The sequence below is a fragment of the Trematomus bernacchii genome, unplaced genomic scaffold, assembly GCF_902827165.1.
Source record: "Trematomus bernacchii unplaced genomic scaffold, fTreBer1.1, whole genome shotgun sequence".
NCBI lineage: Eukaryota > Metazoa > Chordata > Actinopteri > Perciformes > Nototheniidae > Trematomus > Trematomus bernacchii.
Window position 1 is genome coordinate 1,151,414 of NW_022987966.1, and position 72,089 is coordinate 1,223,502.

General features: G+C 41.7%; 1 protein-coding gene and 1 long non-coding RNA gene across 4 annotated transcripts; both read right to left on the minus strand.

Annotated features, from left to right (window-relative positions):
- Positions 1 to 13,537: 13,537 nt before the first annotated feature.
- LOC117471096 lies at positions 13,538 to 19,461 on the minus strand. 2 transcript variants are annotated; one of them, XR_004554766.1, is made up of 6 exons: positions 19,241 to 19,461; positions 18,149 to 18,211; positions 16,638 to 16,688; positions 15,434 to 15,484; positions 14,682 to 14,732; positions 13,538 to 13,814 (listed from the first exon to the last, which is right to left on the minus strand). It is a non-coding gene; the product is annotated as an uncharacterized LOC117471096 (long non-coding RNA). The 2 variants fall into 2 exon arrangements; XR_004554767.1 differs by having other exon boundaries at positions 14,676 to 14,732.
- Positions 19,462 to 20,203: 742 nt separating this feature from the next.
- pld3 (phospholipase D family, member 3) lies at positions 20,204 to 46,639 on the minus strand. Of its 2 annotated transcripts, XM_034115889.1 has the most exons (12): positions 46,470 to 46,639; positions 44,471 to 44,565; positions 35,878 to 35,928; positions 35,591 to 35,748; positions 31,985 to 32,165; positions 31,690 to 31,807; positions 30,099 to 30,226; positions 29,276 to 29,473; positions 26,211 to 26,350; positions 23,784 to 23,949; positions 23,535 to 23,634; positions 20,204 to 21,186 (listed from the first exon to the last, which is right to left on the minus strand). In XM_034115889.1, exons 2-12 carry the CDS (start codon positions 44,495 to 44,497, stop codon positions 20,999 to 21,001), a joined length of 1,455 nt encoding a protein of 484 aa, XP_033971780.1. In that variant the 5' UTR covers positions 44,498 to 44,565; positions 46,470 to 46,639; the 3' UTR covers positions 20,204 to 20,998. The 2 variants fall into 2 exon arrangements, with proteins under 2 accessions (XP_033971780.1, XP_033971781.1); XM_034115890.1 differs by lacking the exons at positions 44,471 to 44,565; positions 46,470 to 46,639 and adding an exon at positions 43,203 to 43,350.
- Positions 46,640 to 72,089: the final 25,450 nt, after the last annotated feature.

Genomic DNA, 72,089 nt, shown 5'->3' on the forward strand with positions numbered 1-72,089 from the left:
TTCGCCCCGTTTTTCCGGAGCTCCGGACTCTGAGGGGCCCGCTGGCAGCTCCTCCTGCCCGACTGACTGCTCCCGGCCCGCGCGGCGTTCAACACACACATCTTCGTCAGCTGAGACGCACTACACCTTCGGCAAGCCCGGAGCGAAAACTTTGCATGGCTTTGCTAAATGCTAGGTCGATAGCAAACAAAACGTTCCTGCTAAACGACTTCTTCACCTCTCGTGAACTGGATTTTATGTTCCTGACGGAGACCTGGGCTCACGCTGGCGAGTATACACCGTTCTCTGAACTTCTTCCTCCTGACTGTACATTCTTCAGCTCCCCCCGTGCCACTGGCCATGGTGGGGGCATAGCATCAGTGTTTAGAGCTAACCTCCAATGCCGATTGCTTCACCCTGTATCTAGCTATGCCAGCTTTGAGTTGCAGCTTTTTGAACTGAACCCGGCCTCGCCTATACTCTGCGCAGTCGTGTATCGTCCGCCAAAGTGTAATAAGGATTTCATAAATGACTTTTCTGACTTTCTGTCCGGGATCATGGTGAAATATGATCGTGTTTTGATCTCCGGAGACTTCAATGTCCATGTGTGTTGCGAGTCCAAACCTCTGGTTAGGGACTTTTTAAATCTCCTTGATTCCTTTGGTCTCGTTCAGTCCGTGGCCCAACACACGAAAAAGGACACACTTTGGACTTAGTATTATCGTTTGGACTGTCTGTATCTGTGGATGAAATATGTGCAGCAACGCGTATCTCAGACCATTTACCGGTTCTGTTTACAACCTCCATCCCTTCCGCAGGAGTCGAATCACGTGCCCCTGCGTGTCGTCTGCGTTCGATTAACCCCTTGACTGCCTCACAGTTCTCTGATGCTTTTAATGCTTCTCCGATCTGTAAATTAGATGTGAACTGTGCTTTTAATGCTGATGAGCTTATCTCCATGTTTGATTCGACATGTACACTAATACTGGATTCTGTTGCTCCTTTTACGCTTAGACGCACCAAAGTTCTATCAGAGCCGTGGCTCAATGACTGTACTCGTGATCTCAGACGCGCTTGCAGGCGTGCAGAGAGAAAATGGAAAAAGGATAAACTCCATGTCTCCCTAGAAATCCTTCGTGCTTGCCTTTCTGACTACCAGACGGCAGTCAAAGCAGCCAAAACAGAGCACATTTCTCTGTTAATCTCCAAAAACAGCCATAAACCTCAGGTTCTTTTTAATGTCCTCAACTCGATCATTAATCCCTGTGATGTTTCTTCTATTGTCCCATCGACTACTCTCTGTGATAAGTTTCTTACATTTTTTATTGAAAAGGTATCTGCTCTTAGGCTAGCCCACACTAATGCTACCCCAGATCCTGCTCCTTTTCTGTGCCCTGCTGCCCTCGACCACTTTGACCCTGTATCCCTCTCTTCTCTCTCGGATGTAGTCAAGCACCTGCGGCCGACAAACTGCACCTCAGACAGCATTCCCTCTCGCCTTCTCAGAGATGTTTTAGAATCAGTTGGAGCAAGTATTTTATTACTTTTAAACACCTCTCTTACCTCAGGATGTGTCCCAGCTGCCTTCAAACATGCCGTGGTTAAGCCACTCCTTAAAAAGAAAAATCTCGACCCCTCCATTCTCGCAAATTTTAGGCCCATCTCCCAGCTACCTTTTTTATCAAAAGCCCTGGAGCGAGTAGTCTACGCCCAGCTGCAGTCTTTTTTAACCACGCATGGAATCCATGAAAAGTTCCAGTCTGGCTTCAAACCCATGCACAGCGCTGAAACAGCCCTTTTAAGAGTTTTTAATGATCTGCTCCTAGCCGCCGACTCAGGCAGCCCAGCTGTCTTGGTGCTGTTAGACCTGACAGCTGCCTTTGACACTGTGGACCATAGCATCCTGTTGTCACGGCTTGAACAGTCCGCTGGCATCACAGGCTCTGCCCTTGCATGGTTCAGGTCCTACCTGACAGACCGTAGCTTCTCGGTACAGCTAGGTGCCTTCTCCTCTGCCAAAGCCCCTCTTACCTGTGGGGTTCCCCAAGGCTCGATTCTGGGCCCCATCCTTTTTCTACTGTACATACTGCCCCTAGGTTCAATACTCACAAAACATAACATTCCCTTCCACTGCTACGCCGACGATGTACAGATATATCTGCCTCTCAAAGCAAATGTCAAACGCTCACTACAGCAGCTGATGGACTGCTTAGCAGAGATAAAATCCTGGCTGAGCAAAAACTTCCTCAACCTCAACAAGAGCAAGACCGAGGTAATCTTTTTTGGACCGCAACCTCCAGCCTCTCCGGTTGATATTCTGGGCTCTATCAAAAAAAACATCATCAACATGAACCTTGGAGTGACATTCACCAGCACTTTTAAATTTGACAAGCAGGTCAGCACCGTAGTAAAATCCTGCTTTTTTAAAATAAGACTATTGGCCAAAACCAAGTCGTATTTATCTTTTAAAGACTTAGAAAGGGTTATTAACGCCTTTGTAACCTCGAGACTGGACTATTGTAACGCTCTGTATGTGGGTATGGACCAGGCCTCAATCAAACGCTTACAGCTAGTCCAAAACGCTGCTGCACGTTTGCTGACTGGTCACAAAAAGCGCGACCACATCACCCCTATTCTGGCCTCACTACACTGGCTTCCAGTTCGGTTCAGAATTGATTTTAAAATCCTTTTATTTGTTTTTAAAGCCCTAAATGGGCTGGCTCCGGCCTATATAACTGAACTGCTCCAGCGCTACACCCCAGCCAGAGCTTTAAGGTCTGCTGACCAGCTGCTGCTGGTAGTGCCCAAGACCAGGCTAAAAACCCGAGGGCACCGAGCCTTCGCAGCAGCTGGCCCTAGGCTCTGGAACACTCTGCCCCTCCATGTGAGGTCGGCCCAGACCCTAGGGGTTTTTAAATCAAAACTAAAAACACACTTCTTCTCTCTGGCTTTCTAGTTAGAGCGGAGCACGACTCCTGACTATTCCGTGTGTTCTATTCTTATTTTGTTTTGTTTTTTAAGTTATATCTGTTGTAATTTATTGTCGTTTATTGTGTTTTGTAGTAATGTGTTTTTATTACATGTACAGCACTTTGGCTCGACCAAAAATCGCTTTTAAATGTGCTTTATAAATAAAACCTGATTTGATTTGATTTGATAAGTAAATACATTTGTTCCTGCTCATTATTAGATTGTTATTGCACAGATTACAGGTACTGAGACAACGAAATGCAGTTTAGCTTCTAACCAGGAGTGCATACTGTAAAGCAGTAAAGTGAAAAGTAATGTACACAATCTACAGAATAAAATATAGAATGAATTGAATGATGAATAAACAGTGAGGGGTATGAATACACTATACACAGTAGTCTATGAGCAGTATGAACAGTATGAACAGTGTGTTGTATGAATATGCTAAGATATATAAAGTATGACAACGGTAAGCAGTGCAAGTATAGTATACAAATATATAGATATTAATTTAATGATGATAAACATTGTGGAACAATGATGAATAATGTGAATGGAAGTGGCGACGTAAAACTGACACAAAACAACAACACACTTTTGCCGAGCCAATGGAGAGTTTCATCCCCAGCACGGGGTAAAACCCACCAATGAGCGCTCAGCTCGAGATACCAGCAAGTCGTTTCCCATCAAGCATTTCGCTTCCGCAGCCCGTGGAGAGAAACTGCGCCGCCTCGCCGCGCCTCGCTCTCAAGTCTGCAGGCGTCTTTGTCCCGCGAGATTTCAACGTCTCATGTAGGCGAGCCTCCAGAGCAAGTCGGACAAAATGACTAACCATCATGCAACGCACTAGCAAGACGTTGATCTCAATTGCGCAGGTCTGCGCAGGTCTCGCTTGTCTCAAACAAGCCTAGTAGCTCTGTGGCTTCAGGCTTGATCGCCGTTCAAATGACAGCGTTGGTTTCCCCAAAAGTGGGCGGGGCCGTAAAGTGACGTAGATTTTACTCTCATCTATAGAATGGCGAAGTCCCTCCCCTTCCGGTGGACCTCCATGGGACCTTATTTCGGAAAAATTATGTATTGAAGTCAATGGAGAGAGAAAGATTATCTTTCGATCCCGTTTGAATTGTGCCACGAATTACACATATGATGTTTGTCAATTTAAAAGATAATTTTGCAAGTAAAAAAAAAAAAAAACATTTGTTTGTGTGAAACGCTCAATGAACTACATCTCTGGTCAACAACACACGTCACCAAGATGGCCGTCACTACTGTCTTGTGTTGGAGCAGAACACCTATTGGTGGTGGCTGATAGCCCCCCCCTTCTGCTCTGCGCCGTTCGTTGGATGAGGCTGATCTCTATTTAATAAAGAAAGGAATTGAAAACACCGGAATCAAAAGTTATAACAATTATCTGAGTTTACTCTGGTAGGAAACAAAACACGTATACAAGTTTTACAGAGTACTCCGGACTTCAGGCTTGTGATGCGGTCTACACGTCTCTAGACCAGCCTTCAGCAAACCAGAAGTATTTTTCATACAAAAACAACAGTATTCATATTCATATTTTGGGGCGGAGATGTGTTGACTTCTCCCTTCCCATTTTACTCCGAAGCGAATTAGAGAGTCCGTGAGGAGGAGCTGTGTGAGCTGCTCACATCCCCCAGGTGTTTTTACTGGTTGGATTCACTTCTGGTCGGGTTCAATACAGCGAATCAGAGTTCTGACCAGAACGTGAGATTCTAAGGTTCCACAAGGTCAAAGTCAATCTTATCTCTGCCCCAATATCCACTCCCTTATTTTCCCATGGAATATTTCACATAAACTGTTACTCTCAGACAATTAAACATTGTATACAGATATAATGAGCCCAGAAAGAACATAATGATACCCAGAAAGAACCTTGAAAAGAACATGTGTGTGTGTGCTGGTGAAAAGGAGGTGTATGTGTGTGAAACAGGATCTCTGGGTCAGTGAGTTGTAAGTGAGAATATCATTTCTATATATGTGATTACTTAAAACAGTTCAAACAATACATGTTCACTAAAATACAATTTAGAATCATATCATTTTACTTCACTTGTCAACAAAACGATTGACTACCCTCACTATCACCACAATGAAACACGTCCTGAAGAATGTCATGCAAAGCTGCCTGCCTGCCTTCCTTTGATTCTCTCTGAACGGCCTGGTCGTTTTAATGTTTAATGTCAACCATTTGTGCAGATAGCATGAAGTAGAGAAGATTGCCGATGCTAACGTTAGCGTTAGCATTTCTCCCCCGGGCTTAAATGGTGTATTATAGAATGATCACACCGGTGACAGTACTATTCAAAGGGTTCACGAAATATGACTACTACTCTTACTATTTAACATTTTGGGTTACTTAATGTTACTTCATGTTAAGGCTAATAAAAATGACAAGGCTATAATGCTAACTAACGTGCTAGCTACTAGCTAGGTAGCTAACTTGATCAAGCCACTCCTGGTCCTTTCATCAGACGGGAAGCAAAAGAACGAGCAAGACCCATTGCTGGTATAATAACAACCTGGTACTAAGCACACAGGCATCTTGTTAAAGTTATCTTATCTTAGCCAGCGCCATATAGATAGTTTCTATCTATATGGCGCTGATCTTAGGTATCTGAATGGTGGAGGAAAACAATTGTGACATCACTTACGCAACTCTGGGATTTGTAGTCTTTCTAGTTACGTATTTTTCATAGTCTTATATTTCAACAGTTTTACGACAAACTGTGACTTTTTTGACATGGAAATTATTTTTTAAAGCTCCCATGTCATGCTTTTCCGGTTATTACCCGTCCCCTTGTGTGTTATGAAGGTTTTTATGCATGTAAACGGTGTGCAGAGTCAAAACCCTCAAAGTACACCCTGTAGCGAGTAAAACTCTAACACAGAAAATACCTCCCCAAAACGCCTCGTTGGAGATACGTCACTGCCCATTTGAGTCTTCCATTTAGTTCCGGGTACCGCCTGATGTCATGCGGTACCCGGAACGAAATGGACCAATCCCGAAGAGCTATGGCCATACCAGCAGCGGCGTGTTCCTCCTCCAGAGGTTCGAAGAACCGGCATTTCACAGACGAAAGCTTCCAAAACATTGCCCAGTTTGAGGCCGGATATGCACAGCTTGTTTGGACCGTTTGGAGCAGGGGAAGATCTGGGTATACAACCTGTAAGTTTGCATTGTTATTTGTGTATTTATCAAACAAGACTGTTTAAATGTGTAAACTGTGTTGGACTGCTAAGCCATTGACACAGTGCTAACTGTGCTAACTAAGTTGCTAGAGTTTCCATATATCAACTCTAATATCAGCAGATGGCCTTGCATACATGTATCTCATAGCAGGAGAATGTCTGCATTCACACACAAAATACCTATTGACAGTATACTCCGGGTGATTTGCCGGTCAGTCGCGAAACGTAATTACATTATAGCTGGCGTAGCGATCTAACACACGGAGCTAGAGCTAGTTTTGGTCAGAAAAACATTTTTGTGATGCTACGTTGCTAGCGTTTAAATATATCAACTACAATGTCAGCAGATGGCCTTACATGTTTGTCATGGCAGGAGAATGTCTGCAGTCACACACACGGAATACTCATACAGTATACTGTACTGTGATTTACCGTACATTGTGACCGTACATATATTGCATGTAGCTAACGAGGCTAGCTGTATGCTAGCGCAAAACAATGTATTCATGCAAGTTACATTGTATGGTAGCAGAATACCCGTATACGATTGCAATTATAAACACGTTATTGCTAGCCTAATATGAACCACTAGCTTTTGTTCATAGTAGTTTTATTACACTGCATTATAGTTGCCTTTCCTCCAAGCTAACGTTCATATCGTGTTAGCTACCAAGGTAAACAAAGCTAGGTTAGCATATTAGCAGGCAAGCTGTTCATTACACAACTACTACTAACGAATCTAAAACAACTAAGTTTCTCTAATATTTTGTGATTTGCATTTGATTTCGTCCAGCCAGATCCTGGCGGACAATCCATGACGGGGAAGGGATTCTACTGAGGCCTCGTGCTAAAAGGCACCGCACCGACTGTGCCGCAGGCAAGATGCGAGGAGGAGGAATGAATGATATACCGTGTGTATATATGTATATTTATGTTCATTTTGTACATTTCTAAAAATAAAGTTTAATGGAAATACTTAGTAGGCCTATCCTTTCTTCCCTGAATTCATATATAGCAAACCATGATTTGATTTCTCATCAAACAGTAGTAGTTTATAACGGGTAAAAATAACTTACTCTTTGTTATGAGAGTAGCTCGTAGGCCACAACGGAAAGACAAGGAGACATACACGAGTTTACAAAACCACGGCACATTTATTGTGGTAAATGCAGAGAGAGGGGGAGAGGATTGCAGAGTTAGTCTTCCTGCAGCCGCTTTGGAGAGAGACTGTGTCCGGAGGTGTCCGTGATCGTGCTGATTAGCCTCTTCAGCTCCACCCCATCGTAAGACAAAGGCCCTGGGGCCGTCACACTCTTCTATAACAACAGTTAAAAATATATATGTATATAAAATATACCGCTGTACCGACGCCATGATAAGACTGATGTTACGCTGAGAGCAGCCGGGAAAAGCACTGACATGGGCGCAGCCTCTCTGGTGGTTGACTAATCAGAACGAGTGGCCGAGCTGACCAATCGGAGCACACTAGGCTCACAGGGAGGGGGGGGCAAGAGCTCCAACGAGTCGTTTAGTGGAGAAAGTGAATACTGCTGAATACACATGCTTGACAGAGATGCTGTATGCGAAACCAATGTGAGTTTGGAAAATTGCACAGTATAAATCTATTTTAGTATACCTCAACAATGTAATTATGATCAGTGGAAATGGCCATGACATGGGCCCTTTAAGATTGACAAACATCATATGTGTAATTCATGGCACAATTCAAACGGGATCGAAAGATACGTTTTCTCTCCCCATTGACTTCAATGCATAATTTTTCCGAAATAAGGTGCCATTACCCGGAAGTAGGTGGGCGTGACTTCGCCACTCTATAATTCAAAACCATTCTATTTATTCTAACGTAAATTACATGCCAGTGTTTTATCTTTTTATTTAGCGATTTGTTTTTGCATGTTTAACTGAATGTTTTCATATTGAACCGGAAGTACGTCACTTCACTTTGTCTTCTTCGTCCCTTTTACGTTCCAGACAATGCATGGCTCAGCATAACAGACTGAACAGCGACCCCAGGTGTGTCTACATTGGAATTACATCTTCATTACTGAATGAAAAATACTTTACCTAGTGTTTGTTAACTGGGTTTTTAATGCAGTTGGCCTTTCTTAATGGTTACAAAATTGCTATGAGTTATATCTGAAGCAAATAGAGTGGCGAAGTCACGCCCATCTACTTCCGGTCCATGGGACCTTATTTCGGAAAAATAATGTATTGAAGTCAATGGAGAGAGAAAACGTATCTTTCGATCCCGTTTGAATTGTGCCATGAATTACACATATGATGTTTGTCAATCTTAAACAATCATTTCCATGTCAAAAAAGTCACAGTTTGTCGTAAAACTGTTGAAATATAAGACTATGAAAAATACGCAAGTAGAAAGACTATAAATCCCAGAGTCGCGTAAGTGATGTCACAATTGTTTTCCTCCACTAAGAGATAGCTAAGATCAGCGCCATATAGATAGAATCTATCTATCCATATAGATAGAATCTATCTATATGGCGCTGGCTAAGATAAGATAACTTTAACAAGTGTGCCACTCTCTCTAACGGTTTCAACATAAACTGTACCGAAAATAAATACCTCACGATGTCTATCTAATTATGAACTTGCTTTACTTTCACGGAACACATTTTTGGTGATAACAAACAAATGTAACAAAGTAACATATTTACCAACACATGTTCTACGCCACTATATACTTACATTTAAATGTGTGCTGCGTCGGTTCAGCCATTCTCCGCAAGGGTTTTTGAAATTGGTCCGTGCGCAAAGCATTGTGGGGATTTTAAAAGAGAGATGTCATGCTTTTCCGGTTATTACCCTTCCCCTTGTGTGTTATGAAGGTTTTTATGCATGTAATCGGTCTGCAGAGTCAAAAACCCTCAAAGTACACCCTGTCGGGAGTAAAACTCTAACACAGAAAAGATCTCCCCAAAACGCCTCGTTGGAACTTTCTCATGTTCTTCCTGGCTAGAGATGGGCGAGTCCTGATTCATCCGGATCATTAACCCGGATCCTAGAAATGAGCTGGTCGTGACGAGTCTCCCCTCTCCATTAACCCGAGTCCTTGAGTCCCACACTTGGTGTGACGTACAAATTAAAACTATAAATTGCGTCACTCGCTACTCTCTTTATAACATGTAAAATCACATTACAACGTACCCCAGTCCATCTGCCTACCCTTTAGCAAGTATACAGGATAGCTGCCTGCCAGAAGTTATCGTTTGGCTCAGGGGAGGGGACGCGGATCAGTGAAACTTCCTGCAGACTCGTGGGGACTCAGAGGAGCCAACGGCTCCTAACCGTAATAGCATAGCAGATCCAGCGATCCATACTCGTCATGTGCACGAGCATAGCCCCTCCTCCAGCACCCGGCTCCCGCGCTATATTATGCACGAGTCAACAGCAGACTCGCAGATTCGCAGATTCGCAGATTCGCAAATCCTGACTCGCTGTGCAACACACAGCAGAGCAGACTCGTGCGGACTCGGAGCCGTATATAGCAGCAGATCCAGAGATCCAGCAGACTCGTCCTCATGCACGAGTCAACAGCAGACTCAGATTTGCCAAATCGCAAAATAACCCTTTTTTTTGTGATCAACATTTTTTATTAAAGCAAAATACACTGTGTAGCGGAGGTTAATATAACGTCAGTTTAATAGATAGATAGATAGATAGATAGATAGATAGTACTTTATTGATCCCAAATTGGGAAATTGTTGTTGTTACAGCAGCATAAAAGGCATTTTACAAAATATACAAGAATAGAAAGAAAAATAAAATAAAATATAAAATATACATGTCGAAATAGAAAATATACATGCAGATATTATATATATATATACAAATATATATATATATATATTCAAAATATATGGAATAATAATATGCTCGTGAAATGCAACAACTTTTCGGTTTCACCGATAGGATTTCTACGGTCTTGGTGATGCTGACTCATATGACTCATATGACTCAAATGTTTTCTGTTGTGGCCGAATCAATATGATAAGCCCACAATTAGTATTGTAGTGTTTCGCTGTGCGAAACACACTTTGTCAGCGCTGTCATCTGCCGGTGCGTTAAGACCACCTCAGTGTCGGATTTTGGAAACTTAATTTTGAGTTGTCTCATCATGGCAGTTAGGGTATAAGGGACAAACCAGGGGACTTTACTTCCTCTTAATACCGTCGGTTATTTACAAAAAAACACCTAAATATAGCCTACTTGTTGTTATAGAGTGGCGAAGTCACGCCCATCTACTTCCGGTCCATGGGACCTTATTTCGGAAAAATAATGTATTGAAGTCAATGGAGAGAGAAAACGTATCTTTTGATCCCGTTTGAATTGTGCCATGAATTACACATATGATGTTTGTCAATCTTAAACAATCATTTCCATGTCAAAAAAGTCACAGTTTGTCGTAAAACTGTTGAAAAATACGCAAGTAGAAAGACTACAAATCCCAGAGTCGCGTAAGTGATGTCACAATTGTTTTCCTCCACTAAGAGATAGCTAAGATCAGGGCCATATAGATATAATCTATCTATATGGCGCTGGCTAAGATAAGATAACATTAACAAGATGCCTGTGTGCTTAGTACCAGGTTGTTATCATACCAGCAATGGGTCTTGCTTGTTCTTTCGCTTCCCGTCTGATGAAAGGACCAGGAGTGTCTGGATCACAGAGTTCCCGTTAGCTGGTAATTACCGGACTATGACTGGTAAAATATGCTGAAGACCGGCAAATCTAAATCTCTCCGGTCAAAATCATTTTCCCTTAGCGCAATACCGCATCAGTTGCGCCACTTATGTGACAGACAAGAAGAGTATGTGACAGACAAAAGAGTATGTGACAGACAAGAATAGTCTATTCTAATGTCTAACACTTAATGTGGAGAAAGAGATGTCCTGTATGGGTTGATTGTGCGTTGATCTGTTGGTAATGCCTCGGGGTTCCGGTGGGCATGTAAACAAATGCATAATGCTGCGCTATACTTTGTGGCCTCACCCGGTTGCATAGCGACGCTTATTGTTTAGGTGTCTTTTAATAAGCAGGTAGTCATATCATTAGCTAGAACTAGCTGGATCTGATCGATATGGACATGAACGCGAGTAAAGTCTAATCTGACGGGAGAGAGAGATCGGCTGCTGCTGACGAGTCGACACGCAGCTCTGCATGAGCCCCTGCAGCGGCGAGCAGAGCAAAACACACTTCAGGTTAGAACATCACACGTAGCTATTTTAATTACCTCTCAAACTACCTAAACTAGTTATAGATATGTTTAGTTTTACTGTCGGGTCACTCATTACTGGATCCGCGAGCTGCATGATACTGACGGGCTGTCAGGAGAAGGAGAGAGCGCTCCGTTTATTATTCCCGTGTTTTTGTAAGATACTGTACACTTTTGAATAATGTAGTTAATCTACTATAATTAGTTTGTTTAATATCGAATCATATCAATTTGTTTTAAAGCTCAATAAATAACAAAGAAGACCTTTGACCGGCACTTTTCTCATTTTGTCCGGAAGATTTCAACTTTAACGGACATGTTGACCGGCAAACAAATATTCTAACGGGAACTCTGCTGGATCAAGCTAGCTAGTAGCTAGCACGTTAGTTAGCATTACAGCCTTGTCATTTTTATTAGCCTTAACATGAAGTAACATGAAGTAACCCAAAATGTTAAACAGTAAGAGTAGTAGTCATATTTCGTGAACCCTTTGAATAGTACTGTCACCGGTGTGATCATTCTATAATACACAATTTTAGAAATGAAGTCTTATTCATTATTATTTCATATTGTATTTCCCTTGTTTCTCTCTTCTGTCCTTCCTGTTCCACCATGCATGTGACATGACTCTGGGGTTGGCAGTGCCACCACTTTGGTCCATCTGAATAATCCCAATAACTTTTGGCTAGATTGCCATAAAGAGTTGTATACACTCACACGTTCAAGTCCCTCCTCAAAACCCACCTATTCAGATCAGCCTACTCTCTGTAGTGTTCCCTATCATCTGTCTCCCCTGAATACCTTTTCCCAATCATTTGTGTCCACTTTAATTGTCCTCTCCATGATGGTATGTTTGTGTTTTTATCATGTTCTGTTGCTTTTACCTTATCTTAGAATATTTAACAAATTGTACGGTGTCCTTGGGTGTCATGAATGGCGTTTTAAATAAAATGTATTATACACATTGACGTTTCCCAGAGAATGTATCCCTCTGAAGTGTTCTTTAGTACCACCATGATGAACTAAAGCAATGTGGTTATTATTGAAATGTCTAAACAACTTTTGGATGGATTGCCATGAAAGGTTCTCTACAGGATCACCCAGAGAACAGATCAAAGGTTTTTGAATTTTTTGGCTAGCGAGGCCGTGTAGTGGAAACGCGACATTTTGTCGCGTTTCCACTACACGGCCTCGCTCGGTATGGCTGGGCCTCGTTAGGACTGGCTCACTTTATGGCGCATTTCCATTACAGTTTAGGAACTGGGGCAGTATCTATAGTAACGCAGTGTAGGCGGAGCCGTGACGTGATCTTCAGAGGACCCCAGAAAAACAACACAGCCGTTAGCTGTTAGCACTCAGAGCTCACAGCTCCTCATATATGTTCAGAAACTAGACAAAAGTTAAACAAGTACAAACCACAGACTGCCTGTGTCATGGTGAATACAGTCGCTGCTTTATTTATGTCTGTATAGGCCGTTGTTGTGAGTGTGGACGGTCGGAGCATATACTGCGTTAGCTTAGCCAATCTCCATTTAGAAAACAAGCATTTTAAAAGGTTTTTCCCCTGCCGTCTGTCTGCAGACTTGACAAAGCATTAATTCATGGTTTTTACTAACCGGTATCAGTATGTTGTTACTTCGGCATCATTTTGAAACGTGTATTACAATTAAATCACGGTCAAATATGTCCATCTTGTTGTAGTTGTAGCTCCCTTGCCAGCGACGCTCTCTCTAGTTTAGCATACTCAGCCCGACTCAGCCTCGTTGTCTCTGGCCCTAGACCCACGATTTTATGAGGCCAGAAAAACTGTGAATTAGGACCCGCCGGCCGGTACTAGGCCAAGTGGAAACGCAACCAAAGACGGGCCGCTGACGTCACAGCCCTCTTAAACCGGGCTGCGCGCTGTAGTGGAAACGTGCCATATTGGCATATAGAGGCCACCTTATGAAAACATATCATTGTTGTATGAGTCAAATATTTAAACAAGTAAAAGTGGAGACCCAGAGAAACAGGTTGGTATCTGCCTTTCAGAGCATTCACGGCCCATTAAACTGATTAAATAGGATAGAATTGAAAAATGATCTAAATTGGTTGATAATATTTAGAAGTAAGAAGGGATGAAAGCTAGAACATCTGATTTACTTTATTTTTAAGTCCAGCTGTAGAACCTAAGGACAAAAAGTGACTCATCTAGACATTTGGCCCCATTTTGATTATTTTCCATATCAATGACAAATGATAATAGAAGGCAACATGAATGCTTAAAGAAACCTGCTTTAGTTTTATACAATATGAACAAATATTATACAAAACACATAAAGTAAATCCAGTTTGATTTGCAGTCGTTCTTCAGTTTTCTCTGGCTGCTGTGCTGTTTGTCCAACGCTGATCCTGGCTGTGGGAGAGAGAGTACTTTAGTTAGAATCAAGAGCAGAACCTGAACTATCACAGTGGCTCTGTAAAAGAGTTGATTCAGGATCAAATCTGGGCATTGCCTAGGGCCATCTTAATTATTAGAGTATTATTACTTCACTGTAGTTACGAACAGTTCTTTGAGTTGTTATACATTATTTTTGGTATTGTCAAATAATATCTTTATAAACAGAGTTCCTGTGTAGTGGAGTCCTGAGAGAGCAGGCAGGAGGATCAGCCATGTTCCAGGACAGGACTCCACCTTCACTGTCTGCACCCTCGTCACCACATCTGTCCACTGACAGGACACCATGGTAATTAAAGTGCAAGTGTGTCTCCTCTACTACACACAACCCTACACCATGTTTTCACGTTTTAAGTCATGTTGTATTTCATTAATTGTTTTTATAATAAAGAAAAACGCTAAGGGAGACACCGTCAGTGTGAATCTCTCTTCTTCATTAGGTTTTTAATTTTAATATATTTAAACGTCGGCCATTTTTCACCTTATCTCTTGTGTTATGCAGATGATACCCGACACTTTTCATTCATCTGTATTGTTTGTAGTTGCTTTCTTTAAATGTGATATTTCAAGAGCTGCTTGTTTTGTTGCTTGTTCACTCAGTGCATCTGTTCTTACTAGCTTTCTGACAGTATTTCATCATGTCCATCCCTCTATTATTTAAAACGTTGAAAATCAAATTCACATCGACTCAGATTTAATGTATCACAGAGAAAACATGTTGATCTGAGGACACACACACACACACACACACACACACACACACACACACACACACACACACACACACACACACACACACACACACACACACACACACACACGCACCCGCTGAGTGTTCTATGGTCCTTCCTGAAGAAATGTGGAGAGCTGGAACATCTGATGAAGAGAGATAATCTGTCACAGTACTGCATAGAACATGAGAATAGTTTACAAATGCACACACACACACTGGGCTGGTGGGGGCTGGATGGTTAGCAGGAGACAGAAATAACCTCCAGGGTGGGGCTCTGCTGCGTTACAAGACCCCTGATGACACTGAACAGTTTACATACTGGGAAGTGACATGTTGGACATACCACTGAGGACGTGTGTGTGTGTGTGTGTGTGTGTGTGTGTGTGTGAGCAGGCTAAGATATATGTGTGAAATACAGCACACTTTAGATAACTAATAGCTCTGGTTGTTCCTCAAATCGAAAAAAAGCCCCAAACATCCCTCCAGAGTTCCTGTGTAGTGGAGTCCTGAGAGAGCAGGCAGGAGGATCAGCCATGTTCCAGGACAGGACTCCACCTTCACTGTCTGCACCCTCGTCACCACATCTGTCCACTGACAGGACACCATGGTAATTAAAGTGCAAGTGTGTCTCCTCTTCTACACACAACCCTACACCATCTTATGTGATATAATGTTTAACTCAAGTAACTTGTATTTCTTTTTAGAAATAAAGAAACCAAATTCACATCGTCTCAAGTTTGATGTCTCACAGAGGAAACACTTTGTTCTGAGGAAGTTCAACTAAGGTTTTCACTCAATATTCTGTCAGTGTATCACAGGAGTTGTATTCAAACACACACAGTACCTGCTGAATGTACTTTGGTCCTTCCTGCAGCATTGTGCAGAGCTGGAACATCTGATAAAGAGTGACACAAACACAAAGAGATACCTGTCACAATACTGCAGTGAATGAGTAGTTTGTGCACACACACACACACACACACACACACTCCAAATATCATCCAGATCACTTATATAGATTTTTAAGTATTACATATTGTTACATTCTGCACAGCTGTTATCATAATTAAACATTCACTATAAATAGGTTTTTCATTTTTGGATTTGTTAAATAGTAGGATATCTAAACACTATCAAATAAGAAATGAATTTTGAAGAATAAGAACAAGCCCTAAGCTTTGACTGTGGATCAAACAGCGCCCCCTTGTGGCCATTAAATCAACTTGTTCAATTGAACTGAAAAGCCAGCTAATGGGACTTTTCACAACGTGGCAAACAGAATAGTGTTATTATTATCCCCAATGATAAGACCTGTTACTCTTCAGTATAGATTTGCCTTATCGGGAAGTGATGCAAAGTCACATATCCATCATCAGATCATATGTATCCAGAGTTCCTGTGTAGTGGAGTCCTGAGAGAGCAGGCAGGAGGATCAGCCATGTTCCAGGACAGGACTCCACCTTCACTGTCTGCACCCTCGTCATCACATCTGTCCACTGACAGGACACCATGGTAATTAAAGTGCAAGTGTGTCTCCTCTACTACACACAACCCTACACCATGTTTTCACGTTTTAAGTCATGTTGTATTTCACTAATTGTTTTTATAATAAAGAAAAACGCTAAGGGAGACACCGTCAGTGTGAATCTCTCTTCTTCATTAGGTTTTTAATTTTAATATATTTAAACGTCGGCCATTTTTCACCTTATCTCTTGTGTTATGCAGATGATACCCGACACTTTTCATTCATCTGTATTGTTTGTAGTTGCTTTCTTTAAATGTGATATTTCAAGAGCTGCTTGTTTTGTTGCTTGTTCACTCAGTGCATCTGTTCTTACTAGCTTTCTGACAGTATTTCATCATGTCCATCCCTCTATTATTTAAAACGTTGAAAATCAAATTCACATCGACTCAGATTTAATGTATCACAGAGAAAACATGTTGATCTGAGGACACACACACACACACACACACACACACACACACACACACGCACACACACACACACACACACACACACACACACACACACACGCACACACACGCACCCGCTGAGTGTTCTATGGTCCTTCCTGAAGAAATGTGGAGAGCTGGAACATCTGATGAAGAGAGATAATCTGTCACAGTACTGCATAGAACATGAGAATAGTTTACAAATGCACACACACACACTGGGCTGGTGGGGGCTGGATGGTTAGCAGGAGACAGAAATAACCTCCAGGGTGGGGCTCTGCTGCGTTACAAGACCCCTGATGACACTGAACAGTTTACATACTGGGAAGTGACATGTTGGACATACCACTGAGGACGTGTGTGTGTGTGTGTGTGTGTGTGTGTGTGTGTGTGTGTGTGTGTGTGTGTGTGTGTGTGTTTTTGTATGCAGGTTTAGCTATATTTGTGAGAAACAGCACTTGGCACCTCCTAGTTTTGGTTGTTCATCAAACTGAATAATGCAGAACACTGGGAAGTGAAGAAGAGAGAGAGAGTGTGTGTGTGATGTGAGTCTGATCGTAGATGTATATTTACTTTACAACATTATGCAGCTGGCTCTGGGTCAGTAGGTGTGTATTTAATGAATTGCACGTCTCTGGGTCAGCAGAGACTGGGTGTTTGGTTCTCTCATGCAGACACACGCAGAAACAGACAGATCCAGCGGACTGAACTGTGATTGAACTGAATACATTGTAAGAAATTAGAGGTAGTAAAAACAGGATTCATTAACTACCTGTACAAAAACTGAAATGGAAAGCATTTAATTCCCCTGTAATAACTGAGTTTGGTTTATAAGAGATGTGAGCGACACAGCACGGTTCCTCTGATGATTCTTATAACCAGCCTCACTCTCATCTTATCCTCCCCACACAAAGGAGACACACTGATGACATATTTAAACTTTTGATTAAAGCAAGATCACATTTTGAAAACTATTCTTCCAGACTCTAATTTCTTAACCATTGAAGAGTGACAATATGAAATGTGGAGGGCTTGACACTCATGACTGTTCAAACCGCTACTGCAGCTCAGTGTTAGAAATCTGCAACTGCAACGTGGCAAGTGACCTCCCACAGGAACTTACAGTATAATTAGAAGGGCAGGAATTACAATTGAACATTTTTTATGTTAAAATGTGTTTTTAGCAGTAGGAGAAATTGTGTTAGTGAAGGTTCCTCTCTTTACATTGGCTTTTTTATACGTGACTTTAACATAAAGATTTAACAAAATAAATGCTGAGCAGAGGACACATTTTGACACAAAATATTTTTTAATTTCTAAGGAGACATTGTTCTGTTGTCTTACATCATACACTTCCTTAAATCCAAGTTATTGATGTTTATTTTCTCTTGTCTGTTTTTGCATATTTGATATTGAGTTGATACAAAGTATATGGAGAGTTCTCAGGTTGAGATTACTTTAGATTACTTAATAGTGTGATATTAGATTAAGTAAGCCTACTGATTACAGTTTTTCACAGGTAATAAGTAATTGTAACGATACACACTTTTGAAGAAACCCTCCCGACTGCATATTGCATAAAGTTGCAGCATTTGAGTCAACTTACCTCAACCAGCCGGGTGTGAGTGAGCACAGCAGCTGAGGGCCGAGGACATCAGCATGGCTTAATCTGAAACAGAGACAAAGGTTTAAAGATGAAAAACAATCAGAAGCGGGGGTAAAAGAAGCAATAGTAGTGCAAAAATGAATATATGTTAAAAGTAAAAGTCTTACATTCAAAATCGTACTCAAGTAAAAGTAGAATACACTGAAAAACTGAGACGTTGAAGTCAAAACATTTATATTTATGATGTAGTTTGAGTGATAATTCTATTGAAACATCGTGTTCATAACTTGCTGCTGGTAAAGGTGGAGTTTATATGGAGGATTAATTACAATGTAGCCTACTAATGGGAAATGTAACCTATCAATCCTAAAATATTTGAATTGCATTTTGTATTTATAACATGCATTTGCAGAAAAGTAACTAAAGCTGTAAAATAAATGTATTGAAAATTACCACACATGGAAACAAAATGAAAAGGGTAAAAGTCTAAAGTGTGGTTTTACTCAATTGAATACCTTGAATGTTCCTGAAATAACAGTACTTGAGTACATTTACTTAGATTCCACCACTGCAAACTATTCAACAATACCGACTGACATTGTTTCAAAAACACAAATTCTGAGTGAATTATTTGTATCTTTCTCCTCACAGTGAAACAGCAGGGCGCAACAAGTGAACTAAACTTCGATTTTTAACTAACTTGATGGCTGACTGGCACAGGGTCTACCAACCCGAGGGTCACCGGTTCGATCCCAGCCCACAGTCAACATGCAGGGGAAATACTTAATCCCAAATAGTTGCTGCGTGTGTAAAACGCTTTGGATAAAAGTGTCCGTTAACATGTAATGTAATCTAATGTTGAGTAATGTAACCACGTGTCAGTTGACCGTTAGCTCTCTCTCACTCTGAGCCATATGCTGTGTGTCTACTAATAGCGCAGGGTCAACTGTACGTTCAACGCCATATATGGTAAAGTAGGACACGTTGGCGCGCAAACCCAGTACAAAGAACTACTTTAAAGTGCAAAAAAAACAATATTCTTAACAGAAAAACAAAAACAATGTAATCTCTTTTGGATTTATGTTCTCATACCTTCATTCCGCCCTGGTTTGGAGCTCTGCGTTAACTTTCAGCCTCAGAAAGTCCCGCTTTGCACACCGGCAGCCTCTCCGCGCAGGAACACTCAACACACACATATGGCATTATTAAACTTTATCTGTTAAAAACTAAAGGAGGTCCGGTAACAGACCGTCCGGTCCTGCGGGGACATGCGGGGCGGTGTGTGCCATGCCCGCCTAACTGCTGTCTGTGACCGCCGGTGCCTCCCGGTGCTGTGAACGCTCCTCCTCTCAGCTGGAGGAATGTATGGAGACAGAGAGCCCTTTGTCTGGGAAGAACATCCCAGCAGGCGGCCCGAGACAGGCCAGCTGCCCCGTAACGGTCATAACATAATATACTATAATATACTGTAGGCCTACTATAGCCTACTATAATATACTACAATATAATACACTATATCATGTACAAAATATACATATTTTATAATAATAATAATAATAACAAATACAAAATAAATAAATAATAATAATAATAGCAACACAGTCAGTAAGATGAGTTGTACATGTGTTTCCATTTAAGTTAGTTATTATGCTCCATATACCTAAGTTATAGTTATATCTATTCAACTCTCATATCTTTCAAATTCAGGCTGAAGACTTTTCTTTTTGATGCTACCTTTTATTTAATCAAATATCTCATACGGCTGTAACGTGTGTTCTTGTATTTTATAATGACTTATTTACGTTATTGACTTCACATAAGATGAGCTTCAGGAGGAAGAGCATCAAAGGTTTTAAAAATATTTTACTTTTTATTTTGCAGACTAAACGGGCTGATTAAATGCTGCTGTTGTTTCCAACAAATGAAGTGCCAGAGACTCTAATCTACCACTTTAGTAAGTTATATAGGATCTTTATTGTAATAGTGGGATGAAGCCAAAATAATGAAATATATGTGTATAGGAGACACCTATGCATATAAACAGACTGAAACAAGTTTGATTGAAATTCATTTATTGAAAGTTATTTCTTTATAAAGATGGCACGTAGATAATAACTGCCCGAGTGTATTTTTTTTAATGTGCATGCTGCTTCTTTGAACAGTTGCCATAACAACCACGTCTTCAATAATTGGTAGGTGCAGTCACTCCACACAGTGGAAATGTAATTATAATCCACATGTACTGCCACTGCAAAACTGTATCTATTTTAAACACTGCTGAAATTATCGTATTTAAAAAAACAGTCATAAAGACTGAGAGCTGAATTTTGAAAACATGCATCTTATTTCCAGTTCATGTGCAGATTAATTAAGAAAAACACTTTACTCCCTGAGGTGTGCTAGGATAAAGAAAAAAAGAAAACCCGCACTGAGGCTGTTGTTGTAGAAAATAAAGGAGTTTTGATTGATTTTGAAAATTATAAAGTCATCAAAGCTTAACACACACATGCAGTTTAAATCCCAGGCCAGTTCTGATAACGGCAAAGAGATGCAAAAATATTGTCTAAAATGTAAAAAAGGCACCCTTGAACAACCCATGGTAGTATAAGACTGCCAATGAGCAGTTTACTGGTTTAAGACGGCACGTTGCTCCAGTCAAGTTTGGCACTGAAGCATAAAGCAGCTTTTCTGGAAGTGAAATATCTTCCTTTGGACCTCAGCAAACTCCGCTCAGCTGAGAGGAAATGTTCCAGCTGAATAGAGCAAAATGCATGAACGTGCAACTATAGCACGGCAATATGTGTTGAAGAGTCCCCTCTGATGAAGGATCTGTGATATTGGCTGATGAAACTAACACAAGTTTTTGAGGTTTGAGTGCTGAGTGAGGGGGGTGCTGTAGGCGGAGTCCCAGTCCCTCTCAAACACGGCCTGTAGCTGTGATTGGACGGTTGGCTCAGAGGACTCTGATGCTGTTTGGTTGACGACCAATGCTGAGCCGGCTGTGCTCACAAAGTAGTCCCCAGACCAGTTAGACGTACCTGCAGGCAGAAACACACACGATTCAGGTTCAGCACTTCTCCATGGATGATTGGAAAGTGATTTATATTATGGGTGTACAATCAGATGTGATTATTATTATATCATTTTAATATTAATAGCTGGACAGGCACAGGAGAAGCCAGTGAAAGACTTATTCCCCCAAAATTCACCACAGGAAGTCCTTCCTCCCCTCAGCATGTATATGTTGATAATACTTATACACCACTGTGTATATTGTAATATACATGCATATTATACATTTTTTGTAGTACATTGTGCACATTTTTACTCAAACTTCTTATTTCTATATACAAATGTTTATTTAGTGGGAATGCTGATACAGCATTCCAACTATATGTTATTCTACGGACAACATTTTTATTATTCCGCCGGAATTTTGCACCTCTTCTCCTCCTGCATTCAACATCGCAGAAACTCTGTTCAAACATCAAAACGTTCAGCTCAGTCGGGAATCGATGGCTATCATTTGTATTATTCATAACTTTCATAATTCCAGAGATACATCCCATAATTCATCACATTTTTAACCATTGAAGTCAATGGAGAAAATCTTCAGACTTGAACAATCTTCATGCGACTTCAACTGCTAACTGTTCATTCATACTTTCACTCAGAAACCTCATTCCAACTTTAAAATGTTACACATCTTTCTGACATTATTCGTCTAACACAACTTTTAAATCTGATTCTTACTTTTAGAGATATTAAACATTGTTCAGACCTTGGTAAAGAGGCTTTCTTCAGATTTTAACATTAACTAGAGTGCGTGATGTCACAGCTAGAGGGTAGGAAATCTTGAAATTTGCCTTCATATTTTTTTTTTTAAACTGCCATAATTCCCAAACCCTACATTCCTGAGACATAATCTTTCATGACAAACGTAGGAAAACATCTCGTAGCTTGAAAAATGACAAATAATTAAGCAAAAATAATTAAACAAAATGCCTCTTGAGGGCATGAAGTGACAAAAACTTTCAACATGTCTCCATTAAAACCCATTGTAATTTCAGGCTGATATTTCCTCACAGCAGCAGCCGCACACCTTTAGTTAAACTGCCAAAAAGGCCACATTATTAACCCGAAAGTACACAAAAATTACACTTCAGATACTCAACTTCCTTGACATGCTTCACGTTTTGAAATTTCACAGATATCTGTTATGGTTCTCCCACAAAACGTTCACATGCAAGAGGTTTATCTCTCATTCAGAACAATGCAAACCTTGGATCTCTACAGAGCTCGTTAGCTCAACTATAAACACCTGTGTTCTCTCGGCTTCGAGATGAGAGACGAGGAGAGAGAGGGAGATAGAGAGCAGAAATGAGAGAGAGACGACTAGAGACAGAGTAGAGAAGAGAGAGAGAAGAGAGAGATAGAAGAGGAGCATCACGATCGAGAGACATCGTATCGGCCTCGTCTCGAGTCTGATCTCCTATCTATATCGATAGATCGATACTCTCTCTCTCGCCTTCTATCTCTCTCTTCTCGCTCTCTCTCTATCTCTCTATCCTCTCTCTCTCTCTCTCCTCTCTCTCTCTCTCTCTCTCTCTCTCTCTCTCTCTCTCTCTCAAACGGCCCAAAAACTTCACAGGTTTGGTAACGGATTCAGCACATCAAAGCATCTAAGCGTATTATGGGGTGTCATCAAATGCCGTTGCCATGGCGACAGACCACTCGCCATGAAGCACGATGTCGCTGTAAGTCCAATAGAAACGGTCCGATCGTCCCCCAAACTTCGCTTGTATATCACCGGTCCAGCCCTCAACAGCACTACGTCAATTATGGGGTTTCTTCAAATGCCGTTGCCATGGCAACACAATGCTCGCCATGAAACACGGTTTTCTCATAACTTCAGTGAAAATGTTCCAAACGGCCCAAAACTTCACAGGTTTGGTAACGATGCAGCCATCAACGCATCTAAGCGTATTATGGGGTGTCATCAAATCAAGTTAGTTCAAAAGTTTGCAGTTCAAATATTCTGCTGCTTTTCCAAGCCTTTTTACTTTCTTTTCTTCACTCAACATTCAAGCCCCCAGTGTTCATGTATCATTTCAATCTAAATTCTTCACTTTCTTCTTACACATTACATTTCAGCATAGCAGTTTAGCGTCAGCATAAAGCATGTATCTTTTATTGCACACTCTTTATACAATCTCTTTTATCGCATAATATAACTTCTTATGAATAGTTACATTTTAATTTTTATACATATTTATTTATATTTATCTGTTATTCATTTGATTCTAAATCGAATCAACTGTCACGAAAGAGAGTCTCCCCAGGATAGATAAAGTATTGTGTTCATGCAGAGTTTGAGCAACTTCACCTATGTATGCTATCTTGTCCGTCACCATGTATTTGTTGTGGTTCACTCTGGCAAAGGGAATCCCCTTCTGCTGGGGGGTGGAAGGCACCACAAACAGCCTCTGGGTAAGGGAAACAAAATGTCACTACTTTATTGGTTTACTATGAAATATTAATAAAAACATGTACAACATTAATTCTCAGTAGCAGATACAATTTGATCCCTGGCAGGTCTAATTAAAGTAATCAGTAAAGAGGAAGAGCGACTCACCACCTGGATGTCCAGTCTGCTCTTGGGGTCGTACACGGAGGCCAGAGACTTGAGGAAGGTGAACATGATGGGCTGGGTGCTGGCCCAGCAGCTGATCAGCAGGCGCACTTTGACCCGCTTCTCGTAGCTGACGCGCCTCAGCTGGGTGTCGATGTCGGCCCAGTACCTGCAGATTATAACCACATGAGATATTAACAATGCAAATAACTCATGTCCTAAATCAGTTTGAACTTGATCTATTCTCACAAAAAAAGCTTAGAATAACCCTGTGCAGCTTCTTGATACTCCCATGAGGCACAGTAACACTTCGTACATTTCAGTTGTTTAAATACACTGTGAATTGATTATGATGTAGTAAGAGAATTTCAAATGAGGACTTTTGATTACAAATTTCGGCAGGTGTTTACATTTATTAGAGATTAACCATTAAAGTGACCATCAGCTTTTCTACATGAACATACTTTACCCAGACCTAAAAACATATATATAATAAACATTTATTGATAGACAATGCCACCCATTGGGGGATTTCTTTTTTTAAATAATCCAATCCAACTTTATTTATATAGCACATTAATCAATTAATATATAAAAAAGCAGCATAAATACATTTAGACAAAACCGATAGGACAAAAAGAAAATAATGTAAAAGCACGACACAATAAAACCATACTTATAGCCACAGACTGAAAACCCTCATACAAAGCAAAAGCACGGGAGAACAAGTAGGTCTTTAAACGAGATTTAAAAACAGGCAAAGTGGGAGCAAGTCTGATCCCCCGCTGCTTCAACCTCGGGACCACAAGGAGGAATCTGTCAGCAGACCTCAGTGACCGGGAGTATGTAGGGTGTAGGAGTTCTGCCAGGTAAGGTGGGGCCAAACTATTAAGGGCTTTGTAGGCAAACAATAACATTTTAAAATCGATTCTAAACTTTATTGAAAGCCAGTGTAAAGATGCCAGCACTGGTGTAATGTGCTCGCGCTTGCGTGTTTTTGTGAGTAGGCCAGCAGCAGCATTTTGAAGTAGCTGTAAGCGGGAGATGGAAGCCTGGCTAACTCCAACATAGAGAGCATTACAGTAGTCAAGTTTAGTTGTGATAAAACAGTGTATCACCCTCTCAAAGTCATTAAAATAAAGGAAAGGCTTGACCTTTGATAACATTCACAGCTGAAAAAAACTAGATTTTACAACAGAATTCATCTGTTTATCCAATTTAAAATCCCGTTCAATCTGCACACCAAGAGTTGTAAGAGTGGGTTTTATATATGGGACCAGAGAATCAAGCATAAGTGGGGCATTTTGGCCACCAGTGGGTCCAAACACTATCACTTCGGTCTTATTTTCATTAAAATTAAAAAAGTTCAAGGCCATTGCATAGAATCGGGGTCATTTGTTTTCAGGGGCAGCAAGATTTGGGAATCATCTGCATAAAAATGAAATGAGACGCCATATTTTTTAATGATAGCACCCAGGGGGAGCAGGTACAGGGAGAATAAAATAGGCCCAAGAATGGAACCTTGGGGTACCCCATATGGCAGAGGAGCAGTGGAGGAGCTAAAGTCACCAAGATTCACATTCAAACTTCTTTCAGAGAGGTAGGACTGAAATCACTCTAGAGCAGTACTACTGATTCCCACAGAATGCTTCAGGCGAGAGATAAGAATGCCGTGATCTAAACCTCGAGAATACCATGCACATTTAAAAAAGACTGCAACTGTAATAGTACTACTTTTTCTAGAATTTTAGACATAAAAGGAAGTTTGGAAATAGGTCTAAAATTGTTAAAAACAGTGGTATCCAGGTTCATTTTTCTTATCAAGGGCTGGACCACAGCATGTTTTAGGCATGTCGGTACTACTCCTGTAGTAAGGCTGCTGTTAATTATATTAAGAACATTCATTCCAATAATGTCCCAGCTTTCTTAAAAAAATCGTGCTGGGACAACATCATTTGGAGAACCTGCTGCTTCTTTGAACAGTTGCCATAACAACCATCTTCTTACTAATTGCAGTCTCTCCACACAGTGGAAATTAAATGAGTTTTTATGCATTTACCGCTACTGCAAAGCTTTCAATCTATTGTATACACAGATGATTTTAGTATGAAATTAATTTAATTACATTTAATTCAACAGTAATAATGAGTGAGAGCCTGCATCTTGTTAACAGTTCAGGCTGAGATGCAAGCAGAAAATAACGATCAAGCTATGTCTTTACTCCCGGTGGTGTGCTAGGTTTCCACTGCAGGACATAAATGTGTTGTGATTGAAACAATCACATTGTGACTATAGGAGCCAGTTTTAAACATGATCACATCTACAGAGACATCAGCCTCAAAACAAAGGTGTTCAGGAGTAGAGTAGCCACAGATGAGGTGTTCAGGGAGGTGACACTGAGTTCAGTGAGGCTGTACTGAACAGCTGTACCTCTTAGGATGAGAGAACTCCATGGTGGGCAGGTAGTTCATGACAGCGATGTAAATGAAGCTCTGGGCGTCCTCCATCACACTGAGGATGGACTGCAGGTCCCCAGTCCTGCCGGCTCCACAGAAAGATGGAGGGGAGCTCTGAGGGAGAGGAAACACATCTGGGTAAATAACTGTTCATTTCTAACAACATTTTAAAACAATATGGGAGCCTGTTAAGATGATGAGGAGGAGCAGAGTTTAAATAATAATGAATTAACCCCTCCTATCTTGTTCGTTTCTCCCCCCTTACCTTGGGGTTCCCGGTCAAATTTGACTGGTCTGTTTTAACTGCTCTTACATTGACACAAAAACCATTCATCATCACCATATTTTATTTAACACCCTTTTAAGTTATAAACAATGGCTCAGACTACTGGTTGACATGAATAACTGCAGTGAATATAAAAAGAATAGACACTGGAAATGTATTCTAAAACAACATTTTGTTGATTAGTGGGGGTGTACCATCTGATGGATGAACATAATCTAGGGTTACCCGTTCATTTCCTATAGTGGTCATATTTGACGGGAAACATCATAGGTGTTACAAAGTAGACTAAACCACTTAGAATTCAATGGAAGTGGTGATCAGCAATTGTGTATGTTGAAATGCCTGCTATGGAGGATATCATAAGGCCTTGAAGAAATAAAATGTAAAACACAATATTTATGATTGATGAAAGTAGTAAATCAGTCAGATTTGACCTGAACACAACTGAAGGTTAATGTAATTTATTTTAATGGAGCAGCATTAAATACACTTAATGGCCCGGACACACCGAGCCGATTTCGGTCGTCGATAGATGTCGATAGATGTCTGGCCGTCGATGAGCGTCATGTCGCCCTACTCAGATTGGTGTGTCCCGCACCGTTGTGTCTTTTTGGCCGTGCCGATACCTTCCGCCACAGATTCGACATGTTGAATCGGTAGGCTGTCGGTAAAAGGCTGTCGGCAAAAGAAATCACTCCGATTGGCTGTTCAGCTTAGCGAATCAGTGCATGAGAAGCAAAACGGAAGTGAGGGACCCAAACAAACGATTAAGAAGGCACACACAGACGGCTATATAATAAAGGTCCATCTTCTTCTTCTTCTTCTTCTATTCTTTTTCATTTTCATCTCACTTGGACGCAAGAGTATATTTTTCATCATGGCGATCTGGAATGAAGAAACCGAAGACCAACGCACACGCTATTTGTTGTTTGTTTATATCACGCAGTCTGTTCTTCTTCTCTCGGTTATCACGCAGTCTGTCTTCCGGTTGTTGCCTCTTTTGAATGACGAATACACACTACCGCCGCCTGCTGGTAAGGAGAGTTATTCCCACTCACGCATGCACAGTTCGTACGTGCTACTTGGCCGTCGGCTGAAGTCTTTGCGGTGTGTTCCAGTGCGACTGTTGGCCAAGACGCAGGAGACGTGAGGCGACGCAACAGTCGTGTTCTGTCGGGACGTGTTCTTTGGTGTCAGCTTGGTGTGTCTGGGCCTTAACGGGCCCATGTCATGCTTTTCCAGTTATTACCCATCCCCTTGTGTGTTATGAAGCTTTTTTCGCATGTAAACGGTCTGCAGAGTCACAAACCCTCAAAGTTCACCCTGTAGCGAGTAAAACTCTAACACAGAAAAGACCTGTCTCTGCTGCCCCAAAACGCCTCGTTGGAGATTTCTCATTTTCCATTGTTTGCTTCCTGGGTTCTGTGACGTGTGAACACCCAAATCAACAACAAATGACCGGATTGGCCCAAATGGACCAATCCGCGGAGCACCTCACACACCAGGATCCCTTGGCTAACTAACAGGGAGTCCCCATTGACTTGCATAGAGCTTCCTGAACGCTGGTAAGATACGAGTTGGGATCGTGGAGAAATGCTCTCTGCAGACCCATTCTCACAGCGTTATAAACCTTTTTCTTACTCAATATCAAGCCACACTTATTGTTTTTACTTCGGCTGTGAGTGTTTGTGTGTGCTCAGGATGAGTTTCGCTTGTTCTCGCTGTATCGCCGACCCGGAAACCTGTCCGCTCCTCGCAGCAGCGAGCCTCGCAACGTCCCGACCAATCAGAGCACACTGGGCTCACAAGGAGGGGGGGGCAGGAGCTCCAACAAGCCGTTTAGGACAGAGAGTGAATACCTGGTGAATACACATACTTTACAGAGATGCTGTATGAGAAACCAATGTGAGTTTGGAAAATTGCACAATTTAAATCTATTCTAGTAGACCTCAACAATGGAAATATGATCAGTAGAAATGGCCATGACATGGGACCTTTAAAGGCCCGGACACACCAACCCGATTTTGGCCGTCGATAGATGTCTGGCCGTCGATGAGCGTCCTGTCGCCCTACTCAGATTGGTGTGTCCCGCACCGTCGTGTCTTTTCGGCCGTGCCGACACCTTCCGCCGTGGATTCGACATGTTGAATCGGGAGGCTGTCGGCCAAAGAAATCACTCTGATTGGCTGTTCAGCTTAGCGAATCAATGCATGAGAAGCGAAACGGAAGTAAGGGACCCAAACAAACTATTAAGAAGGCAAATCTGAGATTTCCTTTAACTCCAGCTCTCGACACAGGTTGGGGAAAGCCCCATGAGCTTCTCGCTGTAGAGTGAAAATGGAACGCACACGCTATTTGTTGTTTGTTTATATCACGCAGTCTGTTCTTCTTCTCTCGGTTATCACGCAGTCTGTCTTCCGGTTGTTGCCTCTTTTGAATGACGAATACACACTACCGCCGCCTGCTGGTAAGGAGAGTTATTGCCACTCACGCATGCACAGTTCGTACGTGCTACTTGGTCGTCGGCTGAAGTCTTTGCGGTGTGTTCCAGTGCGACCGTTGGCCAAGACGCAGAGACGCGAGGCGACACAACAGTCGTGTTCCGTCGGGACGTGTTCTTTGGTGTCAGTTTGGTGTGTAGGCTCCTTTAGGGACAATATGCAGCAAGCTCCTTTTAAATAGATTGGGCTCTTTCTAATAATATACTGACATTCACATATCCCCCCCCCCCCCCCTCCCTGTGTGTTTCTCACCGACAGGTAGACGTTGGACGGCGTGTTGTTGAGTGGCAGCTCGAGGGGCGTGTCCTTGTTGTAGTTGGTGGAGAAGCTGGGGGGCCAAGGTGAGGGCACTGAGTCACTCTCCCCCAGGAACCAGTAGGCTTCAAAGATCTTCCCCAGGTCTGCAGCCAGGCAGCTGCAGTTGTACACCACGGCGCCCAGCTCCTTCACCTGCACCACAGCAGGACATTATCTTACATTTCAATTGTTTCTGCATTTTAAAACTGTGGCAATAAAGAGTAAAACAACTGCCGAAGCAACACATACAAAAACTATTTTGCAACTATATGTTGCTCGCCGATCATAACTCCAGTACGATATCTAATTTCAAATGTTCTTCTTTGACCATATGAAAGTTCTCAGACTTCACTGGAAACTTCCTAAACGTCATTTATTTCCTCTCATTACTGTATCATATCACAGCGCACTAAACTGCTTTTTCTGCATGGCATGTGACCAAGTGAGCAAACTTCCTCTTAAAAGCAGAAGAAACAGAATTCGGCTTGGATCGGTTACAAGACACCCTCTTATTGAGTTTAACACATTATTGCCTGGGATGTGAACAAAGTCTAATTTACACATATAAGAGAAAACAAAACAAATACATAATTACTCTATTTAGCTATACTTTAATTAGTTAGTTGATTTGGTGAAACTTAATTCTAACTGATTGTGTGTGTGTGTGTGTGTGTGTGTGTGTGTGTGTGTGTGTGTGTGTGTGTGTGTGTGTGTGTGTGTGTGTGTGTGTGTGTGTGTGTGTGTGTGTGTGTGTGTGTGTGTGTGTGTGTGTGTGTACCTGTGTGAGAGACCTCCAGTCCATGTTGGCACTGCCAATGTAAATGTGTTTTTTGTCCACGACCCAGAACTTTGTGTGGAGGACTCCTGAGGTGAGCTTTTTCACATTTACTTCCCTGATATTAGCTCCTGAAACAAAAATTATTTATCATAATTACAGAGACACTGACAGCCGTGAATGCATGGAGAGTGAGTATAAAACGTAGTCGACCTTATGATTTTCTGCTACAGTACGGACCCAAAAGAAAGTAATAAGGCTCTACAATAGGGTTAAAAATCTATCTCATGAGATGATTGATATTTTTGACCAAGGTAAATACTTGATATATCGAAACATATACACTCACCGGTCACTTTATTAGACACACCTTGCTAGTACCGGGTTGGACCCCCTTTTGCCTTCAGAACTGCCTTAACTCTTCGTGGCAAAGACTCAACAAGTTGCTGAAAACATTCCTCAGAGATTTTGGGCCCATATTGACAGGATAGCATCACGCAGTTGCTGCAGATCGTCGGCTGCACATCCATGATGTGAATCTCTCGTTCCACCACATCCCAAATGTGCTCTATAGGATTTAGATCTGGTGACTGTGGAGGCCATTTGAGAACAGTGAACTCATGAAGTTCAAGAAACCAGTTGGAGATAATTAGATATTCGAGACATGGCGTTATCCTGCTGGAAGTAGCCACCAAAAGATGGGTACACGGTGGTCATAAAGGGATGGACATGGTCAGCAGCAACACTTTGGTAGGCTGTGGTGTTTAAAAAATGCTCAATTGGTACTAAGGGTCACAAAGTTTGCCAAGAAAATACATTTCCAATCTTTTATTGTCCAATTTTGGTGAGCCCGTGTGAATTGTAGCCTCAGTTTCCTGTTCCTATCTGACAGGAGGGTCACCCGGTGGGGTCTTCTGCTGCTGTAGCCCATCTGCTTCAGGGTTCCACGTGTTGAGGTTCAGAGAGGGTCTTCTGCATACCTTGGTTGTATCTAGTGGCTAATTGAGTAACTGTTGCCTTTCTATCACCTTGAACCAGTCTGGCCTTTCTCCTCTGACCTCTGGCATCAATAGGGCATTTTCTCCCAGAGAACTGCCGCTCACTGGATATTTTCCCCTTTTCGGACCATTGCCTGTAAACCCTATAGATGGTTGTGTGTGAAAATCCCAGTCGATCAGCAGTTTCTGAAATACTCCGACCAGCCCCTCTGGCACCAACAACCATGCCCCGTTCAAAGACACTTAAATCTCCTTTCTTCCCCGTTCTGATGCTCTGTTTGAACTTCACCAGGTCGTCTTGATCATGTCTTCATGCCTAAGTGCATTGAGTTTCTGCCATGTGATTGGCTGATTAGATAGTTGCGTTAACGAGCAGTTGAACAGGTGTACCTACAAAAAGTGGCCAGTGAGTGTATATGACAAGTGATGTTTGATAAAACATATAAAACAAACTCATTTGGTTCTTTTCTGAAACAAATACAGATTCTGCTCTCAAATTCAAGCTAAATGTCGTCTTAAAAAAACAAGAACTACAGTTGTAGACCCAACAGCTGAAACGTTTGTCTCGACTCGCTGGTACAAAGCAAAAGTGTCACCTGAGGCGTTGAGCAGTCGGAGGTCGTCCTGCGGCTGACTGTGCTGTGGTGTGTTCACTGCGATACGAACTGACACCTTCCCGGAGAGTTTAGCTAGTGTTTTCAGAACAGTCTCACCCTGCGAACAGCAAGAAAACAACCGGAACGTTAAATATTATTTACGCTTCTATAATAAAAAAAAATAGAACATATTTCTTATTTTATATTGGTAAATGTCAGGTAATGTTAATCAAACACATATTTTGAGGAGTTAAACTCATCCTGTGCCATTTGGCCATTCACAGCTCGGGCTGACCTGATTGGCCGACGGCTCATGAGTGCCAGTGTCTTTGTTAGTAAGCGTCCAATAGAAGGAGGCGATGTCCACGCTGCTGCGGGCCTCGGCCATCAGGTTGAGCCAGGCCTGGTAGATGGAGGGGTGGGGGGTGCTGGAGTTAAACGTCAGGCCTTCAGGGATGCTCTCCACCAGAACAATCCTGAGGGGGGGGGGGGGGAAACACTGTTATGTTTTAAATGTATTTAGAAAGTGTCAACTTTATATAGAGTGTAAAGCTGGGCTTAGTGCAGTGGTTCTCAAACTTTTTCTGTCAGGCTCCCCCTTTGGAGAAAAAAAAAAGTCGGGCCCCCCAATGTATTAAAATACATCATTATGAACGTGAGCATTCCTTTCAAAAAAATAAAAAAATCACTTTGCTAGAACAGTGATAATAAAACAATGCTCCATAATTCTGTGTGCTCAAAAAAATAAATACATAATACAATTGTGCAATCCCTTTGCTAGAACAATAAGTTATAATACTTTGCCACTTTGCAATCTGTGCAAAAAAATGAAAAGAAAGAAAATGCTGATATTTGGCAAAAAAGTGTGTCTTATCAGAGGTGGCTGCAATGAGCCTGTGTTGCACTGCACATTTCTTCAAAACGGGGTTGCAGGCTCAGTGGCGGCGCCAGAGATTTTCTTTTGGGGGTGCTGTGGGTTAGCTTGACGTTTCATAGAGGGTGCTCTCATTTAGGGTTTCCCATTAATGTACCGGTCGCTACAGTGGAATTTTCTACTGCAACACTCCCCACGCATATACACAGTGTACCCGCGACTGTTACAATGAAGGCTCGATAATCAGCTCACGGCATATAGGTGTAAGCAGGGGTAAAGTGCTATTTTTATAGGTGGTGTGTGGACCTCACATAGGGGGGTCCGGGGCCATGCTCCCCCGGGAAGATTTTTTTTTAAATATTGAAGTTAAAAGCATCAATCTGGTGCACTTTGAGAGCAAAATGAAGAGATCTATGGATACCTCTCTCAACACCCATATGAAACAGAACTGTAAACAGATTTACTTTTTCTTTATGGATATTTTACAAATCATCCTTTTAAAAACTTTATTGTTTTTTTACTGTCATATAGTATTTCAAACCTGTTTTTCATTTATTCTCTTATTTTTTTATAACTATAATGATCATATAAGTTAACTATATAAACACTCAGAGTCCTTTAGTTCACTGAGCCTCTCAGTCTGACAGGAGAGGACTCTCCTCCACCTTGTTGTTGACAAAGCTCCTTATATCCGTTAGCGTAGCTCGCTAGCACCAGAAGCTAACAACAACGATCTCCGGTAACGGTGCACTCTCTCTCTCTCGCTCGCACACAAAATGGCTCGTTCCACACACACACAGAGCCGAGCTTGAATGAAACACAGAGACCCAGACGTAATTGTACTGTATCATATTATTTTCGAATCAATAATTTTCAATAACCATTTTTCCTCCTGGTCTCTCGCGCCCCCCCTGTCATGCCTCTGCGCCCCCCACTTTGAGAAACACTGGCTTAGTGTATCATTTTAATTCTAAGATAAGCTGTCACTTAGATGAAATGTTTTATTTGTTTATTCATTTTTACTATGCAGTCTTCTACAAATCTTCAGAGCAACAGACAATCATCACCTGCCCCAACGACTACCGCCCAGTAGCACTCACCTCCATCATAATGAAGTGCTTTGAGCGGTTAGTCAAATTATTCATCACCTCCTCCCTCCCTGAATCTCTGGACCCCCTGCAGTTTGCCTACAGAGCAAACAGGTCCACAGACGACGCCATAGCCCTCACCCTCCACACTGCCCTCTCACACCTGGACCCGAAGAACAGGAACACATATGTGAGAATGCTGTTCATTGACTACAGTTCAGCATTCAACACCATTGTGCCCTCCAAGCTGGCCATCAAGCTCAGAGACCTCGGGCTCAACAGCGCCCTCTGTGACTGGATCCTGAACTTCCTGACGGGCAGACCCCAGGCAGTGCGGGTGGGAAATATCACATCCTCCACCCTGATTCTCAACACCGGTGCCCCTCAAGGCTGCGTGCTCAGCCCTCTCCTCTACTCCCTGTTCACCCACGACTGCGTGGCCACACACAGCTCCAACACCATCGTGAAGTTTGCTGATGACACGACCGTCATCGGCCAGATCACAGACGATGACGAGACGGCGTACAGAGAGGAGGTCGAAAACCTGACATCTTGGTGCCAGGAGAACAACCTCCATCTCAACATCAGCAAAACAAAGGAGCTGATTGTGGACTACAGGAAGCAGCAGGGAGAGGGACACGCCCCCATCGCCATCAATGGGACTACGGTGGAGAGAGTCAAAAGCTTCAGGTTCCTTGGGGTCCACATCACTGAGGACCTGACATGGTCTCTTCACACCACCACCATCACCAAGAAAGCTCGACAGCGGCTCTTCTTCCTCCGCAGGTTGAGGAGGTTCAAAATGGATTCCAGGATACTCTGCAACTTCTACAGGTGCACGATAGAGAGTATCCTCACTGGCAGCATGACGGCCTGGTACGGCAGCTGCACCGACCTCGATCGTAAGGCTTTACAGAGGGTGGTGAAAACTGCACAGCACATCACCAGGACGGAGCTGCCATCCATGGAGGACCTTTACTCCCAGCGGCTCAGGAAGAAATCACTACGGATTATCAAAGACCCCCATCACCCCAGCCACAAACTGTTCTTTCTGTTGCCGTCTGGCAGACGTTACCGCAGCATCCTGGCAAGGACAAGAAGATTCGGAGACAGTTTCTTCCCGCGGGCAGTGAGACTGTTAAAAAATTGAACTGTTGAAACAACTTCAAACATTCAACTGCTACTCAGTAGTATGTATCTAATACCTAATATATATATATCATTCCAATAACTTGTATATAGACTCATACTGCACTATTCCACATCATAACTTTATTTCATTTTTATAACTATTATTATTTTTGTATTGCTCATGCTCTTATTGTTATTATGTTATGTTATTATGTTGCATTGTTGGAGAAGCCTGTGACATAAGATTTTCAATTGCATAATTACTCTGTAGCTATGTCAGATTGACAATAAAGAACCTTGAACCTTGAACCTTGAACATGACTCCTTTTCTCCCATTTGTATCTCATGCTTTTAATTTGAAACAGCCTCTGTGTAACATAGATCTGAAACATGTTTACAGCACATCTTAAGGCCACAGTTTACATACTCCTCTGGGCCCTAATTTTTTATTTCTTTATTGCCATCATCTTATCTTTTATAGACTAAATGTTTTTCTGTAGGGCATTCTTTTTTTACTTTAAAATTGTCTGACTAAGTTCATACATTCCCACAATTAATTATATAAAAAAATGTCTAAAAAAGAAATGTGCTTGCTTGTTATAGATCTTTTGATGGAATTCACTGTAAAGCTTAACTTTTGAATCAACATTAATAAGAGGTGCCTTGAATAATATAACGTTTAAATACTCTCAGTTTCATCATGACTGAGTAACGTCTTTGCAGCTAGAGAAGGTAAACTATGAGCTGTGGTTTAAAATGGAGTGTGTGTGTGTGTGTGCAGTTGTGTGTGTGTGCAGTTTTGTGTTACCTGCAGGGGTCTGAGCAGGACGGGGCCTGGGGCAGACGGAGGCTGCTGCTCGGGGCAGGATGGGTGGGGGGGGCCCTGGGGGTCAGCAGGTTGTAGAGGGCGGTGGCAGCCAGCAGCAGAGCCGCCACAGTGGCCAGAGCTACAATACACCTTGAATACTGCAAGGGGGGGGTGACACTTACAAGCTGCGGCTGTTGACCAACATGGAGTAAATCATTGTATGTGTGTGTGTGTGTGTGTGTGTGTGTGTGTGTGTGTGTGTGTGTGTGTGTGTGTGTGTGACTCACCACTTGTGCTTTCCTGTTGGTTTCTTGTCTCCTCCTCTCCACGTCCATCAGCTGCAGGCATCAGAAAACACATATTAACACGATGAGCATACAACTTCTAAAATACATAAAAAATACAACATTTGGAGGAATTCAATTTCAACCTTAAAGGACACATGTCATGCTTTTCCGGTTATTACCCGTCCCCTTGTGTGTTATGAAGGTTTTTATGCATGTAAACGGTGTGCAGAGTCAAAACCCTCAAAGTACACCCTGTAGGGAGTAAAACTCTAACACAGAAAAGACCTCCCCAAAACGCCTCGTTGGAGATACGTCATTGTCCATTTGATTCGTCCGGGTACGGGGTGACGTAACCCCGTACCCGGAACGAAATGGACCAATCCGTGGAGCCGTTACGTTACGTCCGCGGAGCCGTTACGTTAAGCCCCCGCTGATTGGTCTAAATTGACCAATCCACGGACTTCCTCACACAAAGGCAGCTCTGCTGATTTCTCCTCCCTGGCTGCAGGCTGATAACAGACAGTTGGGATCGCGGCGAAATTCTCTCTGCAGACCCATTCTCACAGCATTTATCAACCTTTTTCTTACTCAATATCAAGCCACACTTATTGTTTTTACTTCGGATGTGACTTTGTGTGTGCTCAGGATGAGTTTGGCTGTGTTTCGCTGTGTATCGCTAACAAGGAAACAACACCTCCACGGAGCTCAGCGCGATTCACAACGTCCCGACCAATCAGAGCACACTGTGCTCACAGGGAGGGTGGGGGCTGGAGCTATTGGAGCTCCAACGAGCCGTTAAAGGCAGAGAGTGAAATTCAGTGAATACACGTAGTTTACAGAGATGCTGTATGAGAAACCAATGTGAGTTTGGAAAAATGCACAATATAAATCTAGTCTAGTAGACCTCAACAATGGAATTATGATCAGTGGAAATGGCCATGACATGTCTCCTTTAACACATTTACAATTTGCAACAAGACATAATTTATCTTATTGGGAACACAATCACTGTAGCACTCATACATGTTTGTGGATGTGATTATTGGTGCTTTTTATGTTATATTTAATTCAAATGTAAACTACTATGGTTCAAAATAAATCTTAATGGAGGAAGAGCGAGAGAGGGGTTGTGTTTAATAAGTATTTTGTGCTTAGGAAGGTTCCTCACGAGGTGAAAGGAGTTTTAATGCTTCCTTTGTTATCTCCTTCAGCTTAGGATACACTGGACCATCCTTTAGAAAAGGAAAGGAGCTAATGCTTTCCCACAATTCCTTGTGACTGCAACATTTAAAGTGAAGTACCATTCAGCCGTTCATGGAGAAAAACGTTGATGACCGACAAACACAGATCATGGAAGTTCAGCATGTAACATCTTATGCCATTACTTGCCCAAGTCCTTATAGGTGTTTAACTTTAACCAAAAGGTGAGCTTTGAATGTTATGCTAATTACTATACAATTATCAAAATAGGATGACATTTCAAAGTGTTTACTGAATTGTGTGATGTAACTTAAGCTGAAGATATATAGGCCTAACCATACAAAACTGCGTAAAGTATTATTTATTCAAATAGTTTGACCAATTATAATAATTGTGATTCATGTTGATTAATTTGAGTGAACAGGAGCACCCTCAGTAACCATTTCCTTTCTTTATTTCAATTCCAATCTTAGTAATGAAGTAATATACTTTTCACATGTGTCCACGTTTATAAAGCCGGCATGAAACAACATGATACAAATACACAGGAAGTATCTAGATGCGCTCTTAGTAGTCTATATTGGGAAAGTTTTAGTTTATCTGGGGTCAGATTATGTTCAGACTTTGGCTGTCTTTCTCTAAGTCCTGATGAGTTCTGCTTTACATCTTTCGGTACCACTTTACAATAAGACTACCCGTATAAAGGGTTTACGAATAGTTTGTAATTCATTTATTAATTAGGTTGTGAACATAGTGAGCCCACATTTATCTTCGTCTTCTTCATCAGCCAGCATCCCTGGTATCTTTTGTTCACTGAGTTGATTCTCTCCCCTTCCATCTTGATGTTTCTTGGCATCTCTTATGACCATCTATGAATGAGTTACTAACGTTTATAACTGCCAAAAGGGAGCCTTATTGTAAATTGTAAAACACTTTCCCATGTATTAATGAGTTACTACCATTTATAATTGGTAAAAGAGAGCCTTATTGTAAAGTGTGACACATATCACCATCTATTGATGAGTCACTAACATTTATAACTACTGAAAGGGAGCGTTGTTTTTAAGTTTAATACACATGTCCATTTATCAGGGATGCAAACACACGTATGGTGAAAAAAGAGAGGACTATTCGAAGCAGAAAAAAACCAGCGTAATATACCATCTGACAAAGGCCTGCGCTATAATGCTTCAATTAACTGTCTATTCTCTATATTATAAAGTCAGATCAATAGGGGACAGAGATGTTAAGTTATAAATCAAGGGTTTTTATTATTATTTACAGCAGGGGTGGGGAACCTTTTTCCTCTCAAGGGCCATTTCAATTTTTACAACATCCTCCGAGGGCCGTACAAATTATTGAACTCAGCATCTGCTTAAAAAAACTAAAATCACAGCCCATTCATTTCGCCTTTCTTTCATTCTGTGCAAAGAAAAAGCAACCTCTTAATCCAGATATCCTAACATGACTCGTGCATGCATGCATGTGCACGGTTGTGGCATGACCACCAAAACAGACATAATTTAAGTGGTGGGGGGGTGGGACCTCACATCCTCTAGGGGGGTCCGGGGGCATGCTCCCCCGGGAAGATTTTGTTTTAAATGTTGAAGTTAAACGCATCAATCTGGTGCACTTTGAGAGCAAAATGAAGAGATTTATGGATACATCTCTCAACACCCATATGAAACAGAACTGTAAGCAGATTTTTCTTTCTCTTTACGGATATTTTACAAATCACTCCCCTTTTAAACTGTATTCTTGTTATTTTTAACAACTGTTCCGTCATATAGTATTTTATACCTGTTTTTCATTTAGTCTCTTATTTTTTTATAACTATAATGATCATATCAAGGTGTGCTTTTCTTCCACCTGGTTGTAGAAAAGCTCTTTATATTCGTTAGCATAGCTAGCTAACCAGATGCTAATAACAACAGATCGCCACTAGGCTTACAACTAAAGACACAGAGGGTGTTTCTCAATCTCGAGTAAAGCTGCTCCAGAGCCACTATTTCAAGCATACTACGTCATCGAGTGCCGCCGAAGTACTGTTCCAATGTCCAGCATACTTGGAATTCTACCGAGCCCGGCGTACTTTGTTTGGAGAAATTTCGAGGCTGCACATGTGTAGACTCCGCGGTCTTAAAATCCCCACAATGCTTTGCGCACGGACCAATTTCCCCAAATCTGTGGCGGAAAATGTAAGGCGGGGCCTCTCATATGACACACACCTGCACACTTGCTTGCCCGTTCCACTCTTCGTTTTCCGAATGCCAGGAAGGATTCTTACCTCAACATTGAGAAACACCCTGGGTGTTTCTCAATGTCGAGTACGCTTGCTTGGTAGCACATGTCTTCCGAGTCAGGTCCTTCAGAAGCGAGGCAAGAATCCTTCCTAGCCTCGGAAAACGAAGAATGGTCGGAACAGGCTAACAGGTGTGCAGGTGTGCGTCATATGAGAGGCCCCGCCTTTAATTTTCCGCCAAAGATTTTGGAAATTGGTCCGTGCGCAAAGCATTGTGGGGATTTTAAGAACGCGGAGGATACACATCAAGCCCCCAGGAAGTGCGCCGGACTCTGAGGAAAATATTCGTTGTGGCCAAACGGCGGTACTACACTTCCGTTGCTGGGCCCGGAAATACTTTTTCCCATTGACTTACATTGGGAAAGAGTGGTCTGTAAATCGTTGGATAATTTTTTTTAAACTAAATAAACTACCCAATATGAACGTTTGTATAGCCCTTATTAAAAACATTCGGTCCTCAAGTTGTAAAATGTGCTAATAACGTTATTCTGAGAGTTATTTTCCTCGGCATTATGAACGTGCATCTAACCCACGGGACCGCGCCGCCCGGCACGTTCATGTTACGTGTTCAGCACGACATGCGTTTTACCTTTACCCATGGATGCACAATAAGAACGGACCCATATCGCCTTACTGCCATCATGGATATATTGCACATGTTTGCTGTAATTCATCATTTGTAAAATATTATACTACAGGGGCTGTATGATGTAAATCTTGTACCGTAAATGTTGTATTAAATAAAGTTAATATTACCGACGTAGATTAACGTTCCTGTAGCTTCTTATTGAACTAAGAAGCTTATTGCACTGTATGTATATATATATATATATATATATATATATATATATATATATATATATATTAGGGCTGTCAGTCGATTAAAATATTTAATCGCGATTAATCGCATGATTGTCCATAGTTAATCGCGATTAATCGAACATTTTTTATCTGTTCTAAATGTACCTTAGAGGGATATTTTTCAAGTTTTTAATACTCTTATCAACATATGAGTGGACAAATATGCTTTATATGTTTGTTTATTATCATTTGAACAATGACAAATATTCTCATGAATATTAAACACAACAACCTCTGAACATTACAAATATTCGCCTCCATTCAACCTGGAACCTCTCTCATACAATACAAAGTGTGTGTGTGTGTGTGTGTGTGTGTGTGTGTGTGTGTGTGTGTGTGTGTGTGTGTGTGTGTGTGTGTGTGTGTGTGTGTGTGTGTGTGTGTGTGTGTGTGTGTGTGTGTGTGTGTGTGTGTGTGTGTGTGTAGACACTGTGATGAATCGTTGGAGCTATGTGCAGCTCAAGGCATATATGCTCGAATGGGAGCTGCCTGGACGCTGCAATCATGTTGCGCGTACGATCCGTGCTGAGTGTGCTGACTTTTCGTACAATGTCCCACTGTCTGGCTACCTGCATAAAGTCAAGTGCTCGGCGCAGTTGTCGGCGAAATGTCATTGAAACAGCTCCTTAAATCCGTTAGCGCAGCTAGCTAGCACCAGATGCTAACAACAACACGTAAGGTGTGCCTCGCTCGTGCGAGTCGCGCCACACATACACACTCCCTCCCGGTCCTCCCGATGGCCAGTCCGGGCCTGCCGGTGAGCGTGGAAGTGTGGTCTGCCACAAGCGGGCGGCAGGAGCGAGGCTGTCAGCATCAGCTTGTCGATGGTATTTTACACTCGATGCGCTCTGAAACTACGGCGGCCGAGGACAAAAAATACACATGCGTTAATCGCGTTAAAATAATTAGTGGCGTTAATTTTTTTTTGCGTTGACGCGTTATTAACGCGTCATTAACTGTCATTAACTTGACAGCCCTAATATATATGTATGCAGGGGCGGATCTACCGGGGTGGCAACTGCCACCCTAAAAAATAGCCTTTCCACCCCAGCTGCCACCCCAGTTGGCATCTTTGTTTTGAAAGAAAAGTTGTGGCTCATCGGACATTTATGAGAGAAAATCTCTAATGTCCGAGTGCAAGTGAATGCAGCACAAGACGCGAGTCTTGTAACCCCTCCCCCGGCCCTGGCGCGAGCTTGGAAATATGATTGGCGGCGATTTCATTTGAACGGGGGGACGGCGCAAAACGAGAAGCATTCGGACTCAAGCAGATGGAAGGAATGAGGTATTTGCGGTCTACAATGACGGAGAAGAGACTGTCAAGTTTGGCTGTACTCAGCATGGAATCAAAACGCACTAAAGCTGTTGATCTTAATACGTTTGTGAGGCGTTTTGCTGAACAAAATGGTAATAGCCGCATTCAGCTGTAATAGGCATGCCAACTTGATGCTCTGCTCACGGATGACTCGATGAGCATAAACAACTGTTAAGATGATGACCTTGTATGTGTGTATATATTTTTTTTCTTTGTGGGGGTCTGCCCCCAAAAAACAGTTTTAAGTCCTGAGAAAGTCAAATAAGACGGTGTGTAAAACTACACTGCCCAGCCAAAAAAAAGTAACCACTTTGATTGAACTAGGCCAGTAGGTAAGGACTTTCCACTGGATAATAACTGCAGCGATGTATATGTTTTAGCTGAATACACGTTTTTTAACCCTAACTGATGCAATTAGTCACTTCTTTAATGTTTGTTCTTTCTGATGTAAAGTCAAGGTTGTAACTGTTTGCAGTAAAGTCGTGGGGCGCTGAACTGTTCCTTTGAATCTTGATACATGATATAATTACTTGTCTTTCAAATTTGAAGGAGGGGGAACATTCATCATTAACTCCTCCAAAAAATATAGTTTATTCAATAATAAATGAATATGTGAATCATAACAGTGATTGACAGCTGATAGGAATAATAGGAATAATATGATTGTTAATTGTTAAACATTGGTATTACCAATGCTTAATATTTATTTGATACCAATTTGGTAATACAATTAATTACAATACAATTAACCTTGTTCTTTTTGAACAAGGTTTGGGTTCGTTCTTCAGATATGACTGTGACATTAACGTGTAAGCTCAATAATGAACTCCAGCTTAACCAACCATATTGTAATATCTAAGTAATCATCTTGAAATATTTGTAATATACACACATCTTATTGTGAGGTTGATTTCACATACACTAGGCCGCTCTTCAACACTACTTTGACGTTAGCTTGTCTACATAATCGATCATAGCAAATTTAAATTAACTTGTCAATGCATAAAGTTACCTACCTAATAAAATATCTCTCTACCTTACAAGGATGACCTTATTTTACCAATCTTAAACAGAAGCCGTTTGTTCTACAGTATTATCCCACTTAATGCTTAACATTTCTCAATTACGTTTTAACTTGGAGGCTACCACTCGCTTACTACATGCTAACCCAAGCCTTAACATTCATTAGAAGAAGAAGATAGAAGATGGACCTTTATTAATCCCCCGAGGGGGAAATTCAGTTTCCACTCTGTCGTACACACACACGCGTTTTTTATACAGGTCATACAGTACACACAGTACACACTTTTTACAACATGCACATACATATACAAATACACACACAGTTATATGCGCACATGCACATGCAGTTGAGAGGTCAGAGCGGAGGCAGCCAGTGTAGCCGGTGCCAGTGAGCAGTTGGAGGTTAGGTGCCTTGCTCAAGGGCACTTCGGCAGTGGCCCAGGAGGTGAACTGGCCCCTCTCCAGTACCAGTCCACACTCCGTATTTTTTTGGTCCGATCGGGACGTGAACCGGCAACCCTTCGGTCCAAAGTCCAATCCCCTACAGACTGAACCAGTCAGCTAATTAACATTAGCTGACTAAACATAAGCAACACATAAATAAAGTACTCGAATTTCACTTACCGCAAAACCGCATTCATGCACCGTCTGTTTTAAACGCGGAGCGAGTCACAATAATCCGGCATGAAGAATAGTCCACAAGGCACCAGCACAACAAACACGGCCGAGTTCAAGTTATGTTCCCCGGATGAGCTGAGCAGGCAGAGCCCCTGTAGCATCACGGAGCTGCTAGCAGAGCAGAAAGCTAACAGCAGCAGTCACTGGAATGACCTGTCACTCAATGTGACCACGCCCTAATTTATGCATAACTTTAAGGCTTAATATAACTTAAACAAATTATAAATGGTAGTAACTCATTAATAAATGGGAATGTGTTTTACACTTTACAAGGCTCCCTTTTGGCAGTTATACATATTAGTAACTCATAAATAAATGGTCATAAAGAGATGCCAAGAAACATCAAGATGGAAGGGGGGGAATCAACTCAGTGAACAACAGATACCAAGGATGCTGGCTGATGAAGAACACGAAGTAAGCTAGTGCCAATATAAGGCTTAGTCATCTTGCCAAATAGTGAGCCTGTGTTGATGTATGTATGTTAGAACTGGTTAATAAATGGTTCTTAAATATTAATAAAGTGTTTACAACCTAATTAATAACCTAATTATAAACCCTTTATAAATCCTTTATAAGGGTAGTCTTATTGTAAAGTGGTACCCATCTTTCCTTAACCCCATGAAACTTTTCACTGATGTTAAGTTAAAGTGTTTAGGAAAAGACACTGGACTGGATTTTGTTGGACTATTTGACCTCAGCCCTGTTCATCACTCCTGATAATGGAAAACCTCATCTCCACCACAGCTAAAAGTTATTAGGGTAATACCACCTACACATGTGAAATACATTGCATTATTTGTTTATTAACTCTGTATGCTATGGAGGTTTTCTAAAATGAAAGTAAGTATGAAATGAATTTGACACTGTGACATGAGATAAGCTATCATCCTTCAACAGACCACATGGTCTCCTCTGCTCTGAGTAACTACTACTGACATGTACAGAAAGGAATTTCCCACAGCACATTGTATTTAAATACAGTACACGTTGTTATGGTTACTTTAATTAATCATTTTTTGTTGGTTCCTTTTCCTGAACGTCAGAATTGAACATCAAAAAGTTCTATCTATCTATTACATTTTTAAGTATTAGCCAAATTGTCACATTACTCCTGTTTGACACAGTAAAAGATTGGTATTCCTTACTTGACAGAACTGATTGAAAATATTTTTGCTTTTTAAAACTCTTTGATTTAATAAAGTTATGGTCCTTACCTGGTTGTATGGGATGTCAGTCTTCATTGTCACAGACAGAATATAATCTGCTGGGATGATATGGGTAGAGTCCGCTCCGGTCAGATGATGCAGCTCTGAGACCAAACAAAACTAAATGTTACATCACGTGTTTATGACTCAGTGGGGAGGATCTGATGAATGACAGGAAACGTTCACATTGTGGCAGCAGGAAGTAAACATCTTTACTTCATTACATTAATGTCATTACTACAGTTACATTGATGTTTACCAACCAGGGTACAGTTGGGGATCTAAACAATTAACATATGAGGAAATATATAAAGTTCATTTGAAAATTGAATTGAAACTGAAATACATTTATTTATTTATTTTGCGTAAGTGATAGTCATAAATATGCTTGATCTAACTTCATGTAGCAACATAGTAGGGCTGCACAATTTATCAAAAGTAAGATGAAATTGCAATGTATGGACTATTGCAATATCACTCAAGGCACAGCCCTACTACATAGCTATGAAACAACAGAGCAATCTCCCAGCCATTGTCCCTGCTCTCTTTACAGATGTGACAAAGGGAAGGTTCCACAGAGAGAATAACCTGCACAGCTCATCTCTGGCACGAAGGGCTGTGGGAGCTGACCACCAACAATAACATCCCTGACAGAATTAACTCTTTACTGGAATCTCAGGTCTTGTGATTCCTGATTTCTTAAAACAGAGAGGAAGTATGGACGCCTGAATGCTGACAGCAGCAGTTTCGAGCTTCAGTTTCTCTGAAAAAGCATTTTCTCACAGCTCATTAACGCTGCTGGTTAGGAACAAACAAAGTACGGGCCCTGGACGTTTTGGGGATCTTACAGAACAGTTTGGAATTGTTCAAGTCATGCACATGCGGGAAACAAACCATTCAACATATTTTGGCTGAAATGCTTTCCTTAAATCTTGTCTCAAGAAAGCTAAATATTTGCTTTGTTTTGAGGCTCTTGTAAACAGATCCCAGGGGAAACAAGAGGTATACAAATTAAGAAAAGGAAAGTTAAAATCTTCCAGCGTGATATTGGAGGCCAAACTATGCTGGGTTATATGGAAAGTGAGTCTGGATTAGGAAACGGAGTCATTTTGCAATTTGACATATATCATATTTTCCATTGTCGGTTCATTATTTTGATCAGAATGGGTTTTTTTAAGCCTAAGGGAGGAAACATATTCAAGTATAGAGTTTCCAGTACCACTTTACTTTAAATTACTACTTTCCACCATATCTGCATTGAGTGTAAATTAGCAGATGATGCCTTTTAGGTGGAATATGTAGCATTCAAAGCAAAACAACTTGAAAAAAACTCTTATGGAGTTGATACTGGTAGCAGAAGGCTTGCCTATCTGAGCAGAGGAACACATCACATTAGAGAGGAACCAGAGGTGGGAAGTAACTAAGTACATTAATCAAGTACTGTACTTAAGTACAATTTTGAGGTACTTGATGCAACAATATTACCTAGAAATGTGTCACATATATAAATATAATTATAAACACACAAAAGGGATTTTTTTTTTCTCACACAAATGACTTTTACTTGTTATACTTGAAGAACAGTTTGCTTATAATACTTTTGTTCTTACATTCAAACAAAGCATCTGAATACTTGTTCCTCCTCTGACAGGGACACGAGAGCTTTGGCTCCACTACCAGTGAGTCAGGGAAGATTAATATTATCGAATGACCCAGACGAATACAAAAGCAACACTGTGAGCTTCAGAGAAGATAACAGAGATACATAGCTAGTAGTAGGCTAACAACATCTACTAATGTGGGTCACTTAAAAGTTATTTGAAAACACACATTTAGATAAGAAGCACTATGCAAACCCATTTGTAGCACCATCATTATTATAATGTAATTAACCGTTAACTTACATTGTTACACACGTCTAGTTTACTGAGCAGACTAGAGTCGCCGACAGTGGTAAACAACAAAACCAGTAGCTTTCACCTTACCTTACCTAAAACGGTCAACCCACCTGTTAAAATGCGTCCAGTTTCATTCAAATCCCGCAGATAACAGCGTTGAGGTCTGTTCTTTATATAAAATCACATTTAACCTTGTTGTTTCATTGTTAAAAACACGGTAAAGTACAAAGAAGGAGCTCATTCCCTGCGCTGTGAGAGTACTGATTTGGAAACAGAGACGGGACTGGATTATGTTAGGTCATGTGATCAGAGCCGGACAGCCAATCAGACAACAGTATCCAGCTGCAGCCGCAGCAGCAGCAAGACGGTACACGACACGCCCCCTACACGACACTCCCACCTGACACGACACTACGGTGGCTGAGAGACATTGATACCGTACATGGCAGATTAAAAACGAATTGCAAATTATTGTAGCATTTTAAGCAACTATTTGGCAAATAAATTAATAACCTAGTCAATCTGTTTGAGACACAACAGTATATGACTTTAAGCACAAATCATTTTGTCTAATTAATAAATTAAAACAAAAAGGGGGCTTAGTCAACTTTATTTTTATTTTTTAGTACATATAAAATAGGTAATAATGAGATCATCTATTCATTATGTTTGTCTAACTGCTGCACATGTATTTATACATAAATGTAGATATTTATATGAACATCTAAATATAGTTGTTAAAGGTTTTAAAATATAAATAATCACATCATGGGGTCATTAAGGTTTCAAACAGGTTCAGGTAGGCCTACTATAACATGAAAACATGATTTTTAAAACTCATTTCTGAATCTCACATTAGCCTATGTAGTTTGATATATTATTGATATGGGCTGGTCACCCCTTCATAATGATCACCATTGACTTTTTTTTTAGACCAAATTAGGAGGGTCAGTCAGGCCACTAATGAGCTCAATCATTCACATTTATTATTAATTTTTAAAAATTAAGAGTACTAGGCGTCTATTACAAAACCTTTGAAGGAATCGTCATGCATTCTGAATGTTTCTGTACTTTAAAAACAGGCATCATCACGTCATCACGTCACGGAGGTGACCAGCCCGATGGGGGCAGGACGCTCTGGCGCACGACTGGCCAGACACTCTCCTGTATGCCTTCCCACCACTGCCTCTGATATTGCAGACGCTTCACAGGGTTCTTACTCAGGGGCACAGGCTCCTTCTGGTCGTCCCCCGCTGGCCGGGGAGAGTTTGGTTCCCACTGCTGCGCAGTCTCTGCTGCAGCCCACCATGGCGTCTCCCCGACAGGAAGGACCTTCTGTCACAGCTCATGGGTCAGATCTGGCATCCCGACCCTCACCGCCTTCAGCTATGGGCCTGTCCTCTGAGGGGCCAAACCCACTGTTGAGCGTTTTCACGGCATCCGTCAGGGAAACTATCCTGAATGCCAGAGCACCATCCACTCGAGCACAGTACGAGTGCAAATGGAAGCTCTTCTCCCACTGGTGTTCGGGTAAGGCAGAGAATCCGGAGCATTGCTCTGTGGCCACCATTTTAGAGTTTCTGCAGTCCCTTCTGGATAGTGGTCGTTCTCACTCCACTTTGAAGGTCTATATGGCTGCTATATCTGCCCGACATGTGGGAGTCGACGGCGCCACAGTGGGGCGCCACAGGTTAGTGTCCCTCTTCCTGAGAGGGGCTTTACGGCAGCGTCCCCCTAGCACCCCGAGGGCTCCGGCTTGGGACCTGCCCCTAGTGCTGGATGCCCTGTCATCTCCTCCCTTCGAGCCCCTGGCCCAGGTGGGGCTTAAGTGGCTGTCCTTGAAGGCAGCATTGCTGCTTGCCATAACCTCAGGGAAACAAGTTGGAGAGCTTCATGCCCTCTCCGTGAGCGATACATGCCTGAGGTGGAACTCCGATGGCTCGGGTGTTGCCCTCTGGCCGAACGTGGCGTTCCTGCCCAAGGTGCTTCCACTAGCCCACTCCAATCGGCCTATCCAGCTGGCGCGCTTTAACGTCCCACAGGAGAACGGCATGCCTGAGTTGCTGTGCCCTGTGCGTGCCCTAGAGGCGTATATTGATGCTACAGCCCGTATACGACAGTCAGAGCAGCTCTTAATTTGCCATGGCGGCACGAGAAAGGGTTGTGCTCTCTCCAAGCAGCGGCTGTCCCACTGGGTTATGGATACCATCTCACATGCTTATGGGGCCAGTGGCCGCCTCCCGCCATCAGGGGTGAGATGTCACTCTACAAGGGGCATCTCAACGTCTTGGGCTGCCCTGAGAGGGGTGCCCTTGGAGACCATCTGCGCCGCGGCATCGTGGGCATCGTGGGCATCGTCTGGCACATTCTCCAGGTTCTACCGGGTCAATGTCGCCACTCTCCATCCTTTGGGCGTGGTCCTGTTGCCGAGCTCCGCTGCTTCCAGCTAGGTAAGCAAGTGTTTGGATTCTTCATGACATGGTTGGCATAAGTCATCCAGTGCTAAAGCACCGCCTCTGGCAGTCAGTAGGGACGAAATAGAACGATAGTTACGGCTGTAACTACGGTTCTATGACTCCCGGATGACCGCCAGAGTATCCTGTCACTCAGAATTCTTGTGTGCTCGCGAGAAGATTCTGGGAACCGATCTGCTAATGACGCCGGCCTATGTAGCCGTCGTCACATGGGTCACAGGTGACTTTGTTGTTATTAGGTACTCGAACTGCGCATGCGTGCAATGGATATATCCAGTGCTAAAGCACCTCCTCTGGTGGTCATCCGGGACTCATAGAACCGTAGTTACAGCCGTAACTATCGTTTTTACCCCGTGCTGGTGATGAAACTCTCCAATTGGCTCCGCAAAAGTTTTTTGTTGTTTTGTGTCAGTTTGACGTCGCCACTTCCATTCACATTTTTCATCATTGTTCCACAATGTTTATCATCATGAAATTAATATCTATATATTTTATACTTGCACTGCCTACCGTTTTCCTACTTTATATTACATTACATGTCACTTGTTAGACGCTTTTATCCAAAGCGACTTACATACTCAATACTATGGGCAATCCCCACAGGAGCAATTTGGGGTGAAGTGTCTCAGGGACACAACGACATGCTGACTGCAGTGGGGTTTGAACCTGTGACCCCCTGATCCCAACACCAAGGCTCTATCCACTGCGCCAAAGCTGGGGAACAATAGTCTTGCAAGGGGGGGGGGGAGAAAGGAGAAGAAGGGGGAAGAAGGGGGAAGAAGAAAAAAGAGGGAAAAAGAGAGGAAAAAGAGAAAAAGAGGAGAAAAAAAGGATTCTCTTGCTCCCTGTTTCCCTTCTGTAGCATGTAAAAGTATTTATATACAGAAGTACTTTAATAAAGACCAACAAAATATGCGTTTGTTGACTAATACACTTGTGTTATGCAGTTAACTATTAACACATTTCTATTAAATATTATATATTTTTAATAAATATTAAGTAAAACGTATCTACTTCTTTCAAGTTTATTACATTCAATTATTATTATTTTCTTTATCAGGGATAGTTTTGAAGTAACCAATATGGACCTGTATTGAAGCTCATGGTTTGTGTGCTGTGGATAAATAATGAAATGTAACCATTACATGTAATTTGAACTAAGAAGGTATTGGTGTTATAATGTCTGTCTTTTAACAAAGAGAAAACATATAGAAATTCTAAACATAGCACTCCACTCAATTATTAGACAGTGACGTACTTGATAGAACCAAACCTTTATTTTAAAGTAGTTCAACTTAATAAAATGTAAAACAACCCTTAAAAGTAAGTAAGGTGCAGTATAACAAAATAACACTCTAAATGAGTTTTAACATCAAATAAACATTATCATAAACTTAATAAAATATATACATATCATATATATAAATAAATATCAAACTATACACCGAACTATATACATAAATAAGTGTCCAGTGTCCATGCCTCTGGTGGGGGGGATATACATTTTGTTATGTCCGCCAACCACTGCTCCTTTGGCACAATGTAGTTCACTACTCCCTGTACTGGCTGGGTCCAGTGTCCCAAACCTCCCACACCTTCACACGTGTTGGCCAGTACTCTGCGGGTCAGTTTGTGGCTGTATGGAGCAGGAGCAGGAGCAGGAGCAGGACTAGGAGCAGGACTAGGAGCAGGACTAGGAACAGGACTAGGAGCAGGACAAGGAGCAGGACTAGGAGCAGGACTAGGTGCAGGACAAGGAGCAGGACAAGGAGCAGGACAAGGAGCAGGACTAGGAGCAGGACTAGGAGCAGGACAAGGAGCAGGACTAGGAGCAGGACAAGGAGCAGGACTAGGAGCAGGACTAGGAGCAGGACTAGGAGCAGGAACAGCAGAGAGAGGCTGGCATTCAGAGCCTGTGGAGCAGCGACCAGGACAGGAACCTGTGAGCTCACTGGTGTAAATATCATGGAGCCCAAAGGTTGAGCAGGGAAGAGCTGCAACACCACCTGTGGACCTGAGGGTGGAGCAGGGAAGAGCTACATCTCCACCTGAGGGCCAGAGGGTGGAGCAGGGAAGAGCTACATCTCCACCTGAGGGCCAGAGGGTGGAGCAGGGAAGAGCTACATCTCCACCTGAGGGCCAGAGGGTGGAGCAGGGAAGAGCTACATCTCCACCTGAGGGCCAGAGGGTGGAGCAGGGAACAGCTACATCTCCACCTGAGGGCCAGAGGGTGGAGCAGGGAACAGCTACATCTCCACCTGAGGGCCAGAGGGTGGAGCAGGGAACAGCTACATCTCCACCTGAGGGCCAGAGGGTGGGAACAGCTACATCTCCACCTGAGGGCCAGAGGGTGGAGCAGGGAACAGCTACATCTCCACCTGAGGGCCAGAGGGTGGGAACAGCTACATCTCCACCTGAGGGCCAGAGGGTGGAGCAGGGAACAGCTACATCTCCACCTGAGGGCCAGAGGGTGGGAACAGCTACATCTCCACCTGAGGGCCAGAGGGTGGGAACAGCTACATCTCCATCTGAGGGCCAGAGGGTGGGAACAGCTACATCTCCACCTGAGGGCCAGAGGGTGGGAACAGCTACATCTCCACCTGAGGGCCAGAGGGTGGGAACAGCTACATCTCCACCTGAGGGCCAGAGGGTGGGAACAGCTACATCTCCATCTGAGGGCCAGAGGGTGGAGCAGCTGCTCCACCTTGCTTTGATGCTTTGTGATCTGGAATGTGACAACAGCGAAGTTGAGGCATTTATTAGAAATGATCTATAGCAGTTAATGTTTCCAGATTTATAACCGAACACATTTATAATAAAAACTAGTTTTTAATGTTATTGTTTATAAGAGAGTTTAACAAACATGAAAAGTCAAATACACAGTCACGTTATATTTGACCTTTTTGGTTGAGTCCATCTTTAAGATGGAACCAAATGTGGAGGTGATGCTGGCCTTGATATGGTCCATGTGGGAGAGGATATCCCTGCCGTACATGGACAGCACCCAGAGACTGCTTGGGAGGAGGCTGGGCTCTGGGGGCTCCTGGCAGACCACAGGGAGGAGGCTGGGCTCTGGGGGCTCCTGGCAGACCACAGGGAGGAGGCTGGGCTCTGGGGGCTCCTGGCAGACCACAGGGAGGAGGCTGGGCTCTGGGGGCTCCTGACAGACCACAGGGAGGAGGCTGGGCTCTGGGGGCTCCTGGCAGACCACAGGGAGGAGGATGGGCTCTGGGGGCTCCTGGCAGACCACAGGGAGGAGGCTGGGCTCTGGGGGCTCCTGGCAGACCACAGGGAGGAGGATGGGCTCTGGGGGCTCCTGGCAGACCACAGGGAGGAGGCTGGGCTCTGGGGGCTCCTGGCAGACCACAGGGAGGAGGCTGGGCTCTGGGGGCTCCTGGCAGACCACAGGGAGGAGGCTGGGCTCTGGGGGCTCCTGGCAGACCACAGGGAGGAGGCTGGGCTCTGGGGGCTCCTGGCAGACCACAGGGAGGAGGATGGGCTCTGGGGGCTCCTGGCAGACCACAGGGAGGAGGCTGGGCTCTGGGGGCTCCTGGCAGACCACAGGGAGGAGGATGGGCTCTGGGGGCTCCTGGCAGACCACAGGGAGGAGGCTGGGCTCTGGGGGCTCCTGGCAGACCACAGGGAGGAGGCTGGGCTCTGGGGGCTCCTGGCAGACCACAGGGAGGAGGCTGGGCTCTGGGGGCTCCTGGCAGACCACAGGGAGGAGGCTGGGCTCTGGGGGTAACTACTGGGGGTGTGATATAAAATGTATGCATGAGGCATTTCTTAATCTGAAACTATCATCATTATGTTTTAGTCTGGAGTGAGTCACTCAGTGTAAATCATTTGATTGATAATGTTTGCACCAGTCAATTGTAAATGTTCAGTAATATACTTATAATTTGTGAATAATAAGTAATAGGTACATATGTTTCTATACTTTACCTTCTGACAGAGGTCACGTCACTTCCGTTTCCTTGGACCAGGTTTATCCTTCCTGAAGGCCAAAGCCCGTCCATTCTGCATCTCCCATTTCTTTATGGCTTATAGGTTTAGTGATCATCTAAACTTTAAGTAAAATAACAATGCAAGTGTTAGAAAGAACTACACTGCAAAGCGAACAACACTGATACCATGTTAACCATTATTTATACAGGTTATCTACACATACAATCATGTATAAACACATCATGTTCATAAACGGTGAAGTTATCCTTTTATCCATAAATGATTGATGTATGTATATTAAATTACAATTAATGTAATGTTATATACAGTATATAGCTATCTTTAATATATATTCAACAATATACTGTATCCTTCCTGGAGCATATAACACACTTTATCATATCATACTGAGCAACGATCCCTTATCTCACATAAAGATATTTATGTCATATAATATATGATATACTTTAGGTGTCTATATGAACAAATAAACTGATAAACATAAACTCATAAAACGCCACCAGTAACCAATAGGCATCTTAACCAAATCTGTAAAGTAACTAAAGGTAAGCTATTAAACACATGTAGTGAAGTAAAAGTACACCATTTACCTCTGAATTGTAGTGGAGTAGAAGTACACAGTAGAAAAATATGGAAACACTCAAGTGAAGTACAAGTATCTCAAAATTCTACTTAAGTACAGTACTTGAGTAAATGTTCTTAGTTACTTCCCACCTCTGTGTATACAGTATGCTGTATGACTAATGTACCACTGCTCACAGAAGTGTAGTTACTAATTACAACATGCCCATTCATACAAGAGTCGTTTAACAACTTATTTAGGCACCGTTTACACGAGGACAAAACTGCTTGTATCTGCGTGCGTATAGCCCTATTATTTACACGAGGCCGATAGAAACGGACCCCACAAACGATAACGGGTCCCAAGGTGGATAGATTTGCAAACGAAACGCTCTGGGGGGTCAACCAAGTCCGTGTAATCACCTCTATACGAATATTTCCTGAAAAAATAACGATAGCCCCACCTCTCCTGCTCACTGCTGTAGCATGGCCAGTAGCCATCTGTAACGATCAACTATCAAAAATAGCTGTGTTAATTAAACGCACAAGGGGTTCTTGAATGAAATAATATTATAAAAGGCAAACCAGAATTGTTAACGCCCAATATACTCCTTAAACAAAATAAACAGAGTCAGATTTCATGCATTGATCCATTATATTGACAATTTTTCAGCCAAACAACACAAACAAAATTAAACAGTCCGCTTTGCGATACACCAAAATTGTCTTTACTGCCTAATCCAGGCCATTATTGTTCATTGCTCCTGCGCCCGTCGGCGGCAAAAAGAGAAATGTTTATAATCCACACAAAAAAAGGAAACACGAGGACCGGCGTGTCCCAGAGGAGCGATCTCACCCGGTGTTTGTAGAGAATATCTCTCTTTCTGAGCGCGTCCTCTCCACGGAGACGTGCTTCTTGGTCGGTCGATGCAATATCCACAGATTCGGTTTCTTTCAGTTAACTTCCCCGTTGCATTTATCCATATATTTACATGCTGAGGAAATTACTATATCCCGCTGAATACCAGCAATCGCCACACACAAAATAACGATAGCCCCACCCCTGCTCACTGCTGTAGCATGGCCAGTAGCTACTGCTAGTGCTACTGCTACTGACCATGCTACAGATGTTAGTACAACATCTACAGCTCCTCTACCACAACCATCAGCAACAAGTGGACATGGAGAATTACATTAACTACTACATGTTGCTAAATCCACCGCGGGGCATAAACAGAAGGGTAGCCATGCCAACATTGCTGCGGGTCTTCTTCACTGCTTTTGGTGTATTTTGGCAGAAGTTACAGCGCCACTTACAGTCCTGGCATATGTACTACACCGTTTCCAGCGGTCTCGTTTGAACAGACACGTTAAATGAAACAAATGCATGTGAACGGAAGACTTTTTTGAAAGCGCATACTGTGCATAAACGCAAACGTTCCCGTGTGCACAACGCCTTAAATTACTGTTGTCAATCGGATGTATAACACATGGCTGTTGACATTGATTAATATAATAACGTGTATTTAACCTAGACACGATAGCATTAGCAATGCTGGCTTGCTAACTTTATGCAGACTGAAGTTGCCGACTGTATACCGTAATGTAAAAGTTGACGCCAAAACGACGGTTGTAAAAATAGGTTTTATGACTGTTAACGGGAAAATAGAAACATGTAGCGTTGTTACTTACTCTGAATACCTCTGATGCGCCTCGCGACTTGTCCACTGTCAACCAAAAGCGTGAGGGGGGCGAGTTCGGGGAGAAGCCGTGCTGTGAGTGGCTCTGTCCATTGTGATGCCGTGACGTGATTGGCTCCGTCCATTGTGAACTCGCGTCGTGATTGGTTTAGGTCCAATCACTTTACTGCTTTTTGCACTCCTGGTTAGAAGCTAAACTGCATTTCGTTGTCTCAGTACCTGTAATCTGTGCAATAACAATAAAGTTGAATCTAATCTTGAGCAGGAACAAATGTATTTACTTAGTACATATCTGACATTAACGAGACACATTTGTGCATTCTTTATAAATGCAAACAGAGTCAAGCCGACTCCGAGCTGTCCGACTTCAGGCAAGCTTTTTGAGACCTCCCCCGGCTGCAATCGGCTATTCTCGTCTACTCTCTCAAACAAGCCTATTGTGTAGTACAAGCCCCCAGGAAGTGCGCCGGACTCTGAGGAAAACATTCGTTGTGGCCAAACGGCGGTACTACACTTCTGTATCAGTCGCTGGACCCGGAAATACTTTTTCCCATTGACTAACATTGGGAAAGAGACGTCTGTAAATCGTTGGATAATTTGTTTTTAACCAAATAAACTACCCAGTATGAACATTTATATAGCCCTTATTAAAAACCAGTTAAGCCCCATGCCCCCGGTGCAACATCTTGCAAAAAACAGCGTCTGAGGGCTTCTTAACATTTAATAAACTATGAATGTGTCATACTCACGTTAAGCCCGAGAGCCCCCGGTAGAGGGGGCTGCGGGTTTCTTTTCTCACGAAACTGTGTCTTAGGGCTTCTTAATATTTAAAAACCTATGAATGTGTCATACCAGATTAACGGGAAGAAACTCAGCTAACTGACGATATGAACCATTTTTACCAAAACAAAACACAAGTCTCATATGAAGCGTCTAAATGACCCCTGAGCAGAAAAATGCTAACGCACTTAGCACAGAACTCAAGGTAAAAATACCCTTATTACTTATCGTAACTGCACATACAAGATATTCGATTAAAGATGAGATTCCACAGATTATATAGGTATTAATATCATCACTGAGCGATCGGAACTCGCGATAAAAACGCTGCTGAAGGTTAATCCATAGGTTTATTCAATGTGTCTGTCACTTTGAAAAAATTATTGATAATCCATAATTCCATTTTAATGTATAAATCGGAGAATTTAGATTAGCTGCTAATGGTAGCCACCAGAGTGTATCGCAGCTTCCGGTTCCGGGGCATTCTGGCTGCGCAGCACTCATTCACCAATGGGTAATGTTTAGATGGATTTTAGGAACTTCCCCTCGATTCTATTGGCTCTAACGGTTAAAAAGAGATGTCAATCATAAAAATTGGCCGAGGGGGGCCAGAGATATGGAAAATGCACCCAAATGACCCCAGAAGTGGGTTTCTTTTTTCTAAATCTCTCTAAAAAGGTAAAATGTCACTTATTTTGCATCAATCTTGATATAGGGTACTTATTATATGTTATGCTTTTAGTCTACTATCCCATCATTCAAGGGTGGTTTTCACTATAAGTAATGTTTTTCTTTTGTTCAATCTGAATTTACTTTAAATAAAAAAAATCTATATTGATTCTGACTTTTCTACATCCAACTCACAGGTTTATCATTGCTTTGAGAAAAAAGATGATTAATTTACCCCTTTTAGAAGTGAAAATATAGTAAATTGTTCTGGGAAAGTCATTTTCAAGCCTGAGGCCTGAAAAACAGGCTCGGGGCTTAAACTAGTTAAAAACATTCGGTCCTCAAGTTGTAAAATGTGCTAATAACGTTATTCTCAGAGTTATTTTCCTCGGCATTATGAACGCGGATCTAACCCACGGGACCGCAACGCCCAGCACATTCATGTGACGTGTTCAGTACTACATGAGTTTTACCTTTACCCATGGATGCACAATAAGAACAGATTATATGATTATATGAATACTTTCGTGACGTTTCGCTCTCTCAAAAGTTGGGCCATTTTGTCTTCATGCGCCAATGAGCAACTCTCATAGGAATGAACTAGGCCCCGCCTCCCACGCTGTATCCAGTTCTTATTATACATCCATGCTGTAGTACAGTTAAGTGAACACAAGAGAGCACTGTTCACACGTGGTAGGGACACAAAACGGAAGGACAAAATAGTAACACAAATGCCCCAATGCTTAACCAGTGCAAATCAAGCAATAGACAGATACGGTAAAACAAAAAATAACTTGAGTTACGGGGTATGTACATTAAATAATAAAAAAGAAAGATATAATCTGAGCTGAATATATCATAAACAAACAAAAGAAAAATAAACAAAAAATAATAATAATCTACAAATACCCATGGAATGATGCTGGGCAGGGTAACGGTATTCCGTGACCTTTGACCTGATTTTCAGGATTAAGATCACTTGCAGTTCCTCCAAGAAGAACAGGTCAAGAAGGGCAAAGACATAAAGCTAACCCTTCTGGTCTGTGTCCTCAAGTGGCAACACTCTGAAATACTGGAATAGGATACAGATAGGCCTACATAAACTCAGGGGAGGGGTTTCCTCTCATAAAATGTGATTGCTAACACTGTGAGGCGTCATCAGTGGCAACATTAGCAGATTATTTTGATGAAAATTTATGTTTTTTTTTCTAATCAGTTAAAAAAAAGTTAACCTTTCATGAAAAAAGAAAACAGGTCTCATTTAATTAAGAGACATAGCTGCGCTGCAGTAATCTGAAATTAATATCGATCTATCACAATTTAATTACGTTTAACTTATTGTATAATTAAATAACTTTATAACTTTCATATCAAGCCTTATATTACAGCTTTTGCACAACTGTATTTTGGCAGTTCTTCCCTTCATTTTCCTTCTCATACATACACTTAAATACACTCAATACTGTGGGCAATCCCCACAGGAGCAATTTGGGGTCAGCTCATGTTTTGCCCAAGGACACAAAGCATGCTGACTGCAGTTGGTGTCAAGGTTTGGTTGAACTGGTGCTGCCCTGATCTGAAGATGAGCACTAACCCACTGAACCACATTCTTCCACATCCGTGTTTTGTACAAGAAGAGCTTGTCATGTTTTACATGAGTCCGACCATCTGCCATGCTGGATGTTGGAGAACCTGAGGCTTCGTTTGACTGGCCATATTGACTTCTTTACTTCTGATTAAATGTTGCTGTGCTGACAGCTTGTTTGTCCAGCATTAATCTGAATAATACGTGTGTGTTTTGATGTACTGTATATGTAAAACAATTGTAGATGTACAACTCAGAATATCATTGTTTTGTTCATGTGGAGCATGCACCGTCACAATATCTGTTTGAGAAGTTCTTTGTATGTTTGATGTTTCGCTGGGTCATGTTATTCCCTGGAAGCTGTACAGATAAAGGCTGTGAGCCAAGAGGAGTCAGCAGGCTTAGTTTATTGTTATTCAGTTATACATATTAACACCTAAAATGATCCAGTTTGAAATGTCTGTTTTACCTTTTATTGCATATTTTAGTTAAAGAATCTCATCACATAAAATAAATAGCGTAAAATATGAAGAAAGAACATACACATGAGATCTGATGACAGAGATGTAAATGATGTAGTCCACAACTCTAAAAGTGTATTTATTACAGGCTCATTTATTCTAATGAAAAGTATTCTGTTATCATGAGTTTTGCCTGAGTTTCATTTCATTTCATTTCAAACCTTTATTTAACCAGATGGTCCCATTGAGATCATAGATCTCCTTTTCAAGGGAGACCTGTAGCATATAGGTTCCACATGAAACATAAAACAATAAAGGACATCATACATTATATTTACAGGAAACTGAAATAGTTAAAAGAGTTACTGAAACCACAACTGAAGCTCAATAGAGGGCGCCACACACACACACACACACACACACACACACACACACACACACACACACACACACACACACACACACACACACACACACACACACACACACACACACACCTTTTTTCTCCTTATTAAAGCAATAAAAACCTATGAACTACAACACACTACGCTTGTAACTTATTTCCACTTTAAGGTGCATGTCATGTATATCTGTGCATGGATGTAACCATGGGCACCATATCCCAGAATATACTAGACAGCTATAGGCCGAGTTATGGCGAGGTTATAAAAAGCTGACGTGCCTCACTTCCGCAGAAGAGCTCCCTCCTGTCCTCTCCTTGATAGTGATGCTTATAGTTATTGTAATTAGTTATTTGTCCTTTAGTCCACTTTAAATGTTGTTCCTTTTGCATTTTTGTCAATTTGTTTGTCACACACTTGATCTATAAAAAGTGAAAATCCAATAGAAACCTTTGGAAAATATAATTTCTCCCTCTTTATAAGCTGAGGAAGAATGTGAACAGATTCAGCAATTTGCACTATTACTAATTCATCTGTTACAGTACATCATGTACATTACCATACTACCTTTATTGTTATCATCTTCCTGAATCACCAGGAGTGGGTTGATAGCAGATAAACGTATAAAGGTTTTTCCTCTTGAAAGACTTTTTCCCAGTGTGTGTGTGTGTGTGTGTGTGTGTGTGTGTGTGTGTGTGTGTGTGTGTGTGTGTGTGTGTGTGTGTGTGTGTGTGTGTGTGTGTCTGATACTGCGTCAGGGCTGAGCCCAGTGAGTCACCCAGCAGCTACCTGAACACTGCCTCCACTTTTCATGCTCACAACACTTCCTGTTTCTGACTCTGAGTACTTCTGCTAAAGGGGCTTTTTACCTAAATGACTTTTCCCTTTGAATTCTGGGTAAATGATTCTCCAATGACATTCTCACAGTTATCTTTAAGCTTAAAACGTTTTTTCCATTTCTCCAAAAATGTCCTCTTTACTGCTATGCAATATGTGATCTTTCAGGCCGATTACCTTTGATATTCTGACATTAAACGGATGCATACACATCATATATTTAATTGTGTCAGAATCCAAAAGGGGCCGGAAAACTTCACTTAATGGATTATTGAAACAAATAAAAACAAATGATTTCATACAAGACCTGTTCACATCGGTGGTAAATCATACCACCCAGCCCACCTGTTATTGTTTTTGTCTTTTATTCAGTGAAGAGGATCCCACAGGTTTGCTGTTTATGGCAGAGTGGGTCCTAAAGCACCCTGAGCTCAGCAGCCAGCCTGAGATCTGCTGCTCACGGTTTATATCAGCTCATCTAGATCTAGAGTTTTGTATACTCACCATCTCACCATTCTAGAAGACTGAAACACCATGTGGAGATTTATAAAGTCTCCAGCAGTGCATTTACTCTTGCTTTTGTGATATTTCTTCCTGTATTTCAAGTGTTTACTATTAAAAATCTACTTGAACCTGCAGGTCCGCTGCAACTCTTCCTACTTTTAAATCAGGGCTGAAGACTTGTCTTTTTGCCGCTGCTTTTAATTGAAACTGAGCGGTTGTGTTTAGTTTTTGGTTAATGAACATTTGGGGCTAGTAACCCCAGGGAATCAGTGTCTGGGGACTTTGTCCTGGCTGCTTTTCTCTGTGTATGCTGCTCGGGACGTATGTGCCATACAAGCGTACACAGCTCATGTTCGGAGAGACCTTAAAGAAAGGCATCAGCAAAGTGGAACTTCTGTGTGAACTATTCATATCTTAAACTGCACTGTGACTTTTTATTCATGTATTTTTTTCTTTTGATGTTTCTTTTATTATCTTTGCTTTTTAATGACTTTTTCTGAATGTCTTTCATTTTTGTAAAGCACCTTGAATTGCCTTGTGTTGAAAGGTGCTATATAAATAAACTTGCCTTGCCTTAAAAATGTAAATGTATGTTTAAAAAAACAGCTTTACAATATCTTGACTTTTCTTTTGACTAAAATGGTGATTTTCATAGTCTATTTATTTTCCTATTCATAGTTTTAATGTATGTCTATCTGCCCAATGAACTATCGTGAAGCAAAACTACTTTAATTGTTCTCACTTCCAACAAAACATGTGTGGAAAGTCGTTTATAAAGTAAAAATGACCTTTTTCAAACTGGTTTCTACTAGAACTTCTATTTTTGATCCATTGCATATCTTTATAAAGGATGTTTTGCATAGTTATATTGTTCACTTACTAACGTTTTTAGGCTATTTTGGACAACACAAATCATAAGCATATTAATTGCTAATAAAAATAATATTGAATTTAGAGCTGAATCTTAAAACAAGATTATTGCATTATCTCTCGAAAGGTTATAATTATAATAATAATCTTTTCAGAAATGTTCAAGAATACCTGCTTTTCATTTGGGAGGATTTACTGCTTTTCTTTCATCTCTGGGGTTTGAACTGGTGTTCTTAAAGATGTCACTGTGGATTTCAGAAAATGCAACAGGCATTGTTTACCACTTTCTGACATTAAATAGGCCAACCTTTCTCTTACTTGTTGCCTGCAAAACAAATACAAAAAAGTACCCTATCATTTTCTTGTGTTCATTTTGGAAGCCTCTTTTTCTGGCTTTGTCAAAACCAAGGTTGGGCAGTAATGGGTTACTAGTTAATGGGATTGTGCAATCACTTAAAAAAACATTAATAAACCAGAGGCTTACAGTTCAGATTACATTTGAATTTTTTTGCCATTTTATTAAAGTTACATTATCATGTTAACTGAAAAACATTTAGATAATTCCACCAGCAACAAAAAAGTAAACAAAATAAACAATACATTAGACCCGTATAAGTCATGGCGTCATACTTTTATGAGAACATTAGATTCTACTGTATTAGTAAATATTTGTTTAATTCCTTTTGTATTTACATTGGAAATGGAAATAAACATTTTGCTCCACATTTGTCAGAGGAGCAAAGTCCTCCAGTGTCATTTGACTACAGCATCCTCCATGTAGCAGTGCAGTACTGTTGGGTAGAATTAGGGTTATACCCAACTTTAAATGCTGAATATGAAAATGCATTTTATTTGAATTGAACATGTTTTTAGAGAAGAGACACACAAATAATAATAAAATGTTTTGTGGCTATGTTTTATTTATAAGGTTCAATATTATGAAGTAATACAATAGTATTCTGGTTGTAACCTTGAGTATCATATTTAGGGCATATCCAAAGTCTCCCTCCTTTTTCTAACTCTCTCTCACACACTCTCTCACACACTCTCTCTCACACACACACACACACACACACACACACACACACACACACACACACACACACACACACACACACACACACACACACACACACACACACACACACACACACACACACACACACTCAGGACAGTCAGTTGTCGGAGCAGTTAGAGGATGTAAAGAAGGAGGTTGGAGTTACAGCTCAGGCTGCAGATCCGTCACCACCCGACTAACTGACAGCTACTGATCACCACACTGCACATGCTAACTCAAACTAAACCATCACTTACAGCTCTTTCTATCAATCAACCCCTTAAACATAGTTCTAACTTTCAAACATCTCTCAGAAAAATGTTGTACCAGTAAAAATATCCTTACAATCCAAACTGCTCAAGATCTAAACATTCTAATTGCCCCTTACAAACGGACATATGAAGAACACACACACACACACCACCTGGACCACACCTAGCTGTCGCAGCGCACAACAAAACATTCCTTCAAGTCGGAGTTGCTCAACATGTGATAAAGTTTTATGAAGTGACCCAAAGAAAGCAAAGCTCTGCTTGGTTCTTATGAATATGTTAGCACGTCAACAAATGAACAGATATGCATTGACGGCTCAACATTAAAATGAATGCTACAAAAACTGAAAATCCTTCCTAAATTTCTCTTCTCCTTATTAATATTTTTAAGTGTAAGTACACACTGACAGGACACGTCAGTTAGAGGAAAAACAAAATGAAATTGATTTTGACAGTAACCCATTTTTTTTGTTCACCCTTCACCCAGGACTGTGTGAGCTGGACTCGGTGACCAGGTGCGGGGGAGTGTGGGGGAGGAATGGAGGTGACAATGGTGAGGGGGGCAGAGGGGAAACGAGCAGTGAGTAAGAGAACAGGCCGTTCAGCCTCTGATGAAGGCTCAGATACACTGATACTGATCTGGGGGTTAAAGCGGTTGCAAAGGTAGAAGCTGGTGGAGAAATGAGGAGGAGGCAGTAAAGACAAAGCAGTAGGTAGTTTAATACTGTAGGAGGGACTGAGAATATAAAACATGAACAAAAAGAGTATTAAGGTAAAAAATGCTATGAACCATTCATTTTGAATTAGTCCCACACTAACCGCAGACATACAGCTGAAATGTATTGTAGTCAATATCTCAACCCATTCAAACCAAAACACTTGCTTTGTCACTCTGTCTGTTCATCAGATAGATCTAAATGACACAGAATATCCAGTTGATTTTGAAGCGTGAAAGTCAGTGATGGATGATCACTATGACCTTCAGTTTGTTCTGCGTTTTAGCCACACACATCTCTGGATCTTTGAATCTTTGAATATCTGCTACTAGCGTGATTTTTAAGATCAATTATTTGAGGTTTTCCTAAAACCAAAAAGGTCTCCATATGTCCTTTTGAACAAGCATTTTTGTTCCGACCCATGTTTACTTTTATTGTTAAGGGCAAGCTTCAGTGGCCAGAGATGTAGTATAAGGAGCAGCAAAGTTCCCTTTTAGGCAGACGGCTGTTTGTTCCAAACCAAAATTCAACATTGGGTTATTTAAACGTACATACATAGTAAGTCTTTACGTACTTAACCCTAACACTAACCCTAACCCCAATTCACATAACGTTACAAACATACTAACTGAGTGAACATCTCTTCAGCTTGTTTTGACCACAGACCTAGACGTCTAACATAAAACAAGACACTTTGAGACAAGGGGACGGAAGTTGTAAAACGGATTTCTGGAATTTAGGACTCATTCCTGCACCACTCTATTGACACAGAACCAATGTGCTCTCCTTAATGTTACTAAGTAGTTGTGTTGCCTTAACCTAAGCAATCTGTTACATTTACTGTTGGTATGGGAAGGTGTTTATCTACAGTTTTGGGCAGAATTAAGAAATCACTTGGGTCATACTAGAGGGGACGAACAAAAAACGTAGGTGGTCGTATTGGCTGGATGACTTCTTTCAACATTTCTTAGTTACTTTCCAGAGTTAGTCTGTAAATAAGAAACAGCAAATCATGTGATGATCAACAAATCATTTTTGTTTTGAAACTTCAATGTGGACACTTTTATTATACAATCTGAGTGCAGATGCAATAACCAGTGTGTGTGTGTGTGTGTGTGTGTGTGTGTGTGTGTGTGTGTGTGTGTGTGTGTGTGTGTGTGTGTGTGTGTGTGTGTGTGTGTGTGTGTGTGTGTGTGTGTGTGTGGGTAGTGCAGGTCAGATAGAGCAGGTAACTGATTACCCAGTCCGGTCGAACCAGGTCTGTGTGTGGGAGGGAGGGAGGGAGGGAGGGGGAGAGAGGAGAGGAGGGAGGTGGTGCATCCTGAAGGTATATCTTTATATCCTCATTAGTTTAACCCTTAAAGCTTTCAATCCTAAACTTTACACCCTGACCATGAATGCAAAGGATTTCCACTGCATTGTTGTGTTTAAAGTGTGCTTTTGTTCAGCTAAGTCACAAGAAAAACAGACTGTGGGAGCCGAGCTCTCTAGAAGGACAAGATTCTGCGCTTTGGACAAACAAGATTTGGCCACTGAGGGTTTCAAATAACAGCCTGCGCTTTGGTTTGAAATTAAAATGGGAATGTCTTTCATTAAGAGCTATTCACGTGGCATTAGCCTCTTGTCAGACACCAACACCAGAGAGATGTACAGACCCATCACACATGTGTGTTAATGAAGAGATCAGCTGTAAACTGATGTCTGGACTCTTTAACTGCTTGAATCTGTCTCCTCTGTCCGGCTGTGTAGTACGAGGAAGTGAAGCCAAAGTACTGAGGTTAAAGGTGAAATGTGTTGCTCTGGCAACCTCTTTTAGGTCAGTATCAGGGGTCTTATCAGAGCTCTCTAAACTCCTCTGCCTGACAGCACTGAGATCAATATGATCCCCTCCACATTCCTGCTCATCTGGATTAAGAAGTCCAAATAATGCATAGGAAATGTTGTATTGCAAAACAATTTTTTGTATACAATTAAAGATTGAACATTTGTTTAAATATGTTGAGGTTAACAACACATTTCCACACTGACCTGGCTACATTAACAGTGTTTTCACCCGCAGGGCTCAGTGCTCTTTGGTCTGTGTGTTGCATCACTTACGGTATTTCAGCAGGGGAAGAATTTCCCGCTTTAGGATCAATAAACCACAGCTTCACTGCTGCTACTATGAATGTTAGCAATTACAGTGCCTTATGATCCACCACCCTCCATCAACACAGCCACTATATTAAGTGATACTGCATTACTGTCAACTAATGATATTATACTTCTAAAAAGACTGCATCGATCAAAACAGTTCCATATTGAAACGTTCAATAATGGGTGGGTTTATGAATCCTTTGGGCTTTGAGCAACTCATGATGTGACATCATCGGGTAGTTGGGTTTTATGCATCATAATTAATGATTTTATATGTTTATAATACCTCCTTCCTGTGAAACATCATCATCAATGAATCAATTACAAAGTAAGAACAAGAGGCACAACAATAAGAGTGTGGACTTAGACTTCACAGCACAGGAGTAAATGTATCTTTTCACCTGTTTCAACCTCATATTACTTCTTCAGTATTATACTAATACTACTTCTACTCTTACTACTTCTACTCTTACTACTTCTACTCTTACTGTTACTTATAGTATAATAACTATAGACTCTGCTATTACTTAATGTATTGTATATTAATAGGAGTACTAGTGAAACAATAAATATACTACTCTAAATTATTCTATATTTTCATTATTGCAACTACTGCTGCTAAAATTACTTCTTCTATCTTTATCACTTTGATTACTATTAATGCTGGAAAAGATACGATGAAGTATCATTACAATAAAACCTTTACTTAACTTTGGAACTGCCTCAAACACCGTTATAGATACATAGGACTTGGGGGTGAAACATATCAATGAGGGGACTAAGTCACTTTAATAATAATAATACATTTTATTTTAGGCGCCTTTCATGACACCCAAGGACACCGGACACCCAAGGACACCAAAACCCCCTCTATAGGCTTGTACCTACAGGGACAATCCACTTGCTTTGTCCAGGGGCAATGTTGCATACTATTAAACATTATTATTATTAATCAGATACATTTACTACATTTTGAAACGTCAATTACTTGTCTTTCTGGGCTTTGAGGATATTTGTCAGGAGGATATGGCCCCAGGCTGCAGTATCCTGAAGGAAGAGTCTAACCCGGCTCACCCACCTCAGAAGGAACACAGCCTGTCTGCTGCCCTCAGAGGAGGGCAATGATGGGTCAGAGATTTATAAGAATTGATCAAGAAATAATCTAGTCTATTTCTCATCAGCCAAAGTGAGTTCTTGTAACCTGTTTATCTTGTACTGTGGGATATACAGTTGTATCACATCCAGCCTTCAACAGGTGGTTGTTGCAACTTCTTCTTCTTGTTTTCTATTTCCATCTTCATGCTCAATTCCTTCATTCAGTTCACTTGCACAGCCATTAAATATGAAAATGATTATGATTCAATTCAGGTGTAGACAACAAAGCCTGAATCTCTCTCTGTCTGTCGCTGTCCCCACCCCCTTAACTCACTCTGCCTACCCCTCTTATCAGTGTGTATCCCGGCCAACCCCCACCCATCCCACCTGTAGCGCCAGGCCACATCGCCACTGTTACTCATTAACCAGGACTTCCTTTTATCCAGCCCAGACACCCCCCAGGTCACTGCCCGAACCCAGCATTTGGTTTCAGGTGCTGCTCCTGACTGTTCCGCTGATAATATCCTCAGTCCAACCCAAAGATACAAATATAGAAAGAGAATATAGTAGTTTTTTGTACATTTCTTTACAGATGTCTGGAAATCAATCTTTTTTAAACAGGCTCTTTGGGTTTAATGATACTGAAATAAAACGAGAGTTGTAATTCTTGCTCTGTCCACACTGTCACACAGCAGCACAGGACTGATAGATCTGACTCATGGTTCAGTGGAGTGTTGATGTCTGTCTTGGCTCAGTGAATATTTGTATTATTGGGGATGAGATATAAAGATTAAAACGTTTCTGTCTTATTCCTGTTAACTGCATTCTGTGTGATTTTATAATAAAAACAAATACTTCCAGTCTTTAATGTCCTCAAGTCGTTAATAACGTCAGCTGTCCAAGAGACAAAGCTCTCCACAGCTGTATAGTCACTCGACTATTTAAAGCAGAGGAGGAAGTTGGCGGACGTTATTAAAGAGGTCTAGATGGATGCACATCTCAATAAAGCATCCCACTCTCAACCCTAAACAGGTGTTTTTATTAAACCACAATGATGAAGGTCCCCTAACCTTAACCAAGTTGTAAACTGAATAACCTTAATAACATCAGAATATAATTAGATTTTTTTAGCAAAATGTATTATGATCAGAAAACACTTCTATGGGAAAAAACAGTGTTTGTAAACAAACATGCATGCGAATAGCACTTTTGGGGAAAGCAGAATTCCCATATAGTGTAGTAGTGCTACAACAAAAGGGTGATCGACCCGCACTCTAAGAAACAGAATTTAGCGACTTTGCATCAAAAAAGTAATGCAAGTAGACGTCAGTAGATAGCGGATTTTACCTGACCCTTTTAACTTGACAGATAAACACATTATGTTGCTGTTTGGTCAAATATTTCAAAAAGTGTATTTACATGTATTATTAACTCCTTGGATCTACAAGAGATACACAAAATCATTATATAATCCATTTAAAGTCTGGGCAATTATGTTACATTACTAAAAGAGTCCCACAAATCAGATGTGTTTTCAACAGTTGTGTTTATTTGTCTTTTAGTAGTCTAATTAAGTTTTTAACGTTAATGTTTATATGAGGAAAATGTGGATAAATAAGGTGATCAAATTGAAGTTATACATATGTTGTATCCACTGTATTGATTGCATTTTAGGGTAAGCATAAAGCCTCCACCCGAAACCCAGTCAGTGCTTAGCTTCAGAGAGCTGAGGACCTCCACTGTGGCCGGCACAGGATCCATTATGTCACATGAAAGCCCACAACACATGCACTTGTAGGTAGTTAGGAGTGCGGTGGTGTGCAACATGCTTTGAACAGATGCCACTGTGGATAAAGACCCTCCCTCCATTACCGGCTGTCGGTGCGACTCCACTGTTTATGAGGATTCGCTTCATTCGACCAGGTACTACTGCATGTCCTAAGTACATACTCCACATATTGTTTCTCATCATTCTGAGAACCTTCTCTGTATGTATGTAGAAAGGTACTGAACTGTTTAATAAGGGGGGGGGGGGGGGACAAGCAATATCATTTCTTCCTGTAGAATATTTAATTTCTAGAATCAGCGCTGCTAATGGCATACATAGAGTAGATCTCCTGCCTTTTCCCTGATAAGATTTGGTTTCTGCTCAATGCCTAAACGATAAAGAATTATGCTAAAATAAAGAACCTGGGCGAGGGCAGGAGGCAGGGCTAAACAATCATTAATGCAGCAGGTATGCCCCGTGCTGTTATCAGCTGGCAGACAGCCAAGCCCCAAGCCGAAAAACAAAAAAGAAGTCTTATCAGTGGAGGTCGGCCCTGCTCCTGACTGCTCAGGCCTTGAGTCCTGAGAGTGAACCGGGGAAACTCTGCCATGGGTTCGAACCGCTGAAACGAGAGGGTATGTCGTGAAACAAAAGAGGCCTATGACACCGCTGCCCTGATCTACTGAGACCTTTTCAGAAAGAGACAAAAACAGTCACACTGGACTGGAAACCAAACCTCCCAGGCAAAGCTAAAACTCAAAGTTCATCAGTTCAATCCTAGTTTAATATTCCAATTGAATTGATTGCTGAACAGTTGAATTACGTTGAGACAGGGTACGTACCGCACCAATTGTTGGTGTTAGTAAGGGTTGTGCATTATAAATGTGTGTCAAATCCTTATGAGAGCACCAAATAAGTATTAATCCACTGTTGAAAATAGGCCCAGACAAATAAACTATGTACTGTTGTTTTAGTAATACTTGCTGAAAACTACAGTGCCCAGAAAGATGAAATGACTGACCCCTTAAAAAAGATATTGAGAGATGGATTTGTTAGCTTTTGTGTTATTTAGGATTTTCAATATAGAATTCAGAGAATATTTGAGACTGAGCGATTGTCTTTACAGGGTGTCCCAACTTCACTAGGTTGTAAGTAGCAAGGAGCTAAAAGTGCTTACAGTGAAAAGCAATGCAAACAACAGTGCTGAGTGAGTTTATAGTATTAACCCAGTGGCGTAACAAGGTTGTGATTGGCCCCGGTGCAAATATTGTTTTGGGCCCCCCCCATCGCCCCAAACATAAGCGCACGCTGATGCGCTCACACACGCACTGACATACACTCTCTCTTGTCCTTTCTTTTTTGAGCGCCGCCCTTGTGCTTTGGTTTGCTGTACATTATAAATGCAAGCTATTAACATTTTTATAATGCTGCCAAACTTGCTGCTACAGTTGCTTGGTACAGTACAGGTTGATTAAACGGTTAGCTCGTCACACAAGGTATCACATGACATGAAAGGGAGCAAGGTCATTGGACAGACAAATTACAAATTAATTTAGGTTGCTTGGTTACTTTGAATACTGCGTGAACCAGTCAATGCTATTGGGGCCCTAACATTTTTTTTTTGCATGGGCCCCCTGGCCAGCTCTGGGCTGCGTTGCACCGGCTGCACCGTCGATAGTTACGCCACTGTATTAACCTGATGGGGAACCAAAATAGTGAGCGTTATGCTATTTTGATTGCTTTGTAGGTCATGACAGAGTTATCAGCATTAACCGCTTTATGAGTATAGTGCAGAGTGGCGACGCTTAGCTAGCAACAGGGACTAGCATGCACTAGCATTCACGTGCAGACAGCCTGGCTACATAAACAAAGCTCGGATAACAACGCGTACAGAGAGTGTGTGACTCAGTAAGCAATAACTCCACTATATCTTAACATAGCAAATTCTCATTTCCTACTATATATTTTGTACAAATAACAAAAACATAACATGGCGCATTATGCTATTAAAGTTTTGCCATGTCTGGCATTGTGTGTTCGAGGTTCCGAATAAGTGAAATGTTGGCGTCTTTCTGTGTTTCTGTCTAGTCAGAATAGTTGGGATTTCTGTAACACACTCCCGGCACTCATGCTGGCACTCACACACATAACCCTCTTCTCTCACCCTTGTCGATCAAACAAGGGTGGGGTTGGGGCAGGGTCACTCTGAGGCTTCTAACTGATCCCATCAAAACCCATCAACTGTGTATAGTGTGTGTGTGTTTGCACAGTGGTAAAAACCTGAAAGAACCCCCACCTCCTCCTCCTCTTTTTTCCTCCATAAACCCTCCCCTTTACCCAGAACCTCCCAGGACACCCAGGTGTGACTGGACACACACATGGACACACACATACACACACAGGATTTAGAAAATATTACACAGATCGGTTCCTTGTCAAGCCTGTATGTTATTTTTATGCAGACAGATATGAAACTGTATTCCACTCTGTGTATCTCACATTATATATGTGACTGTGTTTGTGTGTGTGTGTGTGTGTGTGTGTGTGTGTGTGTGTGTGTGTGTGTGTGTGTGTGTGTGTGTGTGTGTGTGTGGGCTGAGACCCCCGTCCCCTGCTCTGACAGATAGAGCCGCTGCTATTAGCTCAGTGCCAGGTGAGTCTGTGAGTAAACACAGCAGACAATAGGTCCAGCCCATCTCCTCCTGACAGCCCGGCTCTGTCAAAGCCAGCCATTGTTCTGCACAACCTGTGTGTGTGTGCGAGTGATCTCAGTAAGAATATACCCCACTGTATACAGATACAGACACACATACACACACTGACATGCACAATACATGTGAATGACTCACCTGCAGACAAGTGTGCCATACAATGAGGATGAGGTAGACACCAGATGTGATATTGAAGATACCTGTTTTTTAAAATATAATTTAACTTTTGTACCAAACTCTTTATTTTAAGAGATTAATGGTTGCCTTTGGTTATTATTAGGCAGAACAGTAACAACTCGTAGGACTGCATTTATTTATTTGAAATATTCTAAAGTAAATGATACATTTTTTCACAAGCATTGCGCAAATACATGCCTTATTTCATCAGGATAAATTGCTTGAGAAGTACCATATTGTACATTCACACAAATCTAATGGGGAATATAAAAGGCAAATTGAATAAAAAATGTTTCATCATGCAAGTCTTTTAATATCTGTGAACAATGTATATGCTTAGATGTTATAGGTTACATCTGTTATAAACATTTCTGTTAATCATCAAAGGACATTGTGTGTATCAGTAAGGTCTAAATGTGTTGAATGCATTTCCCTCCTCATATTAGATTTGTATCAAAGTTTTATAACCTGCAATATCAATCAATCAATCAATCAATCAATCAATCAATCAATCAATCAATCAATCAATGTTTATTTATATAGCCCAATATCACAAATGTTACATTTGTCTCAGTGGACTTCACAGTTTGTACAGAATATCAGTATGACAATACGACACCCTCTGTTCTTAGACCATCACATCGTACAAGGAAAAACTTCCAGAGAAAAACCCCACAGTTTAAAGGGGAACATGGGAGAAAGCTCAGGGAGAGCAACAGAGGAGGGATCCCTCTCCCAGGACGGACAGAAGTGCAATAGATGCCGTGTGTAAATCGAAGATAGGTAGTCCAAATGTTTGGAAATGCATGTGTCTATAATAAGAAGATGAATCCACGAGGATGTCAACAATCCTGTGGGAGCCATCAGGGAAGTAGTATGATGAGAGTCAGGCAGGACCGCAGTGATAGGTTCAGCCACGACTCGAAGTCCAGGACTCAAATCCAGAACTCAGGATAGAGGATCCAGGACACAGGACCGCAGCAACAG

Bases quoted from the DNA above. Each gene is read 5' to 3' on its own strand.
- pld3 (XM_034115889.1), bottom strand. From the start codon at position 44,497: ATGAAGACTGACATCCCATACAACCAG. The intron at 32,166-35,590 runs GTAACACAAAAC...CCCCCCCCTCAG, and splicing joins TCCTGCTCAGACCCCTGCAG to GATTGTTCTGGTGGAGAGCA. The intron at 26,351-29,275 runs GTGAGAAACACA...CCTCTCCCTCAG, and splicing joins CGTCCAACGTCTACCTGTCG to AGCTCCCCTCCATCTTTCTG.